Source organism: Mustela nivalis (genome assembly GCF_964662115.1).
Source record: "Mustela nivalis genome assembly, chromosome: 8".
NCBI classification, from domain to species: domain Eukaryota; kingdom Metazoa; phylum Chordata; class Mammalia; order Carnivora; family Mustelidae; genus Mustela; species Mustela nivalis.
Window position 1 is genome coordinate 10780790 of NC_139027.1, and position 71563 is coordinate 10852352.

At 45.0% G+C, this 71563-nt stretch overlaps 1 protein-coding gene across 1 annotated transcript; it reads left to right on the plus strand.

Annotated features, from left to right (window-relative positions):
- The first annotated feature begins 7112 nt into the window (after positions 1 to 7112).
- DDX1 (DEAD-box helicase 1) lies at positions 7113 to 41365 on the plus strand. The gene is made up of 26 exons (XM_082744161.1): positions 7113 to 7382; positions 10330 to 10381; positions 10679 to 10742; positions 11859 to 11888; positions 12481 to 12577; positions 14425 to 14472; positions 15108 to 15191; positions 15421 to 15504; positions 15877 to 15953; positions 17057 to 17129; positions 18828 to 18904; positions 19018 to 19132; positions 19874 to 20012; positions 25206 to 25266; positions 28152 to 28250; positions 29338 to 29427; positions 30170 to 30358; positions 31217 to 31268; positions 33445 to 33591; positions 37278 to 37369; positions 38692 to 38764; positions 38917 to 38989; positions 39074 to 39116; positions 39859 to 39954; positions 40237 to 40357; positions 41038 to 41365. Exons 1-26 carry the CDS (start codon positions 7367 to 7369, stop codon positions 41166 to 41168), a joined length of 2223 nt encoding a protein of 740 aa, XP_082600287.1. The 5' UTR covers positions 7113 to 7366; the 3' UTR covers positions 41169 to 41365.
- The last annotated feature ends 30198 nt before the right edge of the window (positions 41366 to 71563 follow it).

Here is a 71563-nt window from a genome sequence, read left to right on the forward strand (position 1 = left end):
ACACTCTGTCCCACATGCTTTTCTTGTAATGAAATGTTGCCACTCACATTTCAAGGGATAGTATCTAGAATCTCCTTGAACCCGAGCGAATCTTTGTAAATACCTCAATTCATAGAACAGGGAGGAGGGGGTACTACATGACTTCAGAAGCTTGGCCATTAAAGATGACCTGGTCCTTGTGATGCTGCCTTTGGAATATAACCATTATGTTGTGAGAGAGTCCAAGTCTTATGGAGAGGCCACAATTGGGCAACAGCCCCCGCTAGGGTGTTAATGATGTGAGAGCATCAACTATGTCATGTGAGTGAAGGAACCTTCAAATGATTCCGGTGCCTAGTCCTCGAGTCTTTCAGTTGAAGCGATAGGTATTGAGGAACAGAGGTGAGTCATTCCTGCTGTGCTCTGCCCAGGTTTCTCACCCACAAAATCTATGAGCATAATAAATGGGTATTTTATGCCACTACATTTTGGGGTAATTTGTTATGCAGCCAAAGTACCTGAAACAACACGATTCAGAGCTCTACTTAAGGCAGCCGCCATGAATTCCCAGCCTTATTATAGCCATATCATAGGAACCTATGACCAGGTAGTATAAATTTCCGTATTCGTGATTATTTTCTCCAGGCATTTTGAAGAATTCTCGGCCATCTTTCTTCTTGGTCTTAAAATAAATAAATAAATAAATATAGCCCATTGTCTTGTTTCAGCCAGCTTTATATGAAAACCACAGACCTTGTTAATAAGAAAACCTGTGATCGGTTTCACAAACAGGAAGGAGGGGCAGGGAAGCAAGGACACTGGGAGGGAGGCTGAGAAAGCCTGCCTGAAGCCTGTGTGCACGTGTAAAACGGCTCTCTTCCGTGGGTAATGGAACTCAGGGGTCCTGGTGGAGGGTGGGCAGCTGGATTCCGAGCATTTTTCCGGTGCACAGTCTGTTCTTACACACTCACAACCTCCAGGCCATGTCCTCTTGCTCGGGCTCCAAGTGCGGCACCATCTCCCCCAGAGCCGTCAGCATTGCTCACGGGGGCTGATGAGGGCTCAAGATGGCGGGCATGGGAGAGAGAGTGGCATTTATGCCTGCCGGCCAGTCAGCACCCAACCATAAATCATGTCCCTGCCTGGCTCGCTTATAATGAGACCGACACAGTTAGTGAGATCTCTTTTTCTGTTTTACAGTCCCTCTGAAACTCATCCGGGTTGTCCTTTGTCTCCCTCTGCCCATATATCTGGAGTGATGGACTTTATGGCTCCTTCTTCAGGGGATAGAGAATTATAGATCTCTGGATTTATGTGTGTTTGCCAGGCCCCCTCTGGTCCCTGCACCATAAGGTGAATGCTGGGGCAGTGAGAATGATGTTGCATTCTAATAGATCTGGACCAGTTTCTGACAGCTTATTTTGACAAAAGCATAAAATTCAATGATTGTTGCTCAGCTTAGAAGCTGGAGGAAATTCAGAGGGAAAAAAAGAGGATGTTTAAATGTGAGCCTCCCTCTCTCCAAACCGCTTTCTGAGTCAGGCAAATGGAGAAAAACAGGATAAGCTAACATCAACAAATTTAATGACAACAGTGCCTGGTTTGGAAGGAACCCGATTTGTCCCAGACGATGCCTTACAAATATATTGTTTCCTGATTTTGAGGGATTACCACCTGCTACTTGAATAGATCAGGGGTCTGTTAGGAAAGCAAGGGGGTGTGGTGGCCAGCCTCTAAGATGGCTGCCCCCAAATGATCCTTATCTACTGACACTCACACCTCTTTGTGTTTCCACAGTGACTACGCCTTTGTGACCAATAAGGTACTGCAGAAGTGACTGTGTGATTTTGGTGGCTAGCGTGTGAATGATAATCTCACCCTACCTTGTTCTCTAAGACCACTTGCTCCGGTGGCAAGGGAGTGGGTTTTGGCAGGGGACACCAGCAGCCATACCACAAGAACATGGCAAGCAGCCAAGGAAGAGGTCTATGTGGAGAACAGAAGCCTCCTGTTAATGGCCACACAGTCGTGAGAGCAAAGCTACCTTCACAAACTGAGCGTCTCCCCAGCCTCAGATGATTGCAATCCCCGCCAGCAGACTGACAACAATAGTAGGAATGACTCCCAGCGGAAGTGCCCAGCCGTGCGGCTCCTGAATTTCTGTTCCACAGAAACTGTGGTTACTGTTTTAAGTCACTAGATTATGGGGCACCTTGTTTTGTAGCAAGAGATACCTAACGGTACTCCTTATTAGGGACTCAAGCTACTACTCTCTTTGTGTTCTGCCATCCTCAATATAAGGCTCTCTTCTCATAGGTCAGTATGGCTGCTCCAACTCCGGACATCACACCCACAGTCTGGCCAACAGAAAGGAAGAAGAGTAAGAAGAATGTATCACCTCCCTTAAGTTCCCTTTTGTGTATATGCCATTGACCAGAACACAGGCATATGGCCATATAAAGGTCCCAGGAAGGCTGGGGAGTCCTTGTTCTGGGAAGCCGTACATCCAGCTAAGAGTCAGAAATATAAGGAAAAAGAGAAATAAATATCAGGGGAAACTAGCTGGAGACTGGCATCAAAAAGGATTTGCCGCTGGGCACTAGCTTAGCTGAATCTCAGTAACAACCAGGAGTTTGCCCTGAAGACAGGTGTGGTTATCCTCTGCATGTCTGGAAACTCTTTACCAAGCACTGCCTCAAAAGATAGAGCCTATTTCCCCTTTTTATGAATCTGGGCTGGCCATGTGATTTGTGTTGATCAACAGAATGTGACCAAAGGGACAGTTACTACTTCCCAGACTGATTTAAGAAATACGCATGGTCTGCTTTCTATCTTTAGAACACATCCTCTCGGAACCCAGCTACCATGTAGGAAGTCTGTCTTCCCAGGACAAGTTTTGCTGTGAGAAGGTCCTAGCTGGCCTGCGGAGAGAGGAAACCATGCATGGAGGCGCTGTGGTACCACACACAGCAGTGAGGTCTTCTCAGACCGGCCCAGCCAGAGGCCAGCTGAAGGCAGCTCACAGAATCATGAGCAAAGACATTGGCTGCTGGATTCATTTTGGAGAGGATATTACACAGCAATAAGTAACTGACACTAAAAAAGAAAGGCTCTGCTAGCTAGGGAGAGGAGGGAGCATAAGCAAACACATAGCAGCAGGAGGCAATCTGGTGTAGGTAAGGAATCCTACAGCATTTAATACGCTGGAGGGCGAAATGACTCCAGGTAATGAGCTGGCTGTAAGCAGGCACTAGATGTGGAGGTTCTGGTTTGTGCCATCCTAAGGACGGCGGATTCAGGAGCCTTATCAACCCTGAACTATATCAAAGGGAAGGGGGTTTCCTAATGGAAGGTTGACCACATCAGGTATACTGAAAGCAGGATTCAGGATCCAAAGCCAAGTCCTCTAGAGCCCTCTATTCTCCTAACCTGTGGATGGGAGGGCCGCATTTGAGGAGGCGGAAGCTTATGGTTTCATGGCTGGAATGATGGGTAAGTTTGTATCATACAGGGAAGGACTTGGGCTTCATCACGAAGACATCGCATTTTCTGATCAACTTGTTTTGCATTAAGACAACCTTTTCTCCCTACTGCTTCCATCTTCTTGGGGGCTGGATCCTTAGGAACTAGGCTGTTTGCTTTATCTTTATCAGGAACCAGATTGAGGTCTGGGGAGGGGGTTGGGTGTCCATCGAAAGGACAAAGTAAACAACCCGATTGGACGACTATTTCCCGGGCTGGATTCGGGGTCACTTCCTCCACTGTATAGGACACATTTCATTCTTATTCTTGGTTGTGAGGAGATAACCATGTATTCAAGGAGTGTTTTTGATGCTACCTTCATGCCCCAGGCCAAAATGTCTCCTCCTCCTTAGAGCCACAACTGGTTGCTTATTGCTGTATTCCAGGTCACTTGAAAAAGTTTTCTGAATGATGCATTCCACTAAATCCATACCGGTGAATTTTGCATCTCTGTTCTTTTCTGTACCTATTAGCAACGGGTTGGATTTCAAGCAACAGAGAATTACCAGTGGCTTAAATACACAAGGCGTTCTCAAACTGCAAGAGGTCCAGAGATAGCCAGAGCCGGACTGGCAACTGGGATTGTCTTTGTCATCAAGGATCCAGTGGCCTCCTATTTTGTTTCAACAGCCACAGCATAAAGCTTTCATCTCCAAGACGCACTGCTACCTTTCCAGGCACCAGGTCCATGTCCCAGAAGGAAGAAGAGCCATGCCACTTAGGTCTTTCTCTTCTAAGGAGTCCCTACATGGAACTTCCATTTACACTTCTCCAAGCAGAGCCAGGGCCCATGGTTCTCTCTCTCTACAAGGGAGTCTGCAAAAGTGATGGGTCTCTTCCCCCTTGCCCCTCCCCCTTCCCCCTTCCCCCTCCCTCTTCCCCCCTTCTCTACCCTTTCCCCCCAGTCTGTGTAATAGAGAACAGCAAGAGGGAAGGCGACTGTGTGTGACTTTTGGGTGGCCCGTCTACAGAGTCCTTCATTAGACTCCTTCTCTTTCCACTGTCCTGGTGTCTGAAGGACATGTTTCCTAGACCTGTCTCCGTAGTTGCAAAATCAACCATGTGTTCTGCAAGGACTACAGCACAGCTTACTTGAAAATACACAGCGCAGTCTTTCTGGGTACATGGATCATGTAGTAAAATTCCACCACAACATGATTAGTGGGGTTCAAAAGACCCAAGTGTATAAGATGTGGGGTTCTATGTGAGGTTCTAGAAATAAATGTCCAGAAGCCCCAGCTGGTAGTTTTAAAACCAGTGCAAACTTCACCAGGCTCAGCTGCAGTTTGGCGCCACCTGGTGGTGGTTGTCATCCCACCCACCGATCCAGGGAGTGGTTGATTTCTGGGCTTCTAGGAGGTTCCATGAGAGGAGGCATCCATATTATCAGCTTGTTTTGGGAAGAGTAGACCAGGAGCATACTGGTCTGAAGGCACCCATCCTCTGCCTCTTGGTTTAGCGAAGGAGTTGCCTGCCACTTCTTTGCTTGGCCTTGTCCTTACTTGCCAAAGTGGGCAGTCAATCACATTTTATCCCAGTGCACATTATTTAGGCTATTACCACACACACACCCGCCCACTCACACACCCACACCCACGCCCACACACTGATATTTATCAAAGTAGTATGTTAGAGCCAAACTTGATAGGGAATAAGCTGAAAACATCATTCATTCCCTTCAAACTCTCTCTATGGGTATTTCTTTTCCTGACCTAGATAGAACTTCTGGCATCTTCTGAAGCTTTTCTGGTTACTCTCAGATAATGAAAACTTGTCTTTCTTCCATCCCATTGACAGCCTCATTTCTGTAATTAAATTATTGAGTCCAGTGTCACAATCAAAATTCACAACTTGCACCAAAATTGTAGCTTCCTCCCTCCCCGGGGTTGGCAGTAGGGTAGGTTGTGGGGTCAGGCTCTGCTCTCCCCTTTCCCATTAGCGGTTTTCTCTGGGTTCTGGGGAGAGAGAAAGTCATGTGGGGTGGGGGAGATACCTACCTTCATCTGTCTGCTGCCGTGTGATCTGATTCCGGTCCTCTCTGGTTCAGTCATGTGCAAGGTTGATTCTCTGAGGGTGTACTTTCTGTGGTTATCTTGGAGATTCTTTTGCTGGTATCTTCCAGGTACAACTCACGGGAGGCAGGTAGGTGATATCTCTCCACTGCCTAGAAGGTATGAATTCAACTGGGCTCTTTGGGTCTCTGCAGCACATTTCCTTTGAAGACCACTTCAAGTCCGTTCCCACAGGTCCAGTGAGCGAGAGGTCCAGTGGGAGAAAGGTCACACGGGTTCGCCCACAGGTGTTGGAACTGTGACCTGCTCTGTCAGCAACCTTGTCATTCCCTTTGTCTCAGCCTGCCACAGCTTCTCACAGCACGTCTAATGCTTCCCAAAACCCAGAGATCAAAAATTCTGAGTAGTCCCCCCGAAAACGCTTCCTGTCTTGAGAGAGGAAAAATGCCAAGGATGTCAGCAACTCTCTTCAGAGAAATCTCTTTTTCTTATACTTTCAATCCTTTCTTGGCTAAGGCGAGGATTGGTTAAAGGAAAGTCCTGGGTGATGGGTGATCTCCTGTCTGTCTTTAGAATGTGACATCTATTCAGAATTGCTACATTGCATAACTCTCGGGGTATCTTTTGCCGAATTATATATAAAACATGTGAGGATATAGAATATAATGTAAATGGTGTCCCCTGGAGGTGTGAAGCTTGGGGAGGAATGTATTGTCCTTGGTTTTTGGAGCTTCAGGCAAATCCTGAACATGTAACCCTGAACATGTAACATGTAACAAACGCTGCGCATGTAACAGTAACACTAATACTTGCCAATCCTTACCACGCACTGTGCGTTACCTGTTTTACAAAATCCTCCTAACAACCCCCGCAGGGCAGGTGCCACTGTGCCTGGCTGTTTTACAGGTGAGTGCCCCTAAGGAAGCCCAGACTTGTGCAGGTTACACAGGTTGCTCAGGAAGTGGGGGTCCTGCAGCAGCACCTCTAACTCCACCCGCGCATCTTGCCCGAGGGGTTCACTTTCCTGCGTGTCATCCCGGGGCGGCCTAACGGTGGCACAGCAGGCCCCTGCCCTGAAGCAAAGGGCGCTCAGACCCCACGGGCCCCTGAGCGGCTGTGTGTGGCCTCAGACGAGTTCCTTGACTTTCCTGACTCTTCCTGACCACCTCCAAAAGCACTAACACTACCTGAGGATGTGCGGGGAGCATTAAACCCTCACTCCTTCCTCTCTCCCTGCTAAGAGAAAGGAGTCCAAGCGCGGGGCGGTCAGATAACCTGGGAACGCTCAGGACCACGTGGGACGCCGGGGCAGGGAGGTTGGGGACCTTCCATCAAAGGCACCGAGGGGATGTCTTGGGGGCAGGCACTCCGTAGTGTAGGGTTTCTGGGCGATGAGCTCAGAGCATCCCCTCCATCCTTCCCACACCACAAAGCCCCGCCGATCTTCAGAGGCTGGGGGTGATCACGAACCGGGCCGCCGAGGGGGCCGTGTTTTACCATCAGATCACCCTGGGCCACCGGGTGCCCCTCATCATTTAACATCTGTTTCCTCGTGTGTGTTAAAGTGGTCCTGATGACCCATGGCACGCCCTAAGTAAACGGTAACCACTAGCACGGCTAGTGACGACGACCGGTCCTGGCTACCAGGGGTCGTGCTGCACTCGGGCCCCGCGCGGCGCGCTCCCGGGCGGGCCCTTTTCTTCGGCCGGAACCGATCTCCCGGGACTGGGGTCCTGCCCGGACTCGGAAAGCCGCAGACCGCAGGCCGGAAGCGCGCGCTGCCACTGCGAAGCGTGTCCGTGCGGAGGGAGGGAGGGAGGGGGGAGAGCGGAGCCGCGCGCGACCCGGCGAAGATGGCGGCCTTCTCTGGTGCGTCTCGGGAGCGGGGAGGGGCTGGGGCGAGCGGCTCCATCCGCGCTCGGGCGCCGGGGGCAGGCGGCCGGGAGCCGCGGGGGCGGACCGGTGCGGCGCGGGCCGGGAGGGAGCTGTCCGCTGCGGCGTCCGCAGTGCGGCGGGGGGGACCCGCGGCGGCCTCGGGGAGGCCGGGCCGGTGCGCCTCGGGGGTGGCGAGTGCCTCTCTCCGCGGGTCCCGGCCGCGCGCCCCCGGCTCCCCGTCGTCTTTCTGCCGCGTCGTCGGCCGGCCGGCCGGCCCGGGGACCCGCGGCCGCGGAAACGGGCGGCGGCGCCGCGCCAGGCCTCCTGCCGCTCTGACGTGGCGGCGGTGCGCGGGGCTCGGCCCGGCCGACGGCGGCCGCGCGTGGGCAGGCGCCGCGGACCGGGCCGCCCGGCCTCGGCCCCCGGGGTTCCAGGCCTCTGCGGGGCGGAGAGCCCCAGGCACCCGTCTCTGGCGTCGGTTCGTGAGACGCCGAGCCGGCCGCGGCGACGGGCCGGGCCGAAGCGTGTCGCCCGCAGACGCTCGCGCCGCGGACGGGTGGCACGTTCGCGTGTGCTCGGCTCCGCGACCCTCCCCGGGACGGCAGCCGTCGCTCGACGTGGCGTCTTGCACCCCGGAGCCGTGATCTTTCCCAGCCGCAGCTTTACGGAGCTGCCCCCGGCGTCCTGCCTCGGAAAGGCGCGGAGTTTGTGCCCAGTCCGTGTATCCAGCGGGGCCTGGGGGCCTCAGGTGGAGCACGGTGCGGTGCTTGCTTCCCTCTACTATAAACACACGAGGAATCCCACTTCTTTAAGTCGCCGGAGAGGATGCCTGGTGTGTGTGTGTCGCATTTTCTGCGGGGAGGCACCGCGGCGCCCACCCGGAGTGCTCGCCGGCTGCCTGCCCCAGCTCCCCCCAAAACAGGATTTTAGAGCCCGGGTGTGTAGAGCAGCGCCACATTGTCATTTCATAGGTTGGCTTCTTCCCGGAGGCTTGCCCAGATGTCAGGAACGTTAGGGGAAAGGACCAGAAGAGTCTGTGATAGGAAATCAAGACATGGAATCACAGAACAGGAGCATTCCTGTTTTCCCCTTAAATATTAAAGTGTTCTACTTTTTAAAAAAGATTTTATTTATTTATTTATTTGAGAGAGAGAGAGAGAGAGAGAGAGAGAGAGATTATGAATAGGAGGCAGAAGGAGGGGGGGTAAGCAGACTCCCCCCTTGCGCAGGGAGCCCAAAGCAGCACTCGATCCCAGGACTCTGGGATCATGACCTGAGCTATAAAGGCAGACGCTTAACTGACAAACCACCCAGACACCCCAAAGTGTTCTATTTGGAGAAAACATGGTTCCAAAGCAAACATGCAGAGAACGTGACCAGACTGGAACAGAACATCTAGAATTTGCTGAAAGCGGTCTGTGGTTGCTGCTTGCAGTCTAACAGTTTGACCATTGACTTCAGCTTGCCGTAGACTCGGCAGCTTTTTTAAGAGCATCGCTTACCTTTTTTCAAGCACTATGGATTTTAGAGTGAGGATGTAGCTGTATCTAATGGGACCAATTCTTAGAAAGGCCGCTTGGGTGTACAACTTCAGATCTTCATTACTTTTTTGATCTGTGGATTTTCCTGGAGGAGATTTAGAGGTAGGAGAGCCTTTTTTTGAAAAAGATTTTCATACTTTCCCCTATCGTTAATATATGTATTAATGAGTTGACTAGGTACCGAAGTTTTACCTCTTGTGTTAATTGCTAGTATGATTCTTTTCATGTGCAACAAAAAAGCTGTTTATCCAGTGCATATGTCCAATGTGTAGATTTTCACATTACAAGAAATAAAACATCTCCAAATTGGCTATTTCTGGGGCTTAAGAATGTTTGAGTGTTGATAATTTTTTTTTTTAAGATTTTATTTATTTATCAGAGAGAGAGGGAGAGAGAGCGAGCACAGGCAGACAGAATGGCAGGCAGAGGCAGAGGGAGAAGCAGGCTCCCTGCCGAGCAAGGAGCCTGATGTGGGACTCGATCTCAGGACGCTGGGGTCATGACCTGAGCCGAAGGCAGCTGCTCAACCAACTGAGCCACCCAGGCGTCCCGAGTGTTGATAATTTTTTAATAGAAATGTGTATTTTTGTGATAATAATAATAAAAGTTTCATTTTCCTAAATGCAGACTTAAAAATTACTTATTTGGAAAAGAGGTTTACGCAGTCCAGCTATCTACTTCATGTGTAACTATTTGAGAAAGGACAAAATACAATCAGAAGCAATCTTAAGACTGGCTTCACAGTGAATTAATTATTCAAATACCTGAACAGTGAAGAACCATAGTTCTTCAAGTGTGATTTCCAGTTACCCAGGTTTTCACCCCGCCGCCATTTTTAGTTAGCCAGAGTTTGATTATGGTTGCCAGTAAGGCTGGGCCCCCTCTCCACTTGTCTGCTCACTTTTCTCGGATCGCTAAGGCTAATCAGGTGGTCCTCGAATAGTCAAGGCACATGACTTCCCCGTTATCTTTCTATAAACCAAAGTGTTGGTTGAGAAACCTCTCTCCGGCTTTTTCACCAGTCACAGGAGGGAAGCACTCACTGGCGGCTACTGTGTATCGAGGGATAACTATGTGTCAGATGCATTACATATCACTATCCGTAATCTTCCTGTGGCTCTACAGCCTAGATCACATTAGAGATTTTGTCAGAAGAAAACAGGTTTATAGCTTCGTAAGCTTTAGAGCTTGATCAAGGTCACGTTGCCAGGGAGAGTTTGTATTTGAATGCAAGTCTTTCTCTGTTAACTATATACTCTTTTCAACAGTGCCATGCTCTGGAGGTACTGAATAACAGCTACGCTCCAAAACGTCTTCCCTTTTCTTTGGACAGTAATTTTAAAAGCAATATTATTTACATTTAGTATGTTCAGTTTTTTAAAGTGAGTTTTTATTTTCAGAGATGGGTGTTATGCCCGAGATTGCTCAAGCCGTAGAAGAGATGGATTGGCTGTAAGTACATAAAGCTTAAATGTACCTGTGACAACAGTGTTCAGTAATTTAAACAGTTGCTAGTGATCTTATCAAATATTTTTGAATCTGGTTGAGTAACTAAAATTCAGTTTATCTTAAGATTCTTTAAATTATAGAAAGCTTTTTTTTTTCAACTCTGATGTGTTTTTAGCTAGAAAAGATTGGTGCTGTTTACCAAGTCAAATACTCTTTTAAGTTTATCGTTTAACATAACTTATTTAGCATAGGTGATTCTCTTTTTACTACTAACTAAAATTCTTCAAAATATTCTTTTAGTCTCCCAACTGATATCCAGGCTGAGTCTATCCCCTTGATCCTTGGCGGCGGTGATGTACTTATGGTATGTTTGCTTTTGGGGAGGTATTTGGGAGCTGAGGACACAATTCTGTGGCAGTTTGTGACCCACTTGAAGAGCGCCGTAGGCTTAGAAATGGTATTTTCACCAAAATTACTTTTATTCACATTGAGGATACATACACTGTATTCAGAGTAATGAGGCAGAAGTTGTGGGGAACACAGAGATGAATAAGATGCAGTCTGTACCCTTGAGAAGCTTAAATCCAGTAGTATATTAAGACAGGTACAGAGAAGTGTCTGTCATACAAGTGGCTCTATTTGGGGGAGGTATATTTTGGACAAAGGAAAGTTGAAAGAGAAATGCTCCGTAAGTAGAGACTATATCAGTAAAAACTGTGAGTAGGAGAATGCAGGATATGATCCCAGAGTAATTCAGTCAGATGTAGCGTAAAATGTGGATGTGGGGGGGAGGCATATAACTTGAGATAAGATAGGAAGTATGTAGTGGGTTTGATTATTTGGACTCTCTCAAGTGTCATGTTAAAGAATTGGTATTTGTTGGCAGGGGGGAATCAGAAATTTTTTTAAAAAAAGTATTTATTCTAGAGAGGGAGAATGTCTGCATGAGCTCTGGGTGGGGGAGGAGCAGAGGGAGAGGAAGAGAGAGAATCTCAAGCAGACTCCACCAAGACTGGAGTCCCGTGCAGGGCTCCATCCCACAGCCCTGGGGTCATGACCTGAGCTAAAACAAGGAGTCCGATGCTTAGCCCGCTTAACCAGCTGAGCCCCCCAGGTATCCCGGGGTCACTGGAAATTTTTAAGTGGGGCTGTTACATCGTTAGAACTGTGTATTTATGAAGACTGTGTATTTATGAAGATATTAGCAGTTTGTAGTACAGCTCAGAGATTAGATTCTGCTGGGATACTTTTGTAGTAATCTAGATTAGAATGATGATGGGGAAAGAAGAGGGGAGGGCAGATTGTTGAGGGATGGGGGAGAAGTGACAAGATTGGCAGTAGTCACAGTTGACTGAAGAAACCTGAGGAATCGAGAGGCATTGAAAATTATAGTAGCCAGTCAAGTCTTAAAAGATTTCTCCATACTGTCATGTTAATTTGACTTTTTAAATTGACAATCTAATATTTTCTTCCCACTCAGGCTGCGGAAACAGGAAGTGGAAAAACTGGTGTAAGTAATGAACTTAAGTTGACTTACTTTGTAAGACTTGATTTTTAAAGCGAGTTTGAACAGTAGTTTTTACTTTGAATACTTAATAAAACAACCATTTCCAGAATGTGAGGAATTGATTGCTTGCCCCTGAGAATGGTATTTTAGTTGGCAGCTGATTTCTGAAATGTGATCTGCAGGAGTATAGGCTTAAAACTAGTACAGATATAAACTGATCTTGAATAAAGAGTTGCAGTATCTTTAATTTCTGAATTTTAATGCAATGACTCTAGTAATAAAGAGACTGCAAATAGAGGTGGCTTTCTCATTGGCCTGGACCAGGGTTGGTCAGACCAGACCCTATTTTTCCTCTTTAAGTTTGTTCTGAAAGTCTCCATTGTTTATGGTTTTGGGTTGTCAATTGCCTCCTGTTTCCTTCACTTAATCAACTCTTTTGTTATCTTGCTGGTATTTTGGACTTGGGCAAATGAAATTAGAGTAGCAATCTGGAATATGTAATTATTTAATGCGCATGTGTAACTTTTATAACATTGATTGTTAAATTGTCATTAATATTGAATATTAATGTAGAGAACTATTGTTTCTTTGATAGGCTTTCAGTATTCCAGTTATTCAGATAGTATATGAAACTCTGAAAGACCAACAGGAAGGCAAAAAAGGAAAAACAACAATTAAAACTGGTGCTTCAGGTAAGTTTTGCATATTAATATTTCCCTTCTATGTAAAAATAGTAATTCTCATTCCTGGCATTGACAGTCAATGTTTGGGGGATAGGGCTGTTGGCATTTGGTGCCCTAGAAATCAGGGATGCTAAATGCCATTTATAGCATAATAAATGGTGAAAGATTGTCTCTCCTAAAATACTAACAGTGCTTTCTTTGAGAAAACTCTGGCATTTGGAAATTATATTTAGTTATTTTAATGTTTTTCATAATGCCTTTTATGTCTGATATTAAAGATAAATTGGTATAGTATTTTACAAAAGCATTGAGGATTTTATAAAAAATTGATGGAATTAGAGTCCATGATGGTGGGACGTATTTCTTCCACAGGGGAAGGAGGCATGCATTGTTTTTCCTTTAAGAAAGGAGTCCAGGAAGTTAAAACGTAAAGTGTAAATTTCAAAGTGCATTCTGTTTAGTCCAGTTTACCTGGAGATCGATCCTTTTACTAGGATTTCCAGTCCGGTCTATGCGGTGGATAATGTTACATCAGTTTCCTCATCTGTAACTTGTGTTGCTTTCATTAAATGGTTCTATTTTGTTATATTTTGACAAAATTTGTTCTGTATTTTAAGTTACTTTTGTTTCATGGTACAGAATACGATTGTGACAAAATAGCAAGCTTAAGTGGAATGAACTTGCCAGATCAACATTTCTTAGCAAGTTGAAAGTAACAATGTTGCATAGTTCATAGAATGAACTCATAAATAAATTGTGAGCTAATGAGTTCATTTAGGAAAGGTGGTGGTAAAAGAGAATGCTTTCAGAGGAGGGTAGTAGTACCTTCCAGAGGAGGTAGTAGTTTCAAAAATCATGGCCTGGGAGGAGAAAAGACACTAGAGGTCTAAACATAGAGAAGCAAGTGCAGAAGAGATGAGATAATTGTAAAATCACTGAAGGGATCTCGAGAGAAAATAACTGTTTCAGAAAGGACCAGGACTAATTAGAAATAATCTAATGAAGATTTCTGTTTAAGAACTTACTAGTAATTACAAGGAGCAAGGAGAGAGAGAACCTCAAGAGTAAGTTATTTCTCCATCAGAGAGTTTAAGCAGATGGTAGAGATTGTTGGGCCACAAGAAATCAAGAAAAGATTTCTGCCTTGGGCAGGAAGTTAGGCCTGAAGTATATATAGAGTATCTATAGAGTTCTCGAGCTAATACAATTCTTCGGTTATGCATAGACTATTAAGATGTTTTAAAAAAGGAAAATGTTGGTTCCATGCAAGTGAGGAGGGAGAAAAATTGTGACTTTTGAATGTGGTACTGACATAAAGGACTTGCTTTTCTTTTAAAAATGACACAGTGATACTTAACTAGATCCTGATACATTGGTCATTTATTTTTTTTTAATTTTTTTTAAGATTTTTTTTTTTTAATTATTTATTTGACAGAGAGAGAGATCACAAGTAGGCAGAGAAGCAGGCAGAGGGCCCTGAGCTGAAGGCAGAGGGTTAATCTAGTGAGCCACCCAGGGGCCCAACTTGGTCGTTTATTTCAACGTATTTAGTTACCAAAGCTTCATTTTATCCGTGCCTTCTTAGTTACGACAGAGATCAGTGCCATCTACTACCAAGTGCTGTGAAGCAAGTGAGGAGAAAAGGCTTTAGCCCAAGGGCAATGATTATTGCTTTTCACTTTCAATTTTGCCTTTACTAGAAAGAGCAAAACGTTTACTTGTATGCTCCAAATAATTTGTAAAATCATATTAAATCTAGGTATAAATCTGAATTAAGGTATCACATAAAATATATTTTATTTTTTAGAGAGTGTTTTTAATTTCGTATGATTGTGTGTGATTTATTTTAATTTTAGTTCTTAACAAATGGCAAATGAACCCATATGACAGAGGATCTGCTTTTGGTAAGTAGATAGATTTTAGCAGCTTATTTGTAAGAAATTTGTTTTTATTTTATTTTTTTTCATAATATAATTTTTTAAATTTTTTAATTTTTTATAAACATATAATGTATTTTTATCCCCAGGGGAGAATTTTTTTTTTCTTTTAAAGATTTTATTTATTTATTTGACAGACAGAGATCACAGGTAGGCAGAGAGGCAAGCAGAGAGAGAGGAGGAAGCAGGCTCCCTGCCGAGCAGAGAGCCCGATGTGGGGCTCGATCCCAGGACCCTGGGATCATGACCTGAGCCGAAGGCAGAGGCTTTAACCCACTGAGCCACCCAGGCGCCCCGAGGAATTTGTTTTTAATAATTCCTGAGAATAGCAAGAAAATTAAGAAAAAGAATAGTATTAAATGAAGATTTGTGGTGAAAATGAAAATGAAAAATAGTATTAAATGAAGATTTAATTAACCAGAGACTAGAATGTAGTTGCTGTATTTGAGTACTTGAGTAGTGACATAGGAATAGTCAAATAAGTCATTGGAATATAATGGAAATGTGTCCTAGTATATGTGATAAGTTGACATGCATGTTTCAGGATGCTTAATTTATATACTGTGTGCTGACATGGTTTTTTGTGTTTTTCTCAAATCCAGCAATTGGGTCCGATGGTCTTTGTTGTCAGAGCAGAGAAGTGAAGGAGTGGCATGGCTGCAGAGCGACGAAGGGGTTAACGAAAGGTATTCAAATAGCATTTGCACTTGTATCAACTTGTGAAGTAACGTATTAATACATGAACTTTCTTCAGGTAGCTTTAAATCAAGGATCTGAAAAGATTTCTAATGTTACAAAAAGATCTATAGTTCTTCGTTTGGAACATTACAAATTGTCATTCAAATCGTGGGGAAGGGCCTTCACGGTAAATGGTTCATAGGTGTGTATAAATCACACAGTATTTTGCCCTTCTAGGGAAGCACTACTACGAAGTGTCCTGTCATGACCAAGGATTATGCAGAGTCGGGTGGTCTTCCATGCAGGCTTCCTTAGACCTAGGTGAGTGTTTCTGAAATAAACTGAATTTCCTGGTTTATATTTGTGGATTGTTGACATTTTATGATAGTGGGGAGCAAAATAATCTTAACCACACAAGTTTCTATTTTCAAGACTTGGAAAAAATAAATTTATGTATACCTCACTGTGTACCAAAAAGATTTGAGGTACTAAAAATGCATACTATTACAGTGTAAAACAGGAGGAAGAAGGTTCAGAATATGAGGGAAGTCGGAGTACAGTTAGTATGCAGCAATATGTACCACACGAAACTGCATAGATGCTTGGAGTTTTTGTAGATTTTTAGATTTGTACGGAGCTTTTAGTTTTATCTTTACTCTTAACCATATAAATAAAATACATTTTAAAATCTAGGTACCGACAAATTCGGATTTGGCTTTGGTGGAACAGGAAAGAAATCCCATAATAAACAGTTTGATAATTACGGAGAGGTAAGTTGTATTACCGACCTAATCGTAGCATTAGTAAGTTTTCTTGTGTACTTATTTGGTCACTGTGACATGTCTAGGAGTATAAAAGGGACTCTGAAATTCAGGTGGATTTTCTGAACATTTTCTACACAAAGTTCAGATTCACATTTCCGTGAAGAAATGTTTAAAATGAGCTGCATATTTTTATTCTTACACCATTTATTAGTCTTTCCAAGGTATATTACTTTGTCTCTATTTTCACTTATTTTGATTTTGGCTTTGACTTGAATGTATATGTTCTTTTCTTATTTTTAGTCATGGTGAATCTAAATGTTTTTTTGTCAAGTCTTAGTCTGTAGTAAGGAGGATGAGCCTGGATGTCATGTTGATTCTAAAAAGCCTATCAGGACGTCTGTGCTATGATATATGATATGCTGTAATAAGCAATTTGTTTCATTTTTAAAGACTTTTTATTTTAAATAAACTCTGCTCCCAGCATGCGTCTTGAACTCAGAACCCAGAGATCAAGAGTTAACGTGCGGGCGCCTGGGTGGCTCAGTGGGTTAAGCCGCTGCCTTCGGCTCAGGTCATGATCTCAGGGTCCTGGGATCGAGTCCCGCATCGGGCTTTCTGCTCAGCAGGGAGCCTGCTTCCTTCTCTCTCTCTCTGCCTGCCTCTCAGTGTACTTGTAATTTCTCTCTGTCAAATAAATAATAAATAAAATCTTTAAAAAAAAAAAAAAAAGAGTTAACGTGCTGCATCAACTGATCCAGCCAGGTTCCCCAACAGGCTCTTTTTAACACCTCCATTAGGGCTTCAGGGAACTATTTTGAAGCACTGACTACTTTTGATGTAGCTGTACTGAACTTTTAGCTTTTTTTTTTTTTTAAGATTTTATTTATTTATTTGATAGACAGAGATCACAAGTAGGCAGAGAGGGAGGGGAAGTAGGCTCCCCGCTGAGCAAAGACCCCTGATGTAGGGCTCAATCCCAGGATCCTGAGATCATGACCTGAGCTGAAGGCAGAGGCTTAACCCACTGAGCCACCCTGACGCCCCTGAACTTTTAGCTTTAATTACGATTTTTCTTTCTATTAATAGCACTGCACTTTCTGCTTTTCTAGGAATTCACTATGCATGATACCATTGGATGTTACCTCGATATAGATAAGGGGCATGTCAAATTCTCCAAAAATGGTAAGCTTTCAGTGGGTTGTCTTGTTAGGGAAGGTAAGATACCCAATATTTGTGATTTATAATTCTCTTACCCTCTTCTCCAGTCCTCCCTCCCTCCCTGCCCTTTTGAACCAGTATGTTTTGTGCATTTACTCCATGCCAGGCACACCAGCAGGTGCTCTATCTAGAACAGAGGATGGAGTCAACAAACATTGTTTCATCTTGTGGATTTCCTACTGGTGGAGAAAGAGAGATGCAGGCTATGTTAGGTTGGAACAAGTACATTGAAAGTTGTGTAATCAGGGTAAGGGGATGGAGGGTGCTAATAGTCTAGGGGCATGCTCCTTTATACTGGGTGGTCAGTAAGCCTTCTCTGATAAGGTGCCATTTGAGTAGCAATCTGAATGAGTTTGGTGGTGGCCTGTACAAAAATCTTCAAAGAGTATTTCAAGCGGAGGGAACAGGAAATGCAAAGGCCTTGAGATAAAAGTGTGCTTGAGGTGTCTGAGTGACATTGAGGAGGCCAGTAGGTCTGGGACACACTGAGCATGGAGCAGGGTGGTGGAATGTTAGGTCAGTTGAGGTAGTGAGGCCAGGCCATATAGGGCCTTCTTAGGCCATGATATAAACTTTCTGAGTGAGATTGGAAGCCATTAGGGTTTTGATTAGCGAGAGAATTGATATCCTCTCTCTTCACTTTCACTGTTTCATGGCTTCTGTGTTAAAAACAGAGTGGTATGTGTGGCAGCGGTAGATAGGGGGCCAGTGGGTTGCTGGGGATTGTATTTGGGGCATATTAAATTTGAGATACTACACATTAAGTGGTGAAGTCAAGTCAGTGGTCAGATGTGTAAGCCCTGTGTAAGGTCAGATGTGTAAGGCCAACCCTGGTAAGGCCAGCCCGCCCTGTAAGGTCAGGGTTGGCGGTACAGCTTTGGGAGACAAAGGCTTATAGATGATACTTAAAGCTAGAAGGCTGGATTCCCTACATAGGGAATGAGAGTAGATAAGGAATAGGAAGGATCTGAGTCTGGGGAATCTTTCAGTTAGAAGTCAGCAAATTGAGGAGAATCTTAGAGGTGAAGGAGGAGGAGACTCGAGAAATTGAAGTCCTATAGTCCGCGTGATGAAAGGATTTGAAGGAGGGAAGAATCAGATTGTATCCAGTGCTTCCGGTGGGTGTAGCCTAGAAAGAAAGATGGAGATTAACCACTGGGTTTGACAAGTACAAATCACTCATGATCTCTGATTTGGTGAGCTTGATGGGTGAGTTGGGGGAGTGTGACTGGGAGTCACTTCAGTGATGAGAATGGGATGAATTGAAATGACACAGGGACGGTGGAAATCAGGGAGTTTTACTACACACGGGAGAAGAAAAATAGAAGGTAGAGGAAGATGTCGATTCAAGGAGGTTGTCTGTGTTTTAATGTTACAGTATGGTTGTGTGCCATGGGCTGTCTCGTCGAAGTGTCTAATGGAAGTGATCCATTATGAAGGGAAAAATGTGGAGTGGGAGAAGGGGCACTTGTAGGAGTAAAGTAAGAAGTGAAGAGTTTGACATTAGGCAGCCCATTTTAGCCGTGGGAGCAGGACGGGCACGCATGCATGTGGGTGGGTTGAGAGATTTGATGATGTGAGCATACGGACGTTCTTTCCTGATCATTTTGTTTTCCTCAGTCTCTTTCTCTCCCTCTTTTTTTTTTTTTTTTTTTTTTTTAGGAAAAGACCTTGGTCTGGCCTTTGAAATACCACCACATATGAAGAACCAAGCCCTCTTTCCTGCTTGTGTTTTGAAGGTAATCAGAAAAATGTTGCTATGATTATAAGCTACTTTGATCTGCTTTATTTTGTACTGGTTAGTTTGCTGTTAGGTTAAGAATTTTCATTTTCTCCCTTTGTTCCATGTTAGAATGCTGAACTAAAGTTTAACTTCGGTGAAGAAGAATTTAAGTTTCCACCAAAAGATGGTTTTGTTGCTCTTTCCAAGGCACCGGATAGTTGTGTTGTCAAATCACAGCACACAGGTATTGCTTTTGAGTGGGTAAGAATTGCAAGAATGGGGTACTGGCAAAAACTCCAGTAAGGAGGCTTCTCCTAGTGAGTGAGTTACACGTGCTCCCTGTGCTGCTTTAGTCACACATCTTTACTTAACACGTCAGTAAAATTCAGTTTCAAAACCTGATTCATAAACTCTTGAGTATTTGGTTTTGTTTAGGCATTTTGGGGAGACTGATCATGGTGATGGTATCTAGTATTTATAAAATTGTGCTTATTAAGTGCTGTGGCACTGTGTTAAGTTCTTTACATAGATTATTTAATCTTCACAACCCTATAAGGTAGTACTCTTCCCATTTTACAGACAAAGACTTCGAGGAATAGGGACTTGACGTAACTTGCCCAAGGTCACACAGCAAGTAAGTGGTAGAACTGAATTTAAACCCAAGCAGTTGGACTTGAAAGCTCATACTCTTACCATTGTGTTGGCTAATCTATGTCAGTTAGTTAAAGTAACTGAATTTCATAGCTTGTTTCATAGCTTGTTTACTTTATCACAAAACATATGATCAGTTGTAATCATGCAAGTAAATTTTAAGAAGCTATAGTTGATTTTAGGAATCCTAGCTTTATTTTGTTTTATGACCGTGTCCTGTAGTTTTTTGACAGTTACTGAAATTTTTGATACTGGAATATTTGTGCTCATGCTTTACGAGTAAAGGTATTGAGATGTGATCGGAACACGTTCCCATCGCTTTCATTTTCTTAAGGTAATGCGCAAGTGGCACAGACGAAGTTTCTCCCCAACGCTCCGAAAGCTCTCATCGTCGAACCCTCCCGAGAGTTAGCTGAGCAGACTTTGAACAACGTCAAGCAGTTTAAGAAATATATTGATAATCCTAAATTAAGGTAAAGCTTCCTTTTGTGCTCAAATGCTTTGTTTTTAGGTTTGAGGTGTTTTGGAAGAAGAGTAAGAAAAAAAATGAGGTGGAAATTCAGTATGCACATACATGCACAGGTGTGAGTGTATAACTTTAACTTTGATATATAGTAGCAAGTAGTTTTTATATAAAAAATTTTTTAAAAAATATTTTTGTTTTGTTTTGTTTCGAAAGAGAAAGAGAGAGCTTGTGTGCTCCCGCGCTGGGGTCGGTGGTGGGGAGACGTGGGGAGGGGTGGGAAGGGCAGAGAGACTCTTGAGCGGACTCTACTCCCAGCCCAGAGTCTGACAGGAGGCTGGATATCACAACCCGGAGATCATGACCTTAGCTGAGTGAGACGCCTTCCAGGCACCCCTAAAACTCTTATTTGATAAGTTTGTTCAAAGATAAGTAAATTGAGATTTTTCTCGTACATGAAATGCCATGGTTTGCAAAACAATATCAGTAATTTTAATTATTTTGTATTTTTTAAAAAAATTTTTATTTATTTGACAGATCACAAGTAGGCAGAGCAGCACACCGAGGGCGATGGGGGAAGGAGGCTCCCTGCTGAGCAGAGAGCCAGATGTGGGGCTCTATCCCAGGACCCTGAGATAATGATTTGAGCTGAAGGCAGAGGCTCAACACACTGAGCCACCCAGGCACTCCATTTTTTGTATTTTTAAAAGATTTTAGAGCACATGTATGCACGCAGGGGTGGGGGGTGCAGAGGGGCAGAGGGAGAGGGGAAAGAGAATCTTAACACAGAGCCTCAAGTGGAGCTCGATCTCATGACCCTGAGAGATCATGACCTGAGCCAAAACCAAGAGTTGGAGGCTTAACTAACTATGCCACCACACGCCCAGAAATTAATATTTTTAAGGGAACATTTCATTCACTGTTAGATCCATCACTTCATTTGTGTAGAAAATATCACTGTTTCCTACATGTTGGTAAACAGTTTGGGGAAGCTGAGTCTAGCCTGTCTCACAGGAAAGAGAACTTTCCATTCGGGCTTTCACTGGTCACTGCCTAGTCGGAGGGCTCCCGGAACCCCTGGAGGGAGACCGTAAGTGAAGTGAACTTGTGGAGCTCCTTGCTCAGTAGCAGTCCCTTTTGTCTTGAGGAAGGCCATGCCTTATAAACTACTGTGTGAGTTGATTTGTTACTTGATTTTTGTTAATTACCTTTTTTATTGAGACATAATTCTCACACCATAAAACCCACCATTTTAAAGTGTACAGTTGAGTGGTTTTTGGCACAGTCAGGTTGTGCCAGCATCACCACTCCCTTATTTCAGAAATTTGGAATTGCTGGCATTTTTAAAAAATATTTTATTTATTTGTCTGTCAGAGAACGAGAGAGCAAGCGGCAGGCAGGAGGAGAAGCGGGCTCCCTGCCTGCCGAAGGAGCCAGATGCAGGACTAGATCCCTGGCCCCTGGGATCATGACCTGAGCTGAGGGCAGATGCTAAACGACTGAGCCACCCAGGCGCCCCAGGACCATTTTTTTTAACACTGATCTTTTTTTAACTTATAAGTTAAACTTAGGGATAAATTATACTTCATACAGTTTTTTAGGTGAAATAATTCTTAGTTTTGTTTTGAGGATTGATGCATATGTCACTCATTGGGGAATTATTTGTATCCTACTATGTGTGGAGTCTTAGGCTCTGGATCAGCGGCATAACAGTGAGACAGTCTTTGTTTTCACAAAATTAAGTGTGGGAGTGGGGGGATTGTGTGAAAGGGAGAGAAACAATGGAATAAATGGGGTAGAATGCCTTGGAGATATGATAGGGAAAGTCACTGTAGGAAAACACAACCAGGACATCTGCTTTATGTCAGGGACTTGGAATTCTTCACAAGAGAGTGTGTTTTGAAAGAATGTAAAATGCTAATATGAATGGATTTTTGTACTGTAATTATGTGTAAAGGTTAACATACCCTTGGACAGGGACTGGAAGGGAAGATGAATAATAAAATCTATTTATTAAGAAGGTAAAATTGTAGGGGTTCTTGGGTGGCTCAGTGGGTTAAGCCTCTGCCTTCGGCTCGGGTCACAATCTCAGGGTCCTGGGACTGAGTCCCGCATCGGGCTCTCTGCTCAGCGGGGAACCTGCTTCGCCCTCTCTTCCTGCCTCTCTGCGTACTTGTGATTTCTCTCTCTCTGTCAAATAAGTAAAATCTTTTAAAAAAAAAAGGTAAAATTATGTTTTACTTATTTTGGTATTCTGTATAAATGAACCTTCCTTGAAAACCCAGCTCAAGTCCTAGTCTGTGAGGCTAGCCTGGCTGTACCAGCCCAGTCCTTTCTCCCTCCTTGGACACCTGACTGTGTGTGCTTCACCTTAATCCTTATGCACTGTCACATGTTAGTGTTCTTGTTTTAAATATGCATAGTTTTGCTCATCCCAACTTAGCTTTGTAATCCTTAAGTCAAGGGCTGTTTTTTTATATTCCTTAAGCCTACAGTGCTCTGTACACAAGGATAGATTGGGCTATGTGTGTATCTTCTGCTAAATTCATAGGGATAAATACAAGTGAAAAGGAAAGTGGAAAAGAGTATTGTAGCAGAAGAAATGATAGATTTAAGGATCATAGTTTCCAAACCTGGGAACTTAGGGACTTTATTTAAAGATACAGATTGTTTATTCTTCTCTTAGATATTTAATATTAGATATTTATTCTCTTAGATATTTTGAATCGGAATTTCCAGGGGATAGGAATTAGAATTTTTTTGTTTTCTTTAGGAAGAATGGCAGCTCTTCCAGGTGATTCCTATATAAATAATCTGGCATCTAATATTACCATATTTAGGAAATATAACAGCTCTAGAATGGTTATAACAGCTCTAGAATGGTACATGGTTAGGGAATATGCCAAGGTAATGGACATTCATAGGTGAGAAAGCACTTTGTGTTTTGTATTTCTTGTAAATTGTTCAAGATGAGGATAGGAAGCCATAAAGTTAACTTTTAATCAGTTGTAGTGTTACAAGACTTAGTGTTAAGGTCGTCTACTTTCTTAGTGTGTTCTAGGATTTTTTAAAAGACTGTGGTCATTAAGAGTAAAATTAATAAAGGAAGATAAATGGTAGGTATTTCTGATTGGACGTTGCTGGCTATATCAGGAAGTAATTTTGCTTGCTTTATAAGGAGGAGACAATCTTTTTTTGTAAATAGCTTTAGTTGCATCTAATTCACATACCCTACAACCCACTCTTTAAAGTGTTCCGGTTGCTTTTAGTTTTTCTATTATATTCACAGAGTTGTATTGCTGTCACCAAAACCGTTTTTAGACTTTCTCCTCGCTCTCAAAGGAAGCACTGTACCCATTAACAGCCATTCGGTTTCCGCCTGACCTCACCATGCCAAGGCAGCCACTGATTTATTTTCTGTCTGTAGATTTGCCTGTTTTGGACATTTTACATAAATGGGATTGTGTGATACATGTTCTTTTGTGACTGCCACTTGCACTTAGCGTGATGTCATGGTTCGTTCATGACACAGTGTGGATCAGTGCTTATTTCTTTTATATTGCCAAAAAGCATCCCATTTATTTGCACAGACCATGTTTTTACTTATGCGTCCATTAACTGAGGGCGTTTGGGTTGTTGCCACTTTTTGGCTGCTGTGTTATGAACATTAGTATGCAGGTTTTTGTGTGGACTCATTTTCATCTCTTCTGGATATATATGGAGTGGAATTGCTGCATCTTATAGTATTAGCTTCATGTTCAATGTTTTTAGGAACCACCCAGCTGTGTTCTAAAGTGACAACATGGTATTACGTTCATACTAGTAATGTTGAAGGTTCCAGTTTCTCCAAATCCTCAACACTTACCTCTCATTTGATTGTAGCCATCCTAATGGGTATGAAATCATATCTTATTATGGTTTTGATTTGCATTTCCCTAATAGCTAATGGTGTTGAACATCTTTTCTTAGTCTTATTGGCCATTTGTAATGTCCACATTTTATTTCCCGATTTTCATTTGGGTTGTTTTGTTGAGTTATCAGAGTTCTTTATATATTCTGATACGCATATGATATTATTTATTAGATATAGGATTTGTGGATATTTTCACTCTCTTGATAGTGTCTTTGAAGTACAAAGGTTTTTATTTATTTATTTTTTTTTAAATTTTATTTATTTATCTGACAGAGATCACAAGTAGGCAGAGAGGCAAGCAGAGAGAGAGAGGGAAGCAGGCTCCCCGCTGAGCATAGAGCCCGATATGGGGCTCGATCCCAGGACCCTGGGATCATGACCTGAGCCGAAGGCAGAGGCTTTAACCCACTGAGCCTCCCGGGTGCCCCGAAGTACAAGGGTTTTTAATATTGAGGTCTGATTTATTTTTTTCATTTGTTGCTTTTGTTTTTGGTGTCCCATATGATGAGACTTTGCAAAAGACAAAGCTAGGACTGGGATCCTTATTATAAGGTAATTTTCATGACCCAAAGTCATGAAAATTTACCCCCTTGTTTTCTTCTTAAAGTTTTACAGTTTCGTGTCTTGTAATTGCACCTGTAATTTATTTTGAATTAATTTTTGTGTGTAGTATTAAAAAGAGGTCTAACCTCATTCTTTCGCATGTGCATATCCATTTGTCCCAGCACCATTTGTTGAAAAGGCTGTTCTTTCCCCACATAGAATTGCCTTGGCATAATGTGATCTTTTTTAATCTAAACATTAAAAAAAATTTTATTTGGAATGAGAAAAATTCAACAATGTGAAAGAATATCCTGTGAAAAATAAGTATTTCAACTAGTCCCCCAGTTTTTAGTTATCCTATCTGGAGGCAACTTTTAACAATTGATACTTATAGATTTCAGAGATATAATTTATACACATACAACCACAAATGTTCAAGAAGGTAGATTGGAAGCAGATTTTGGAGCCCTGGGAATTAGCCTAGTACAGGAGGACATGGAAACGAATGAGAACTGGTGTCTTCTGGGTCTCGGGTGTTCACGTGCTCCTCTGCACGGCCTGTTCTAGCATTTATGCGGCTGCTGCAAGTGAAGTGCTTAAATTCCACCCTTCTCCAGCCTTTGGTTGTAGATTGTTTCTCAGTTACTTAATTTACCCTTAATTTCCACCGAAAAGAAATGGATACAAGTCAAACAACACGGCCAGCTTGAATCGTTCTCTATGTTATCATTATGGTATTTATTTCAGGGAGCTTCTGATAATTGGAGGTGTTGCGGCACGGGATCAGCTCTCTGTTTTGGATAATGGGGTAAGTTGTACTTTTAATTTTTAAGAGGTTACGTTATGAGCTATCATTTTGGCAGTTGTAGTTCTGTTGTGTTTCAAGAAAAATTAAGTGAGTCTGAAATTAGAACAAGATCAAAACAAAATTTGTTCAAAAACATGTTGCAAGTATGTCTTTTCTTTTCCCAAGTGTATACAGCACGGTAGTTTCTTCCAAACCCCTCAGCAAAATTCAGCATACTTTTTTTTTTTTGGTTTACCTTTTGAGCACTTGAGGATTTTCTTCTTGCTTTCTCATGAATTAAGAATCCTTTCTTTTGGGGCACCTGGGTAGCTCAGTGGGTTAAGCCTCTGCCCTCTGCTCAGGTCATGATCTCAGTGTCCTGGGATCAGGCCCCGCATCGGGAATCTCTGCTCAGCAGGGAGCCTGCTTCCCTCTCTCTGTCTGCCTGCCTCTCTGCCTACTTGTGATCTCTGTCTGTCAAATAAATAAAATCTTAAAAAAAAAAAAAAGAATCCTTTCTTGGAGATAATGGGAAAAAAAGAAACTGGAGTTACGAATAGAAATGGAAATCAAGTGGATTGCAGAGAATGTGGACATTTTGGCAGTGACCCAAGGGACGGATGAAAAGTGATAAACTCTGGCTTCAGGAGGAGGGAGATGAGTTCAGATATGGGTCAGGGGAGTCTTACAAAGGGTGCGTAGGCATGCAGTTACAAAAGACAAAGCTAGGACTGGGATCCTTATTATAAGGTAATATTCTTAACTGGGCTCATCAATCCTGTGGCGCTAGATATAGATAGGACTTCATAAAATATTTCATATGTGTGAAGTAACTTGTCCCTTTCAAATTTCTCTCCCATTTCCTTCCCTAAATATTTTATTATTTGATCTAACCCACCTGATACTGAGTCATGGCGAGGAATTATGTCCACTTCTTTCAGTTCCATTGGTGCCCCTGTCAAATGAAATTTTATGCTGTGTGGTTTAGATTGACCTGGTATGACATATTAAAAGCAAGGAATCCTATTACTATACTTGTTAATACTATTTTAAGATAATAATATTGCTTTGATATGTTCTTATTTGCTGTGCTATATTTTTTAGTGGTTGTAAGAGATTGAATGTTCATTTCCATTCTTGGCTCCTCAAACCCAAATCCATTTTCTTCAGAAGTTATTAAGTTTCTTAACTCCTGTTTTCCAGCTGTAGAGATTTTAGGGAATTCTATATGCTTCTGTCATTCATATCTAAATTTAGTACTGGCTAAATCCAATGGTAGTTTTATTCTGTGGCTTTCTTGACACCTTCAGAGCCATTCTGCTTAGGGAATCTAATACATACTCTTTCCGCTCTTTCCATCTGTATTCTGTCCTCCTGTGATCTCCCATCATCCTCTGGCTCAGCCGTAGTCCTGTGTTGTGTCTTGTCATGGGCTAAAGTCAGCTTTGGAGTGAGAGAGTAGAACTGTGTAATTTTTACAATTTTAAAAAATTGCAAAAAAAAAAAAAAAAGTTGCACAGTTAAGCAACACGTGCAGTTGACGCCCAGAGGAGTAATTGGTGCTATTATACAGGTTTTTCCAACTTATCATTTTTTAAACCTGAGAGACCTAGTATATATATTTCACATAAAGTGAGTTTTCATGCTGACTTTGGCTGCTGAAATTGAGGAGAGTGGAGACTGATATGTGGGTTGGAATCCTATCGTAAAGAGATGTTATAGTAAAGAGTAAAGAATCAGAGGGATATTTTGTTCATTGCTATGTATAGGACCTGTCACCGTGCTTGGCACATAGCTGGTTCTTAATACATTAAACAGGCCTTATCTTCATATTTTCAGGCAATATTCTCTACTTTGAACTGAGACTTGCCTATAGTTATCAGTACTAATGAAATAGTATTCTCCCCATTTTTATAGATTAGGAAGAGGACTTATACTGAATATTAAGTCACTTGCCCAACATCTTATAGCCTCTAGGTAGCGCTTACTTTAAAACCCATATTCCTGATCACTGTGAACTTGATTAAAAGATGCATGTGTGAATGTAAAATACTGTTCATTGTTTGTACTGGTGTGGAGTTTATTATTCTCTTCCCTTTGAGTATGTTTGAGAATTTTTATAATAAAAAGTTAAAATAAACCTTGTTCTTGAGTTAGACCTTTTCTCTTGTTTGTACCAAGTTTGAAATTCCAATTTGGATACTTACAAGCTGTATCATTTAAGTTCTTGTGATTTTTAGTATTCTAAACTTCAGTTTCCTCATGTAAAAATATGAATATTTAGGGTATCTGGATGGCTTAGTCAGTGAAGCATCCGATTCTTGTTCTTAGCTCAGGTGTTAAACTTGGGGTCATGAGCTGAAGCCCCCCTGGGGCTGTTTTGGGCTTCCCACTGGGCATGGAGCCTACTTAAAAAAAACAAAAACAAAAACGAATAATAATAGTAGTGTTTCCTTTTGTGGTCATGAGATGATAACAGTAGTTTTAAAACATTAGCACGGTGTTGTATCAGTTGTCAGAGCCATCTTGCATCGCCAAAGGTGTTGCCCATTTCAAAAAAAGGGAAAGTTGAAAGTAGAAGAGATGAGGTCACACCGCTGGGTGGTGGAGCTGGCGTTTGAATCTGGCTGGACTTCAGAGTTCCCAAAAATTCATTCACTCACAGAATACAAATTTTATGTATTAGACTGTACGTAACAGTTAAGGATGTCGAAATCAGTTATCCAAAATCTTCACATTAATTCCAAACCAAATACAGGTATGGTAATAGGGCATTATCTACAGTTCCTGTTCTGAGAATTTCGAGCTGATGATGATTTCACCGTAAGTAAACCACCGTTTGTTGCTGTTTTACAGTGATCAGAATAGTGGTTTGGTTTTCATTAGGTGCTTTTGATATTTTTCAGGTAGATATAGTTGTTGGCACTCCAGGAAGACTAGATGATTTGGTGTCAACTGGAAAGCTGAACTTATCCCAAGTTAGATTCCTGGTCCTGGATGAAGCTGTATGTTGAAATATAGTCGTACTTTAAAAAAATTTTTTTGCTTGTGTTTCGGGAGATAAAATATGTAAAATGATGGAAAAAAACCACAATTCAGTCATGATTCTAATACCTAGAAATAATCATTACTAGTAGTTTGGTATATTTTCATCCACTCCTTGTATTTATATAAATACTATTTTACATGGTAAATCAAGTTATGTGAATCTAGGAAAACTTTTTTTTTTCTTAATAAAGTCTCTTAAGTATTTCATGTCCTTATTTGTGAACAGTTTTTAAAGGCTGTCTAGTGGTCTATTATATGGATATTTCATGGTTTATTTAACCACTCTTGTGACTAGATATGTAGATTTGTTTTTTACTCCAAATAGCTATCTTTGTTGATACATAGATTATTTTACACATTATAGTTATTTTTTTATGTTAGAGTTGTACAATGTAAAGTCTAAGAACATTAATGTCTTGGAAGCTCTTTTTTTAAAAAAATTTTTTATTTTTTCAATTTCTTTTCAGTGTACCAGAATTCGTTGTATATGCACCACACCCAGTGCTCCATACAGTCTGTGCCCTCCATAATACCCACCACCAGGCTTCCCCAACCTCCCACCCCCCGCCCCTTCAGAACCCTCAGATTGTTTTTCAGAGTCCATAGTCTCTCATGGTTCACCTCCCCTTCCAATTTCCCTCAACTCCCTTCTCCATCTTCTTGGAAGCTCTTGAGACATACTTTCAAAGTATTTTCAGTATGAGTTGAAGTGGTTTTTTAATACTGAGGATTTTTGTTTTCATTTTTTCATATTAAAATTATATGTTTAAGGATATGTGATAGAAACTGTCATCTCTAGTATTCATTTTAGAATACTGGAGTATAGTTTTTGGGTTGTTTATGGTCAGCTTTTTTATATTCTAGTCACATGGAATTAAAGTTGAATTTATAACTTGTCTTCATCTGATGGGAAATAATCATTTTGAGAATATGGGGATATGTATGTTTATGAATACATTCCCATTATCTTTTTACACTTGATTTACAAAAGAAAGATTCAGGTATTGATTAAAAAATTTATGCTTTTCTTTGCTTTTCATTCAGGATGGGCTTCTTTCTCAAGGTTACTCTGATTTTATAAATAGGATTCATAATCAGATTCCTCAGATTACCTCTGATGGGAAAAGACTTCAGGTATGAAATGACAGATGCATCTTAAAATACATGTGGACAGTTGTTATGTGTTAATGCTTATTTTGTTTTGTTCTACATTTTGTTTTGGTGTCTTATGATTACATTAACTGCCAAATAAAACATTTTCTTTATTACCTGTGTAAATAGTACACACAAAGAAATGGTCTTGAAAGCTGCACATAGAAATGAAGAAGAAGGGAACTAAAGAAAATTAGGTGTCACAGAAGATGATAAGCAAAAAATTCTTAGTTGTTTTTTTTCTACAGAGCATTTAGAGTTTATATTTCGGACTGTGAGGAGGACTGCTTCGTGTTTGAGGGGGCAATATCATGAGCTGTTGAAAACAGCTGTTGTCATTATTTCTTAAAATATTACTCTTATTTTTCTCACCTTCAGTTCCTAGGAAGAATTTGAGAGGTAGAAGAGGCTTTAAGGGGGAGAGAAGGGAACAAACAGTAACCTCTTCATCTTAGTCTTCGTAGGACCTTGTGGAATCGATGGCATGGTTCCCGTAGCAGCGAGGGGACTCAGTGGGAGCCAGGGGACGGACTGTGAGCGAGGGGATTGTAGTTCAGAGAGATTAACCAGCCCAGAGTTCTGTCACCAGTTGCTGCTGCAGGGTTCGGTATTAAACTCATCTGTAGATTCCAGGTTAACATGCTTTGGGGCCCACATTAGTATTCATATGGTGGAATTATTACTGTAAAATAAAAGTTGATCTAAACTTTTTTTTCCCTCTTAGGTGATTGTTTGCTCTGCTACTTTGCATTCTTTTGATGTGAAGAAGCTGTCTGAGAAGATAATGCATTTTCCCACCTGGGTTGATTTAAAAGGAGAAGACTCCGTTCCGGACACTGTTCACCATGTGGTTGTCCCGGTGAATCCCAAAACTGACAGACTCTGGGAAAGGCTTGGGAAAAACCACATTAGAGTGAGTACTTCACACTGTTAACATTTATGGGGAATAAAACTTACATAAACTAGCTTAACCTTGGGCTCTTAGTGATGCTTATAGCCAGATACTGTACCTGAGAAAAGAGAATCCACCCAGTGACTGCAAAAGGTTAGGCCTTGAGAGCACAGAATAAGTGATGGGCTTTTATTTTTTTCTCTGTAAGAGTTACTTTTTTTTTTTTTTTTTTTTTAAGATTTTATTTATTTGACAGAGAGAGGTCACAAGTAGGCAGAGAGGCAGGCAGAGAGAGAGAGGGAAGCAGCCTCCCTGCTGAACAGAGAGCCTGATGCGGGACCTGATCCCAGAACCCTGAGATCATGACCTGAGCCGAAGGCACTGAGCCGCCCAGGCACCCCCTCTATAAGAATTACTTTCAATGATCATCTTCCTTGATGTAATTTTGATAAATGAGTAGGATAATATATATACCTAGATCTAATTTCAGATACAATGATGCTGTTTTCAATAATATTTTAGTGTCCTCTTGAGGTTCCTTATTTTCCTAAAAAGAAATTTCATGTGTCTATCTAGTGTTTTTTCCCTCCGCTGTTCTTAGATTTACCTTTATAAAATAAGGGTGTGATGTATATTATAAGTATATAATATTCTAAAAGCCACCTTTTTTATTACATCTAAAAGCCATTTTTATTACATTTAAAATTGCTTAGTCTTAGACTTACAGTTAATAAAGGGTTTTCTAAATCTGAAGAATGCTTTTGCCTAGTCTGAAATGCAGTCTAAAGTTAGGTACATTTTTCCCTTTAAAAAAATGATACCTGTTTGGAATCCTTACTTAACCACTTGCTACCCTTTGTTAACCTTTTCTTTTAATAGACTGATGATGTACATGCAAAAGATAACACAAGGCCTGGTGCTAATAGTCCAGGTAAGTTGAATGAGTGATTAAGTGAGTGAATGAATGAATGGGCAAATGAATTAATGAATGGTTTTGAAAGATTTTGAAAACGAATTGGTTTGTTTTAATTGAATTTATGCCCCATCTATTCTCATGAAGGATTTGAGGTGACCTATAAAATTAGAACAGGAAATCTGAAGATAAAAGCACCAAAAATAATAAGGAGATGAGGGAAATGTTGATACCAGTCAGCTAAGAGCAGCATTAATCACTGAATTTCAGATGTTAGTCTCCTGACAGCTAGGTCACACATACTTTGGATTTTGGAATTCTTTTTTTTTACCATAGGATATTAGCATAATTCTCTGGCAACAGATTTTATATTGGTCCTGAATTTCTGGAGAAATGTCACATAGATTCTTCACTGAGGGAATTAAGTAATAAAGGAAAATGTCTTTAGCTTACAACTTTGTGGAAGATACAGAAATTATCTTGAAATAGTTCATTCTTTTTGTAAATGGTAAGGTATATCTAACACAAAATTTCCCGTTTTAACCATTCTGAAGTGGATCAAGTTCAGTGGCATGAAGTACATTCCTACTTTGCATCCATGGCCACCATCCATCTCTAGGCCGTTTTCATCCTCCTAAACTGAATATCATTAGATCATTAAATATTTATTGGTTTTTAAAAAGGTGAACATTTAATTCAGTGAAGATATTTATTTGCAGAGCAGAGACTGTTTGTTTCAGGTTCATAATATTTTAAAGATCTATGAGTGTACATTCTTTTTTTTAAATTAATTAATTAATTAATTTATTTGACAGAGAAATCACAAGTAGACGGAGAGGCAGGCAGAGAGAGAGAGGGAAGCAGGCTCCCTGCCGAGCAGAGAGCCCGATGCGGGACTCGATCCCAGGACCCTGAGATCATGACCTGAGCCGAAGGCAGCGGCTTAACCACTGAGCCACCCAGGCGCCCTATGAGTGTACATTCTTTTGCAAGGATAGTGCTTATCGAATGTTGAGTAGATCTCAGACCCATTAGGCTGCATGTTTGATGTTTGATGTCTCACGTGGGTCATTGGGGAGGGTGAGACTGCATTTGCTTCACGGTTGGATCCATGTGTAGGTTTGTGGCAAGTATCTGAAAGGTGAATTTTCTGAAATCTTGATTAAATAGAGTCCCTTTGGATTCAGTTTTATGTGCAGTTCCAAATTTATAAGGTGTATGCTCAAATAGCCTTTTTGTTGGAGAGGAGCAGAGACACTGATGATTCAAAATAATGTGTCCTCCCACTGTTTGAGAATACATTTTATAAAGTATAAGTTGTTACTTCATGTATTTTTTCTTGTAAATGTTTTGCTTAGTTTATATAACAATTAGATATGGCTAGAGAGACTTTAGAAATATGGTGGGTTACAGAATTAAAATTTCCCATTAGTTGGTAACTGTAGCATTAGCTTCCCACTGAAACAGATGGGGGGTGATGGCTAAGAAAGGACTTCGTTTGACATACAGTTTTTTTATTCCTTAGAAGTATGAACTTTCTGGGGCACCTGGGTGGCTCAGTGGGTTAAGCCGCTGCCTTCGGCTCAGGTCATGATCTCAGGGCCCTGGGATCGAGTCCCGCATCGGGCTCCCTGCTCAGCAGGGATCCTGCTTCCCTCTCTCTCTCTCTGCCTGCGTCTGTGTCTACTGTGATCTCTCTCTGTCAAATAAATAAATAAAATCTTAAAAAAAAAATAAAAAAAAAGAAGTATGAACTTTCTGATGTTAAATTTAAGAAGTACATTGATTATTTTTAAAAGGGGTTAAAATAATTGAGTAAACATTTATTGAGCAGTTAGGGGAGTTAATGCAAGGCAGCATATGATTAGTTGTCTATGAGAGATAGGAACAGAGTTTTGTTGTAGGTATGAAGCTCTGTTTGCTTGTGGTTATATGTCTGTTTCCCTCATAAGAGGTACGATTATAGGTGTTTTGGTGCCCATAAGGTGGCACAAATGCACATTAACAGAAACAGGAATAAATGAGTGAATGGATATTCTCACCTTTTCATCCTATCTTAATCTCACTTATTTTTTATTAAAGCCAAGTGTTGTAGGTGAGTTAAGCAGTAAGTCTGTGACTGTAATTATGTGTGTTTATATCAGTTTTAGATTGAAATTCTTTTTCTGTTTTTGTTGTTGTTATGGTATTCAAGAGATGTGGTCTGAAGCTATTAAAATCCTGAAGGGGGAGTATGCTGTCCGGGCCATCAAGGAACACAAGATGGATCAAGCAATTATCTTCTGTAGAACCAAAATTGACTGTGATAACTTGGAGCAATATTTTATGCAACAAGGAGGAGGTAATCTTTCCTCACTTGAAATAAATTGTGTTTATTTCCTCATTTAATAGATTATTAGTCTCATGTTGATGCAGTCTCGAATGCATGCACAGAATTTAAAGTAGCAGTGGTGCATTGTAAGTATCTGTGCTTATCTAGTACTTTTTCATAGGATAAGCCCCAGGCAGACAGTGAGGGCTTTCCACGCAGGTACAGGTGCATTACAGTGTTCTGAGGTCCTGCTGCCATTTGGAAGAAGGGTAATGTTATTGATTAACTTTAATGTTAAAATTTCAAGTTATAATCATTAAATAAGAGAATGTATATTTTCTAAGCCAATAAATGGAGAAAAAAAATATCTTAAAAAGGCTAAGAAAGCTAGAGGAAAAATAATAAGAAATAGCAGAATGGTTAGAAATTACAGAGTAAGATGGCTGGTGGAAAAATCTGAGTGTAAACACTATATAAGTCCTTGGTTAAAAGATGGTTAGACTGGATAAAATCTAGCTGTTTGCTATTTATAAGAGATATACTTAAAACCTGAGGACATGGAGAGATTGAAAGTGGCTGAAAAAATATATGTATCATCTAAACTACCAGTGAAAAGAAAGTCGGTCTAGCTATGTTAACAAGAGATGCAGTAGAATTTAAGACAAATATTAACTAGAAATAAAGTCCCTATGTAATCAAATATTTAATCTATAATGAGTATAGATAGGATGATTCTAGTGTTACGCTCCTTATAACATATAAACCAACATGAAGAGATGCTCAACATCTCAGTCATTAGGGATATGCAAAATCACAGCATAGTAGCACTGTACACTCATTATAATGGCTAGATTAAAAATCCAAGGCCACTTTTTGGCGGGGTTGTTGAGCAGCTGGAGTACTCACACTGTTGCTGGACAGCCATGTCGGTACAAGGGCTTCCATTTTTATTTGTTTTTTTTTTTTTTTTTTAAATATTTTATTTATTTATTTATTTGGCAGAGACATAGTGAGAGAGGGAACACAGGCAGAGGGAGAGGAAGAGAGAGAAGCAGGTTTCCCGCTGAGTCGGGACCTGGATGTGGGGCCTGGGATCATGACCTGAGTTAAAGGCAGACGCTTAACTGACTGAGCCACCCGGGCTCCCCTGGTCTTACATTTTTAAGTAAAATTAACATTGCTATCTTATGGCTTAGTAATTCAACTCCTAGTTACTCGAGATAAATAAAGTTTATCCAAGAGTTATTGACAGAAGCTGTGAGCAAGAGTGGTCATAGCAGCTTTATTTATAATAGCCCCAAACTGAAGATACACCAGGTGGCTGTCAGTAGGGAAATGGCTTAAACCAGATGTGAAATATTTAGTCACTGAAAATACTGCTCAGTGATACAAAGGAATGGACTATTGGTGGACTCAGCAGCTGTGGGTGAATTTCAGACATCTTGCAGAATGAAAGATTCTTTTTTTTTTTTTTTTTTTTATTTATTTGACAGAGAGAAATCACAAGCAGACGGAGAGGCAGGCAGAGAGGGAGATAGAGGGAAGCAGGCTCCCTGCTGAGCAGAGAGCCCAATGTGGGACTCGATCCCAGGACCCCGAGATCATGACCTGAGCCGAAGGCAGCGGCTTAATCCACTGAGCCACTCAGGCGTCCCTGAAAGATTCTTTATACAAGCCTATATTCTGTATGATTCCATTTATGTGAAGTTCTAGAAGAGTCAGAATTAATCTGAAAGGGGAAGAAACCCACAACATTGGTTTTTCCCCAGCATAATGGGAATGGGGGTACTTTGGGGAGTGACATTCATATTTTCTATCTTGATAGGACTTTGGGCTTGCATAGGTGCGTGCGTTTGTCAAAACTCACCAGACGTCCGCTTAAGATTTGTACATTTCCTTGTATGTAACTTTCACCTTGAGGGAAAATCATAAAACCTAGACAAATAACTGCATTCTAGTTAATGAGATGCATGCTGAACTGTACAGATATTTGCAGTTTATATTGAAATGCATCAAAAATAGAAAAATGAATTGATAGGAAAAAGAGCTAGACAGGCAGTAAAGTAAATATAGTAAATGTTAGTGGTATAATCTAGGAGGTGAAAATACAGCTATTTACTTTGAGATCTTTTCATTGTTGCTGTGTTTGAAAATGTTGAAAAATATATAAAGCAAAAATTGACAGATGTATCCTGGTAACAGATGAATCCTGCTTTCATAGTGGGGAGAACTCGAACACATCTCTCTCTCTTTTTTTAAAGATTTTATTTATTTATTTGACAGACAGAGATCACAAGTAGGCAGAGAGGCAGGCTGAAAGAGAGAGAGAGGAAGAAGCAGGCTCCCTGCTGAGCAGAGAGCCCGATGCGGGACTCGATCCCAGGACACTGGGATCATGACCTGAGCTGAAGGCAGAGGCTTAACCCACTGAGCCACCCAGGGGCCCCAGGCACATCTCTTTTTATAATTGGTGTACGTCAGGGAGCCAGAAAACTCAAACAGTTTAAATAGTTTGAACTGATGGTTATATGAGGAATAGGTTCTATTGCTCATCACTGTGAACAGTTTAGTACCATCCGGTCCCCGCCCCTGCTGCCCCCAAGTCCTAGCAAACAACCTTGCTTGGTTGTTTTAGTTATAGTGACTGTTCTGTAATACTTCTTCCTGTCCATGTTGGTTTTAAATGGAGAATTTGATTATTTGGTTAGAAAAGCCATTGCTCGGGACACCTGGGTTACCAAAGTAACACAGTTTATACCAGAACTTCAGAGGTTTAACAGAGGAAAATAAAGGATTCCTCCTCTTTCTATACACGGCTTGACTAGGGAGTAGGAGTGTGTGTGTGTGTGTGATACTCCCCTAAACAACTTGAATTCAGAATGCAGTAAGGCCTAAGGGGTAGGCCTCTGGAAGTTCTGATTAGCTATTATTTATTCTCTGCAAAATTAGTTCTTGTATTCATTTTGGGTGGGTAGCTTTCATGGTATATTTTTCTTGAATGCTGAAGTAATTTTATTGAACTTAAAATTTACTATGTAGAGTAGTTAGTTATGGTGTAATTGTTACTCTGCATTCCTGCTGGAGCCTACGGGTTCTTTTGAGCTCTTGACGGCTGTTTATTCTTACTCTGATCAGGACTGGATGGATTTTCTTACTGTATCTACTTGAGTTTCTTTTTTAGAATTGGCTTCCAGTGTATATGCCTCTCCATCCTACCAGTTTGCTGCTCCTAATCTGCTTTGGCCAGGGTACCAGATCATGAAGCTCTTAGGACATTCTGATTGGGGTAGGCTCGTGGGCGTGGCCTTTAGTAAGGGCCTGAAGTTCATCATGCCTATTTTGGTCCTTCCAAGATTGATCTTTCTTGTCTGCTTTTTTGGTTCTTAGCTTTCTTTATATGGGATCGGAGAGGTTCTTGGTATACACATAGGTTTTCCTTTTAGTAACACATTTGGTATACTGTTCTGTCTGCTATACATCAGGAAGAGTGACTTAAAAATATCCTTCAAAGTAAATCAGTTTTAATGCTCCTGGAGTTTATTTTAATGGCATTTCACTTATGACAGAAATTGTGTTAACTGTGGTTTGTGGCAAATTGGGGTGTAGAGTTCTGTGGAATTATATGGCACCATTGTAGTCGGAATGCTATTGGTTTTTTGATACAGTCTTTGGTGTATTGTTTTCCAAGGTTAACTGTTTAATGTGCTCTTCACCAGGACCTGATAAAAAAGGACATCAGTTCTCATGTGTTTGTCTTCACGGGGACAGAAAGCCTCATGAAAGGAAGCAAAATTTGGAAAGATTTAAGGTACTGCTATTTAGTTGACTGCATTTCCTTAATAGCTAAGGAGGGAATCGTAGCCAATTTTAATCAGTTACAGTTAGTATTATTAAAGCGATTCTTGTTCTCGAAATTTCAAAAGATTTTTGCTCTGTTGATATATCCTTGATGACAGGGCTTAGTCATCTTTAGTATGTAGTGGTCAGTTACATGTTCTCCGTGCAACACTACTATGGTAAGAATTTTCAACTTAAGTCTTAGTTGAATTCTTTCAGGTAGGTATTTTTAAGAGAAGTGTCATGGGATAGTTAAACCATGTCTGTGAGTCTTATTTTTTTTTTTTTAACAGTTCGTAGTAATACCCATAGCGAAGTTAATTTGTAGATTAATTTAAGAGAGGTTAGCAAGAGTACGGTTTTGTGGGATTAAAAACACTTGTAACTGTTTGTGGCGCACTTTCATGCTGGCAGCCCGCGGACAGGTGGGTTAGCTCTCGGTGGAGGTGGGGAGGGTTTGAGCCGTCTCGAACACAAGGGCAGGAGCCTCCACCCACAGCATTCTCGTTGTTTATCGTGTGTTCACCCCAGTGCAGAGTACAAATAGCATTTTCTCTCAGACCCATCGTATGAATAGAAGGTGGAAAGTACTGAGCTTAGGAACTTTGGATTATGCTTCCATGTGAGCAGAATGTGCATATGGGAGCATGTTGTGTGGTCGCATTTCAGTGTGTGTATGTTTGCCCTTCTCTACCCAGGCTCGTACGCTGGACCCCAGGTCAGCATTCCTTCCCCACTCTGTGTCTAACTTTGCTCTGCCTTGAGGCACAAATGACGTGCAAAGGCTAATTTGTATTTCCTTGGTGAGAGCCCTGGGGCCCACTCTCTGTTCCCTTGTCTTAGAATTTTGTCTGTTGTCACAAAAAGTGTAACCTCAAGGTGAAATGCCTGGTATTCTGAATTTATTTTAATACAAGGTAAAGATAATGTTTATATTTTAACATTTTTTTCCTATTTTCTCCCCCCCCCCTTTTTTTTTAAATTTTATAAACTTGCTTTGGCATTAACAGTCAGGATTTCTAAAGATAAATCCAAATTATAAGCAGTTTATCTTTGGTGTGAGAAAAAAGCAAATAAAAATGAATCCAATTACTGATTTATTCACCTTAAATGTCTTGTTTTAGTAGATCATAACTTAAAAATTTAAGACAAGGTCCAGTGAATTATGAGTATCTGGACCTCTAATCTGATAGTAACACATTAGTTAGTGGTCTCAGTGGAATGGTAGTATTTGTATTTATTTTTTAGCATATGCCATAATAAAGTCCTTTCTGCCCTCTCTGTTCTCTTTAGAAAGGAGATGTAAGATTCTTGATTTGCACCGACGTAGCCGCCAGAGGAATTGATATTCACGGTGTTCCTTATGGTAAAAGAAAGGTTTTGTAACTTCAGTTTAAATTTTATGGAATTCAGAGTGAACCCTCTAGTGTTTTTGAAATATTTAGAACATCAAACATCTAATATGGTTGAAAATTTTAGAAACTAATGGCAATTGGTAATAATTACTTTTATTTGCAGTTATAAATGTCACCTTGCCTGATGAAAAGCAAAACTATGTACATCGAATTGGCAGAGTAGGAAGAGCTGAAAGGTATTGCTGTATTTTTTTTTTTTTTCTTTTCATGCTTTTATGCCTCAGGAGTAAAGTCTAATAAAGACTTCTAAAACTTTTCAGGATGGGTCTGGCCATTTCCTTGGTAGCAACAGAGAAAGAAAAGGTAATCTTCTCAGTGCTATATTATATTCATTGTTTGTTGTCGTTTTAGATGTTGTAAGTAAGAGCAGTTTGATTTTTCCATTTACATTGAATTCAGTTGCATATGGATATAAGTGAACTTTTTAATGGCATCTTTTTTCTCTATAGTCTTGTATGGACCAGCAATAGGATGTAGTTTAGAAAGGAAAAATGCAAAATATAATTTTCACTAATAGCCTTAGTGTACTTGATTTCACCAAAAACTATTTAAACCCTCCCTGACAGCATGCCACAGAGAACTTTTGTGGTAGAGGGTTTAACTTGTGATTTTGCAGTATAATTTGATGAAACTTTACCAAACCGTTTCAAGAATAAGGAACTCCCATAAGCTCATTGTCCAAAATAGTTGTTCATTTTGCTTTTTGGTATTTATTATAGAGAGCATTTGGACTTTACTTTTTGATATAATTTTGATAGAGTATTCTCCAGTATTTAGTTTTTCATCCTTGTTTTTATCTGAGAATTCCTTTCTGTAATTGGCATGCATTTTAGGAAAACTTCAGGATCATTCTCAAAAAGAAGTCTTTTAGAAGACCTAGTTAATGAGCTCCTGAATGGTGGAAGTCATTGGATGACATACAATACTGCAGTCTGTTTTTCTTGTCCTTGGGGATAGAAAATATTTAAAAAACTAATTGAGCATAAAAATATCTAGCAGGTTGCAGTCTCCATATATGTTAATATTTTTTCCATATTTCATGTAGGTTTGGTACCATGTATGTAGCAGCCGTGGAAAAGGGTGTTATAACACAAGACTCAAGGAAGACGGTGGCTGTACTATATGGTACAATGAGATGCAGGTAAGACTCCTAAGGAATGTACGAAATTGGCAACAATAGACCACAATTAATTATAAAAGTAATACCTTAGCTTTATTTGTTAGATGTGAGGAAAAGTAATAATTGATTATAATGTTAGTTATAGTTTGTAAGTGGTAACTTGTGAATTTATCTCTTCAGAAATCTAACTTCCATTTATACTATTATAGTCTTCCTAGTTTCATTGGACATCGTTAAAGTGCAACTCTGTCTAAATGAGATTTTTATTTGAAAATGCTTTTTATATTTCCTTTCCCATCTTAGTTGCTGTCTGAGATAGAAGAGCATCTGAATTGCACCATTTCTCAGGTTGAACCGGATATAAAGGTACCAGTGGATGAATTTGACGGGAAAGTCACCTATGGTCAGAAAAGGGCTGCTGGTGGTGAGTTTTGAGTTCCTTTTATTTCTATTCTAAATGTGAATGTGTCCTTCTTGGGCGTCTGTGTGTAGAAGAGAGTAATTTCATCTCATCATGGTTAGTGTCTATTTTTAGTTTATTAATCATTTCCTCATTATTCTCATAGCACTTTATCCATACGTGTCTTGTAGCATTTTTGGGTTGTGTGATTTGTATGTGAATGAAGGATGGAAGCATAGCTGTTTCTCTTGAGGTATTAATGTCACAAAGAATAGTTGAACGTTTTTAGAGTTATTAGGAAACCAGTATAATGGCGATTTTGAACAAAGAATTGAAAACATTTGATTTAATATCAAGTGGTAAACCAGCATACTGTTTCCTTTGCCTGGAATGCCCTTAGCTCATTTCTGAAATTTTTTTTTTAAGATTCTCATTAGCTCAGGCTACTGAGCTAGTGGTTTCCAAACCAAAAAAAAAAGGAGAGGCGGGAGGTTGCTAGGGGCCTTGGGACACTGTTAGGCCTGATCATTCATTTCTGTGGATTTAACGTCTTTAGAACTCACTTGTGGAGATGACTTGCCCAGTAGTACATTTTTTATTGCTAGGAGCAATGTATGAGCGGATGTAATTGAGCCAAAGTATTGCTGACAAGTTATTTCAAGCATGTCATTTACATTACTTTATAATTTGTGTGTGTGATGCAGGTGGAAACTATAAAGGCCATGTGGATATTTTGGCACCTACGGTTCAAGAGTTGGCTGCCCTTGAAAAGGAGGCTCAGACATCTTTCCTGCATCTTGGCTACCTTCCTAACCAGCTGTTCCGAACCTTCTGATTTTAACATACACTGATAAGATTTGAATAATAAAAGTCTGTAGTCTTCAAACTCTAGAACAGTTGTACTGCTTCCAAGCAGTAGTATTTATAGTAACAGGAGCTATTAATGCTGACTCTTGCATGTCAAGAAACATTAATCTTAGGAATTCTTCATAAAATGGCAACCTAATGAGAATAATAAATTTGATGACTATATTTTTATGAAGGTTTGTGTCTTATATTTGATGGTTTTCTTTTTCAAGAAAACTATGGGTTGACCAAGTAAAGTTTCTGGGTATGTGATTTTGGCGGAGGGGGTGTGGGGAACCACCAGTGGTTTCTTGGGTGGAATTTATCATAGGAAGCGATCCCAGATGCAGATGTTCTTGAGATGGTTATAGTTGCCTAGGTATAAGCTGAAGCTGGAGGAGACTCATGACAGGAAAGAAAATTGGATGATCCTAAGGCAGAAGGACCACTTGGTTAGTTTTGGGGGCCTGGATTTTTTAGAGAGGGAGGAAAGGTTCTGTGTCTAAGGATTGAGGAGGAGTAGTGTGTGATGGTTACAGCAAGGATGTGTTTTGGAAGGTTTGTCTTGTTTCTAAGAACCTTTCTTTCCAGAGGATAGTTACTATAAAGATAAAACTATTTTACTGTTCCTCTATGTTTTTTTAAATTTTTTATTTTTTTAAAGATTTTATTTATTTATTTGACAGAGATTGCAAGTAGGCAGAGAGGAGGGGCAGCAGGCTCCCTGCTGACAGAGAGCCCGATGCAGGGCTTGATCCCAGGACCCCGGGATCATGACCTGAGCCGAAGGCAGAGGCTTTAACCTACTGAGCCACCCAGGCACCCTGTTCCTCTATGTTGTAAAATTAAACATAGTCCTTGGAATATGTTTCTTCAGTCCCTTTTGCCTACAATACCCAAAGGAAAAGAGAAGAGATAAATTTGAATTGTTATTGTATGCCTTTTGACTCTTAGTTAATAAAGTCTTATTCCTGTGCTAGGATTCTTTAAGAACACAGGCTATTATAAATTCTTGTATGATGGTTTCTAAACCTTTGAGCACAGAAATATTTTCTTTAAACAAAATCTTGAGTGAAACTCAGGGTAGACAGTAACAGTGGGAGAACCATTGCGTAGATTTTGAGTCACAGTTTGTGCGAAATGATGAGAATAGCATCCTCTCACATTTAGACCACGTTCTCTGGAGATGTCCTAGAACCGCCCCAGCTGATCTCGGAGCTGTGCGATGACAGCGCTCCACAGCGTCCACGCATATTAATCACTGCTTTAGAAAGGGGTTATTTTAACCAACATAACAGCAAGGAAAAGACTGAGATCTGGACCATTTAAATACTGGAGCTGGGGGAGGCAGAAGCACGGTTTGGAGGAATTTTATAGAGGCAGAAGCACAGTTTGGAGGAATGCATGCCCACGTGGCCTGGTTTGGAGAAGTGGAGCTGGAACTTGGGTTCCTGTCTCAGCTTTTACTCTTGTCTCCCATTAGAAGACGATCCTCAGGTCCAAATGGGTAGCCCAGGGAGGCATGGAGACCGGAAGTGGGTATTTGGCTTTTCCGATGCAAATTACTGTCCAACTGCAGTGACCTGCACAGAAACTCTGAGGGCAAACTGTGTGCCCAGACCAGCAGAGGGGTTGTCGGGAGACTTGGCCGGCCCCTTGTACTCACATCACCGGTAACCCTTCCCTTTATTCTCAGTCCCTGCCTCCAGATACCCATTCCTTCAGGCCTCAGGATTCATGCTAAGAATGTAGAGAACTGTTGAAAGTCTCCTTAAAGAAGTGGTCACTGAGCCCTGATGGTTCTATTTGCCCCCCTTCTTCCTTTTAGAAACAGAACCTTCTGAGTTCATCAGTAGGATTTCCTAGCTAGGGACTGCCTTCCCCAGGTTCTAGTCTGTGGGGTACAAGTCAAAGTGATGCGACAACTTCACGTCCTCTGCCTTCCCTTTCCTTGCTCAAGCTGTACCTCGGAGGTGGTGGTAGTGAGCCTTTGTCCACGCTAGGAAAGTGTCCTACTTTGGGAATGCAGAGGGACAAGGAACCTAGAGGACCTTGGAGGGGAGCTGCTGCCCTCTCTGGCTGGCCCGCCCGTTCGTGTAACTTAATTGTCTCCGAGCCACCGTATGGTTAGGCCTCTACCCCAGCTTATACAGAACACGAGGGGTGCACGAAAGCCCGGGACATATTAAATATTAACCATCACCTGTTCGTCTTTCTGACTCATAGCTTCAGCCTTTACCATGTAAGAGCTTGTAAGTACACTCACATACCTTGCGCCTGGAATTCTGTCTGTCTCCCTGCTACACAGAAGTACAAAGACTTGCCCCACCTTCAACATACCCCGCACGGCCTGGGGCCTAGCAGTCTTGCCACATTCCTCCTCATTATCTAGTCTTTCATTCTGTTCTCTTCGAAGCTAGCTTCAGGCTTTGATTTATGGTAGAGTTATACTTTCATAGTGACTGGTTTTGTGTTTGGGGCTTTTTTTTTTTTTTTTTTTTCCCCAAATTCAAATACTAATAAACTTAAGTGAGCTGGTCTCTGTGGATCCACTATGTTCAAGAGAACGGAGTCTCAAGGACTCTAGCCACTGGCATTAGCTATAGAATTGCAAAAACCTCGCTTACCTCATGAGCACATATTTTCCTATTATAAACAGAAGTGGAAATTTCTGGTTAGAACAGTGCCTACTATCCTTTTGACTTCTGTTCCCACTCTCAGAGGAAATTACTAACATGTTAGTTCATTTTTTGTGTGTGAAATTTTTGGTGTACTGTTTAGGTCCTACTGTATACACAATTTTGTATTTTCATTTGACATAGTATTTTCCTTGTAAATACTTTATGGCTCCGTAATCTGTGGAATGTGCTGTTATTTACATGACTGCTGTGTTCTTACTGCCCATGAGCCCCAAGGGGATGGAGGCGGGTGTGAACCCGAGGGGGTGATTCTGGCCCTAACCCATAGGAGCCAGATGACAGAGGCCGGTTCCTTAGCCTCTCTTGAGATTTAGTTTCTTTCTTTATAGAAATGGTGAAAGTAATTCTCATCATTCAAGGGTTGTGTTAAGCATTCAGCGAAGTCCAGCACCTAAGAGGTGCTCGTCGCATATTTTATAGTATTTATACTGTTCACTGCTGTGAACATGTTTGATCTCTTGGATTGCTTGCTATTGGATTCGAGAAACTGGATTGTTGCATTAAAATGCGTGATGCTTCTGACTCTTTTTCAGGTTCATTACCAGATCACTTCCTGCAAGGGTTGTATTGGTTTACACGGACACTAACAAGACAGGAAGAATATTCTGCACAGTGTATTTTACAAATGGCACTGGTTGCATTGGAAGTTTGTTTTCATACTTGTTCTTGGTGTGGTGTGTGAGTTGGTGCCAGCGGGCAGAGGTCACCCAAATCTTATATGTGGCTTCTCTTCACATGACTCCTTGCTCTCACCGCTCTCGTTCACCACCACCGTCATTGTTGTACAATGATCCAGCTTGTAAATCAGGTGCAAAACTGCTCCCCCCCCCCCAAGGTAGAATTTTGTGTAGCAGTGACTGATAATAGCCTGGATTTAAAAAAAAAAAAAAAAAAAGGGTTTCCAGTTAGTTCTAAATGGGTAGAACCATTTAGTAACATTTTTTACCTTACTCTTTGGACTTAGGAGGGAACTATGCACCTCACTGTAGTCTGAATGAGATCGGTAAGATAGGAGAACTGTGTAGGTAAATAGAAAATGTGATCTGGGGTAGGTTCACTTACAGAGACATTTTATTATTTTCCTATAGATGCTGACAACTACCAGGGATTTTTCCAAGTGACCTTATTTGGGGGAAAAGGAATATTCGTTAGAAGGGAAAGAATGTGGTGGAACAGGAAGGAAAGGGAGGGATATTATTTGGCTCCTCTAAAGTAATTGATAGAGGATTCCTTTGGAGGGAGGAGTGGAAGGGGAATTTTTGCTGTTGTTTTCCGTTCTATTGCTTTAAATAATTACCTTTCATTTAAAGTCATCTAAAGCTCTGGTTTTCCTGACAGAGATCCCACTCTTACTGGTCAACAGTTTGAGGGGAATTTCAAAGAACGGGGAGTCGGACAGGCCTGGATCTGACCCTGGCAACAGCCCTCGACTTGTCGTTAGCTAATCACATGCACAGATCAGTAGGTCTCAGGTGGGACCTGGGAATCGGCATTTTAACGCATTCCTCTGGAGATCGCGGCACAGATGCACCTTGAACCACAGATCAAGAAACACCATTCCAGAGAAATGGCTCTTAGAGCTATAATTCTCACTACAGTCTTTTACCCTAAGATCCAGGCGAGATAATTCAGAAGGACAGCTGAGAGAGAGGCTTGCTGTCCTAGAATCATCTGTGGTTCAGTGCTGGTCGGCGGCCTTTATACTAACAATGATACCTTGTTTCTTTCTGTAGGCTGGTGGTTCTCAGCCCTAGCTGCACAGTGGCAGCACCTGGGGAGTTCTGGAAGACAATGCCAGTATCTGCACTTCACCTCCAGAAACTCCGATTTTATTGTTCTGGACTAGGGCCTGGTGCCCCAGGTGATGGTGAGCCGCTACGAGGCTCGAGGCTCGGGAGTCTCTGCTTTAAATGGAGCCTGACTCTGGCTAGTTCTTGATTCCTTTGCAGATGGGTGTGCCCTCTGCATACACCCAAGCTGAAACATGTTGTAAGATTAAATAGAGTTTAGGTTCAGGCTGGAACCCTGCATATTGTGTTATGTGGTAGAGGTTATAGTAGAGAAAATATATATATATATAAAAATGGCGTCCTATCATTTTTGAGAAACTGAGATTATCTTAAAAATAAATTTTGTAGCCAGATGTTTCCTTCAAAATAGTGATTTTGACGATTCAGACAAATCTTTTAAGGATGCTTTAATCTTTTCCTTCTGTTTTTGGCATTGCCACTTTGCTTTTGCTAAAAATGGAGCTACCTTATAGACTTACTGAAATCATTGGTTCAACCTGTTATTGTACCTCTGATCGTGTTCCCCTGCTTGGTAACTCATCCTGTTCACCAGAAAAGGCTCTGGTTGGCTGTTAGCTGTATGTTTCCTTAAATCCCAATCAGAGCATAAATACTGGCTACCGCCAAAGTAGGACTTTGGCAGCCAGAGGTTGTCTTTCTGAAGGCAATAGACTGGGTGTTGAGCGCTTCCCAGTCTTTTGTGGTGTGTCAGGATCTCCGGGAAGAGGGTCCGGCACGGATATCCTGATCAGAATAGGAATTGCCTGGTTGGAGGTTGGAGTCAGAGAGAGATTGCCGGGAGGAATGGGTCAGTTAAGTGTGGGAACAATGGGGTCCGATAATGAATTTGGGGTTTCCTTTTCTACATGGGGATCCCCTTGAAATCCTCAAAAATTTGCTATCTTGTTAGCAAGTAGGTATGTCAGTATGAATTGGGTATTAAAGGGAGGGTGCTGTGTTTTGACAAAATGGTGTTGGAGGGTGTGGGATTTGGTTAGGACCCCTAATTGCAGGGGTTAGGGTGGGGGACCAGAAAACCCCTGAGCAGTTGTCTAAACCAAAGCTTACAAAGAATGACAGGCCGGCTTGGTGGCAGTCCGATTTAGCAGGCACTCCCAAGAATTCTTGGACATATTTGGGGCAGAGCTGGCTAACCTGTAGTCATACAAGCTGGAAGCTTTGAGGTATTGTTTGGTACTTGAAGGCTAGCAATTTGGAGACACTGGATTATACACAGCCTTAAATTCTGTTCACTTAAAACGTCAATTCTATTGGTTGTAGTAACAAACTCTATCATATCTTTCTGCCCATAAATTGTTATTTACTTTACCACTGTCAGCTCACCACCCCTCACCGAAGTAATACTTCTCTACAAAATGATTAAAGGCAGCAGGACCCACCTATGCTAGCTCTTGTGGTTCTGTGGTTTGTCATTTCCCCGGTAAGTGCACCAGGTGGCGCTAATGTCACACCGTGAATACCCACAAAGTCCTAAACACTTGGGCTGGTATATTTTTACCACTTGGGGTCAGTTAAGGATTACCTGACTTTCCTTTTTTTTTCCCCCCCGCTTCTGCTAGGCAAATCATAGATTCAAAGGAATTATTTCCCATTACATCTGTCAGAGTCTGTGGTCTTTTCTTGTGGATCCTGAAGGCCAAGAAACGTGCATTAGGATTTTCCCCGGGAGTTGGCTGTGCACAGTTTGTGCTCCAGTGGTTTCTTCTGTTACAAAGCACTTATAAGATCACAGCACCCACTTTCTTTCCGACCCAGCATTTGGAGTTCTCTGTACAAAGAACTTCCACACACGTCAAAATTGCATGAATGCTAATTGCCATTCTCATTACCATCTCTAGAATGCAGAATGCACTTCCTCAGTCACTTCCTTTGATTCTGCCTGTCTCTAAAGGCCCAGATCTGAATGAAGTGAGGTGGGGTAGCGGGTTAGCGCCCACTCATCTTCCTGCCGCTTCCCCGCTGATCCCAGGAATTACAGCATTGCCCTTTGAGAGCATGGTGGAGATTTGCAGAATGATCCCAGTTGACTTAGCCTGCCCGTGGGTGGGGATGGGTGGGGGTGCGGGCAGGATGTGTGGGCTTGGACAGACAGCCCAAACAATGAGCCTAGTCACTTCAGAAAGTAGCTCATGGCTGTTTAATTTGAGAAGTCAGAATGATGATCGGCCGCCCCGAGTGCCAGTCTCCCTGAGGACCAAGTGATGTCTTGGGGTTGCAAATGAGAGACCAGGAAAATGAGCAGACACATGCTCTGTCGTTTGGCTTCTGCTTTTCTCCCCAAAGAATGCCATCTTTGAGGGGTAGAGGCGGGAGGAGACTTGAGTCACTCTTCAAGAACAGCCTTTTCTGGTGTCATGTAAAGCTGTGACAGGAACTCGTTTGAGTCTATCATTTTCAGCTTACCATGAATCCATGACAGCCTCCATTCCGGAACCTGCCGTGGGCCATTATTGCCTTAATTAAGTCCAGACTACCTTGGGCACTGAGGGTTCTTTAAAATTTGGTACCCGCCCTCCTGCTGTCACCTCCCGTATCTGCCAGTCCTCCCGAATCTCGGGCCTCCTCACACCCCTCTGTACGTAAGAAAAATAGCTGACATCGGTTGACCCTTCACTATGTGCCAGCTATTGTTCTGTGCTTACTCATGTTGAAGAATTCTGACCACCCCAGGAGAGAGGTTCTGTTAGCTCTTCCATTTTGCGGATGAGGACACCAAGGCACGCAGTGTTTAGTGGTTGCCTAGGATTTCCTGGTAAGTGGGCGGCAGGGCCCAAGTTTGCACGCAGGCACTTAGCCCCTGCGTCCCTGTGTTCTCGCAGCTGGGACTGCAGGGCTGCTGTTGCCTGCGGGCAGACCTTCCCACCTCCCCCCTGCCTGTCAGGATGCCACCCATCCTTACGGGGCTGAGTCACTTCTGCCTCCTTGGTGGGGGCAAGAGAACACCACGTTTTTGAATGCCTGCACGAGCCCGATAGTTTATATCCAGCCTCATGTAAGAGCCAAAGTTCTTTTTAATTTTGTTGAATTTTTAATTTTTTCTGTGTGTGTGCAGATAAGAAACCCAAAGCCCAGAGAGGTGAGTCCAAGTCCCTTAAGCTGTCTGTCAGGCCCGGCACCTGTGGCTTTCCATCCTAAGCTCCGCCCCTAGGAAGCCTTCGGGTCATCCTTACACTTTAGGTGGCTCTTAATTTTTAAAAACTGTCTTATGACTCTTTTTCTCCAGTGTGTTCAGGTGACTTGGCAGTTCTTCCAGGGAGGGGTGGGTGTCTGGGCTCCCTTCTCTCTCCCTGCTGTGTACCGAGTGAGCATACAACAAGTGTTAGTGACTAGCTAAGTTTTAGGCTATGACAAGTGTCCAGTGACTTAGCCGGTGGCATCAGTTCTTCTGTAGGGGTTGAGACCCCGAACAGACAGGGACCCGAAACCTCCTGCCTTTCAACCCTGAGCAGGCGCTGTTCCTCTGTGGTCCCCGCCAGGCCAGGATGGAACACCAGCACCACTCTCAGCAGGAAAATAGAGCTTTTAGCTTCTTTAAGAAAATCTTGACCAAAATATGAGCATGATTTTGAACATATGGGGCCAAAAGCTCCAATTTCCTATGGCTAAGATTTCAGTGTTATGGCGGACCGATACTCGCACAGAAATATGTGAATTCATCATGGTTATTTTTGCAGCATTGATGTTGGCAAACTTCCAAGTCAAGAACTTTCTGCCTTTGCAGTTCTTGGTTATTTGAGGTTGATGACTCACTTTGTGTAACATCCTCTTGTTTTCCTCCTTTTCCTCCCAGGGGCCCTCCTACCTGAGAGGACCGGCAGGGCAGGGAGGGTTATGGGACTCCGCTGCTGGTGATCTGGTCAGTTTTGTTAATGTTTGTTGTTTGCTGTCTTGATCTCGACCTCTCTTTCCCACACCAGGCAGGTCGCTTCCCTCTTCTGGGCCCTGCAAACCTTTTGCTCCTTCACAACAGCAATTTATATGCCTATGTTTTATTCACCTGTTTACATATCAGTGTCTTTCCCCAGGTAGGGTGGGCCCTTTACAGCAGGTCTGGTTTCAGTATCCTCGGTCCTCAGGGTAGAGTCTGGCCCAGACAAGGTTAACAAACGTGTTGAGAAGGAGGGGTAGGTGGATGGATGGATGAATTATCACAAGAACCTTCTATGAAGGAATTTTAGACATTAGCTAGCAATATAAGGTTGGGAAGTTAAGATTGTTTGCTGCTCAGTTTTTGTGTTTTGGACAGGAGATCTGCGTATCTTGACTAGAAGGCCACCGAAAAAGACAGGCTGCGAGCCTCATCTTTCTCTTTAAGAGAGCTTGTGTTTTTCGGGCTGAAGCTGTGCTGGCTTAACCTAGAACCACCTTTGGAGGACATCCTCAGTACCACCGTGCTATAGTCTGTCCAGTCGTTCTGCGACACAGCAGCGATAGCCACTGTGTGAATGGCTGTGCCACCACACTTTGCATTCTTGGTCTCTACAGCTCTGCAAGGCAGGAATCATTATTCCTTCCAAGACATGATATAACAAGTTGACAGTAGTGCTTGGGCCCTTCAATACCCCACTTTTAACAATGGATGGAACAGCTAGACAAATGATGAATAAGGAAATAGAAGACTTGAACAACACTATAAGCTGACTGGACCTAACAGACATCTCCAGAACGTTCCATCCAACAACAGCGAAACACACATTCTTCTAAAGTGCACAGGGAACACTCCAAGACAGACCATATGCTATGCTAAGCCATAAAGCAAGCCTCAAGCACATTTGAAAAGATCGAAATTACATAAAATATGTTCTTCAATCACATTGAAATGCAACTAGAAATCAGTCACAGAAAGAACTTTGGGAAATTCATGAATATGTGGAAATTAACACACTACTAAACAACCAATGAATCAAGGAAGAAATCAAAGGGGAAGAGGGAAAGTACTTTGAGAGGAATGAAAACAAACACAACATAGGAAATCTTATGGGGATGTAGGTAAAGCAGTGCTTGGAGGGAAATTTATAGCTGTGAGTGACTATATTAAAAAGGAAGAGAGTTTCAAATCAACCTAACCTACTTTAAGGCACTGGGGGAAAAAATAACCCAAAGCAAGCAGAAGAAAGGAAAAGTAAATATTAGAAATGAAATTAGTGAAATAGAGAACAAAAAAATCAATAAAACCAAAGTTGGTTTTTGAAAAGATCAACTGAGTTGACCAACCTTGGTTAAAAAGAGGTGAGGTAATTTCCCAGTGTGACTCCAATAGTAAATGGTAGAACCAGGATTCCCAGCCAGGGTTGTCTGATGACAAAGCTGGGGTTGGCCGGGTGGGTGGGTGGGGGGGACACTGTTTCCTCTTACCTAGGCTGTCTCAAGGATCAGGAGCTTGCCTGGTCTATGAGCCCCACTGCCTTGCCCTGTGCCTGGCACACGCAGGGGCTCAGGAAATGTTTGCTGAACTAAAATGGAAAGTAAACCTCCTCCCCACCCTTAGTCAACCATCTGTGTGAGATGATAAATTATGCTTCCCATGCAGATCGGGCTGAATTGCACTATTTCTGATGAGAAACGCTGAAAACAGCAAACTGCTTGTCCTTAAAAATAAACCCTCAGCTTCAGGGATTTGGCCCAGAAATGAACCGTGTTACAGCTCAAGCCCCAAGATTGAGTGTATGACCCTGGAGCCAGGAGTGATGGGGCTTCTGACTGGAGCGAGAAACTCGATCACCTTGACCTGGCCCCTGGGTGCGGACTGGCTGCCTGGCCGCCCTCTTCTCCACCTCGGTTACCAGCGCTGCCGAGGGCTGTGGCTGGCTCAGAGGGGGCAGCCGGTCCCACAGCACCGGGAGCTGAATCCGGCCCGGGCTGATAGGTTAGGAACCAGGGATCAGCAGTCGTACCCCTGCTGAGCCAGACCAGCCTCCACGTGGAGTCCAGCTTTCTGACATTTCACAAGGGGTGAAATGTTAAGAATGTTGACTTTAATTAACCCAAGTGCACGTTGATACGTCCTGAACGGCGGAGGGGGGACTGCGATCCCAGGTAGATTACATGGCAGAACGTGACCACATGTTCAGGCTGGAGTGACAGGGCCACCTGTCCTGGGGGCAGGGGACGAAGCGGGGTGCCTTCACTAACGGCACCTCTTCTTGGCTGGAGAACAGCTCCGTGATGAAGGCAGGAGGCAGGCAGTTGGCCCATTTTCGAGAAGGACTAGACGAGTCTCCTAGAAGTCGCCCAAGGACTCGCAGTGGGGAGGGCAACGAATCCATCCCGGGGACTCCCGGGTCCCGTGATTCCCGGCACACCCCCGCCATTTGTGAGTTTCCCATGAAGGGCGTGTGTGTGGTGCCGGGCGGGAGGGCGGGCGCTGTGCACATTCATGTGTGTGATTTCCCCGGCTTACGTGCAACAGCCCCCTTGTTTCTTTTCTTAATTTAAAGGTGACTCTCCTGGAGGCCCCAAATGTGGAATTGACCCTAAATTGAAAAGAAGATCTTTTTAGGGCCAGAGCTTTGTTCTTGTGAATTTTCTGCCTCACCAACCGTGGGGAATGTGAGCTGGGGGATAGTGTGATAAAGAAGCTGCGCATTCATTTCAAGGGGCCGAGGAGCTATTCTCAAGGAGAAAAGTCTCCTCATTCTCTTGGCCTTTTGATCCACTCAGGCTCCGTGGCAGGAAGACGTGGAGGAATTACTCTGATCGCCCAGAGCCCTCCCACCTGCTGTTGATGGGGTGGAAGAATGAAGCACAAGGAAATATAAGCCTTGATTCTAACTTGAAAATTAACAACCTCTCATTTCCATACCATAAAATCAGTAAAATAATACCTTCCCTCTCCCCGCTCTTTTCTCTTTTAGAGAAAGTGATAGGATTGTAAAATGTCTCCCTCTCCTCATTCTATGTCCGTGTCTCCCACTGTTTTGCCACCAGAATATTCGGCACACACGCACCATCCAGAATGCTGGACATAGATTTAAAATTTTACTTTATAGCTAGAATAAAATAAATGCCTATGATCAACGAATATTAATGTAAAAATTCGGTGAGACGTCTGGATCAGGTTCCTTTACATACAGCAGTAAGCTCACCATGGTGGCTTAACCACAGAGGAGGCGTCGCTGTTTGTTTTGGAGGCCGGCAGTCTGAAGCTGACGTAAAGTTGGTCCTTTTTCAAGAGACCCAGCGTCCTTCTGCTCTGCAATACTGAGCTCCCAGCTTTCATCCTCAAAGATGCCTCATGGTCTAAGCTTGCTGCTGCGGCTCCAGCCATCGAATATGCACTAAAAACAGTAGGAAGGGGGAAAATAATGGAGTGGGGAGCAAAAGAGAACTCCCTGCCTGACATCCTTTTGAAGAGTCTTCTCCAAGTCTGACCCGACAACTTCTGTTTCCATCTCGTCAGTCAGAACTTGAGGCCACATCTCTGCAAAGGAGGCTAGAATATGTACGTTTTCTCCATTTTCCACTTCTTTTCTTTCCTCCCACCTTCCCTTTCTTCCTTTCTTAATATCTGGGCATATTGGGGTCAGAGCCCCCCCCCCGTAAATGAGCGGGATGTGGAAAGAAGAAGGTCCCCCAAGAGAAGTTGCTAGAGCCAGAAGGAGGAGCCTGGGGCCTGGCTGACATAGACCCCAGACCTACTCCCGATGGGCCCTGGGGGTGTGGACATTCACTGATGAGAATGATTAGGTTCACAGAGGTTAGATAACATATCCACGGGCCATGGCTGGTGAGTCGCAGGTTGGGATTTGAGCCCTGGAACTCAGGGAAGACATCAGAAGGTGAAATGGGGTTTGTGTCCTGAGGCACCCGTAGCTGTTGGTCCATTTTCCCTTCCACACAACATGGCGGGGAGATGTCCATCCGGGCATGTCCGCCTCTATCTGAACCTTTGAGGTGAAGAGGCATCTCCCTCAGCCGCTGCTGAGGAAAGCAGTGCCCGGCTGCCCTCGGTCGAGTGTGGCCGCCCGTGGGACGCGAGGTGCAGAGTCAGCCTCAGGGAGGGGGTGGTTGGCCAGGACACCGGAGTCTTGGGGGATTAGCACGTCGGTTAGGAATAGGCGAAGGCCGTCCCGCTACCCCGAAAACGCTACGTGGCAAATGCAGGACCCAGAGGCAATCACATCCCAGCCTGGGGACGGGTCCAGGCGCTCGCGCTGGTGGGCGGTCAAGAAGGACAGCCCCGTTGCCCTCAGGAGCTGGATGGCACCTCACGGAAGGGTGACTGCTTGTCCTGGCGGGACGGGAATGGCTGAGACCGCAGACACCTATAGCCTAGTGGCTTTGCTCTGGGATGCTACTGAGATGGGCCTTAGAACTGAGAAGAAGCAGCTAGCCTGACCAGTGCCTCAGTTTCCCCATCGGCACATCGGACACAGTCCTTTGAATGGTCTGTCCCCCTTCCTTAGGGCACTTTTTTTTTTTTTAAGATTTTATTTATTTATTTGTCATAGAGAGAGAAGTGAGAGCAAGCACAGGCAGACAGAGAGGCAGGCAGAGGCAGAGGGAGAAGCAGGCTCCCTGCCAAGCAAGGAGCCCGATGTGGGACTCGATCCCAGGACGCTGGGATCATGACCTGAGCCGAAGGCAGCCGCTCAACCAACTGAGCCACCCAGGCGTCCCCTTAGGGCACTTTTTGTCTTTTATGATCTTGGTCACTTCATGACCTGTGGCCAGCGAAGCCAACCCCATATATTCAGGCTCTAAATTCCCTAAACTTAGAGCCGAGAGACCCCTGAGTCCTCCCTTAGGAAGGGGCTCCAAGGTGGACAGGCTCCTTTAGGCTGTGCTCAGGCCCCTGCTGCTCCTCCTGGAGGACAAACAGCCTGTTCCCCACTGGATGTGGAGCCGTCTCCGCACAGAGCCCTCCTCAGGGACAGACCCCCGGTCTCTGTTTCCGAGACCACCTCTATCCTTGCCTCCTCTGTGGTGACCTTCCCACTGGCCACGCGGCCTGGCACATGGCGGGAGCCGGGCTGTGTTCCGGGGCAGCATCCAGCACCCTGGGAAAGGGGTTTTACTAGAGAGTTAGCTCAGGGAGACGGAGGGCAATGCCAGGAAGGCAGAAGGGTCTTCTCGGGGGCGGTACTTCCTCCTGCCGTGGGACGGCCGCTCCCCAGCTTGTCCTCGGGGACCAGCTCCTGCCCAGTTTCCAGCCTCTCCAAGCACTGGGATGTCTCTGGTCGGCACCGAGGGCTCTGCCAGGCCTGCACCCCTGAGAGGCTCCAGTGGCCCCAGTGACCATCACAGGACGCCCAACCAGACGAGAAACAGGATACCAGGCCGGGGAGCCCTGAGAGGGACCAGAGCCAGGAAGTGCTTCTTCCTGCTGCAGGGACAGCTCCGTGACCTGGAAAGGTGTGGGCCGGAATGTTCGTGTTTCCACAGTGACATCACCTCTGCTGTGGACCTGAGGCTTGGCACCTTGGACCTCATGAGCATGTACAGCCCACATTGTCGGAAAGGAGACGGGCAGCCGATGTTTCTGCATCCGGACGGGCACATTTTGCATTGCAACCTGGGGAAGCATTTGTATTTAACCACAGAATCTTACCTCAAAGATTCAGGGAAAGACACGGGTTCACCCCTCCAGCCATGCATGTGGTATTTGCACATCCCAGTTGCATGCTCCCAGGGATGGGGAGCTCACTCGGTGCGAGGCCATGAGTTCCTCATGTCTTGCCACCCCACCCCCTACCCCTCCCAGCCAGTAGACTGTCATCTTCAAATTGCATCTTGAGCCCAAATCTGTGGCTTGTTCTGGTCCCGGCAGAGATTACCTTGCTGGTCCCAGCGCATCAGGGTTCCACATTTTTGAGTCTGTCCTTGCTCCCCCCAAGGTGTTTCGCTTTTTACCTCATACAGGACCATGGTTCCTTCTGCCGGTTTCCGACCATGGAGTCTTTGGTCTCATTTCACCTTGGATTCATCTTTCCCTGCAGCCGCTGACTGACTGAGCAGTGGGCCAACTTTGGTGCAGGGCTGTCTCTGGCAGCCCCCAGCAGGGAGAGGGGAGACCAGGGCTGCCTGAGGCACTGGGGACCCCAGCCTCCTCCTTTTTTTCCCGTTCTCCAGCACCCCATGATACCTTCTTGTTGCTTTACAGGCTGTGAATAGGGTTCTCTAATATTCTCTCTCTCTGTGTGTCGCATATTAGCTCTGTCTCTCTAACTCAGTCCCACATTGATCCTGTGCGCCATTTCACTCATCAAGCACCATCTTTGGGCACAGCACCCCACCAGGGCTCAAAGGCAGGGCTGGGCCTTTCTCTTCCTTTATCACTTCTAAGGACTTACCACATGGAGGGGACATAGAGACACTAGTGACAGGGGAGAGCCCAGGAACCGGAGACAGTCACCCTGGAAGGGCCAGGGGGGATCGTCTGGTCTTACCATCTCTGGTCAGCAGGGAGTTGGGTCTTGACACAAAGCTGGGCTACTCGTGACCCCACAGGGACTGTGTATTGAGGACCCATGTGCACTCATGTGTTGGGACCCGTGCAGGTGTGCCTAGCCCTGGAGGTGGCAGTGATGGGGGGCAAGTTCCTCCGGCACTGAGGGGGGCCTTCTTCGCTCTGTGGCCTGCAAGTGCCCCACGTGTCCCTCACCCAGTACGCTGGCCTTGATCTGACCAGTTTCGGTGGCTTCACAGCACTGCTTTCCCGCTGCTAGTAAGCCTTTGTTTTTTCTCTCTTTTAAAAAAGACGGTTCCTTCCAGCTCTCCAGCCTCTTCAAGCTGCCCTGCACATCACTTAGGGGATAAGCAAGCCATGAGACGGTTGAGAACTCTCACGGGGGAGGTCAATGCTGTCGACGAGGTGAGCCTGCCGTCAGCCTGAAGTCGGAGAAGCGTCAGCTAAGTCCGGGCCCCTGCCTGCCCCGGGGCTAGCTTAGACAGCCCAGGGGCACCCTGAGTAGAACCAAGGCAGAAGTGGAATCACAAGCTAGCTCTCCAGTCCCAGCTTGGGCTGCCGGGGTGCTCATGAAGCTCCCTTTCATTTAACCAGTGCAAACTCGAACTCGGGGCCAACGATCAGAAATCGGGCTGTTGTCCCAGAGCCAGTTTTCGGATTCAATGAGAGCAATGATGGCAGGTACGTTTTATCGAGCGCTTTCCCTGAAGCTGGGGCTCTGGGCTCATTATCTATTTTTACTGCCCCCAGATTTCTTCAGAGGAGGCCATACTGTGCCTTCACTTTACAGATGAGGAAAGGGAGGCTTAAGGAAGTTCTGAGAAATGTCCCCAGAGTGTCACCTGGTGATTCTGATCCTGGGGTTGGAACCTTCATATCTCGGAGTCTCGGAGCTCCTGTTCCTTCAGCTACCCGGCCCTGCATCCCTGGAAATAATCCTGAAGAACATCCTTCCCACCACCCTGCCCTGGCTGCTGGCCCACCGGGCCTGTAAGCCCAGCCCCATCCCTTTGTCTCGCCCTGAGAGGCCAAGGTAGGCCCGGGCTGGTAACGGGAGTCCCTTGGGGTCGGGGCGCGGATGGCCGCACCAATGCACTCGGGCCTCAGGCCGGAGATCAAACAGGCCAGCCTCCAGACAGAGCTCCCGTAAATCAGCCCTCAAAGAGACCCAGTTCCAAATGACCGGCGGACTCGACAAGTCCCACAGACACCCAACACCGCCATCCAGTCCTCCCTGCTGCCCCTCGGGGGTGAGCTGTGCCCCTCGCACACCCTGGGAACCCAGACACTGAGCCCTCGCAGGCTTCAGCCCCCAACTCTGGGCCTTTTCTGAGGCCGAGCTTCGGATCGGGGTCCCTTTAGGAGCCGGTGCTGTCACACCGTCAGGGACACGGGGTAGAGTGACCGAGCCCAGTTTCAAAGCTCGTGGTCCCCTCCTGGCTGCTCGACGTGAGGCGGTTAAACACTACCTCTTGCAACACAGGCACACCAAGAAGGACCTTGTGCTGATGCCAGGACAGGGATTGGACGCCCAAAAGCCCGGATGGACGGTTGACACCTAAGTGAGGCTAGTGCCCTTGCCCGCGGCAGCCGTCCCCAAGAGGATGTCACCAGCCTCAGCTCCTGTCACCTTCACCACGCCCAGCAGAGCGGGCCTGACTGTCCCTGCTGCCCAAGGAATTAGAGAGGTTCCGTGATTTCACCAAGGTCACTCGGATGCAAAGTGTCAGCCTTGGGACTTGAATCTGGCTCTACCTGACAGTTCCCTCTTCTCTTCCTGCTTCTTGGGTTAGCTTGGCTCGAAGAGATTTGTCCCTCAAATTACTGATGACCTTCTGAATAATCTTCCCCGAAAGCCATCGCACCAGTCGTGGTCCCTAACGCTTGAATCCCTGCATTGTTTTGAGAGCCCACAGATGGAAGTGTTTGCAAACACGCTCCGCAGGGAGTCCTCCAAGGGGACCCGGCTGCATCTCCCGCGACGGGCAACCCACTGTATGTCTCGGAAGAGCTCGGGTATCGTTAGGAGACCTTCCCCGGCCGTTTGGTGACACACGGGGGCTAAGATGTGGCGGCCGGGAGTCGCAGGCTTCCCTGGGCCCCCCCGTGGAGGTGACTGCATAGATGGACCCGTTCCGTGGCCTTCACACCTCCGGTCCAGCTCAGACAGCTCTGGAGCAGCGGCCCCTGCCCCAGGGACGCCGGGGGTCCCGGCAGACCCCCTTTCACCCCTGGGGCCTGCTTCTCATCTCCCAGCGCCACGGGCAGTAGCCCTTCGTCTTGTGAAAGCCGAAGAGGGAGGAATGTCACATGAAAGGTGCCCGGGGAGGCCTGGCCAGCGTCAGGCCACCCGGTGGCAGGTGCCAGGTGGTTAGCATTAATGGAGTCCGAGGGGGTGGGGACTGGAGTCCAGAGGGTTTCTGGGGAGCCATGGTCACTGAGAAAGGCCTGCAGAGTTCCTCGCCTTACCTCCGGCACACACGTCCTTGCCTGTCTTCTGCCACAGTGCTCCCTTCAGTGACCTCCTTTTCGTGGTCATGGTCCTAAAGGCTCCGTAACTGGGCTCCAGGCTCCGGGCTTGGGGCCTCGATGCTGCCACCCTGCTCTTCCTGAGACACAGTCTGAGCCTGTTACTCTCTTCCCTGGGGGCCCTGCGTGTCTGCCTGAGGCCTCCAGGCTCGTGGTAAGGCACCAGGGGCTCTGAGTGCCCAGCGCGCCCCTCCCTCCAGCACCTGCCATGATCCAGCCCACCGCGGTGCCCACCGCGTGCGCACGCCCAGCGCCCGTCTTCTCTAGCACTGCACGCCTCGCGTGATCAGACAGAAGGACAGTGTGCTCCCGTCCACTGTGCCGGGCAATCGGAGAGCCCACGCTAGTGTGAGGGGTGCTGCTCCCCCCACCCCAGGCAGTGATTTCCCAAATTAGGCGGAAGCCCAGAAGAAGGTGTGAATCAGGAGTGCCGGGGCCTGCTGGGCAGGTCGGGAGGCCTGGGCACCGGTGGTCATTACTGAAATATGTCAGTTTGAAACTCCCCTTGTTCCCGCTTGATTGGATAGAACGTTCCAGATTCAATTAGTCCCCAGATACTTACGAGGTTTCATTACTCTATTATCCCTATTTTTGAAACATTTTTGATATTTCCTAAAATACAAAGTAAAAAAACAAATGGAAAAATAACAACCCCCTCATCCCCTGCTTCCCCACCCGGGGCTGCCTGTGCCCCTTCCTTGAGGTGAAGCAGCTCTTACCCAGACTCCTTCCCCGTTCCTACAGAACAAAAGCCAACCTCGGCGCCTGGTGTTCATGTCCTTCTTGACTCACGCTGCCTTTACGTCCCTGCTCACGTCCCACTGTGACCTTGACGTGCCCGACGCTCTGGCCACGTGGACCGTGTGCTTCTGTCACTCTCCAGTTCCACTTCCCTTTCTCTCCGTCCGTGCCCTGGCCGAGGCGGGCAGACGGGTTTCAAGAGCTGAGAGGATCTGGAAAGTTTTCACGGAGGTGGTGTGGGGGGGTGAGCCTTGGAGGGGAAGTAGTAACATCCATGCCTCAAGGGTGTGATGCAGAGGAGAGGGGGCCAGGAGGCCAGGCTGGGGGGCTCTGGGGGCCACGGGGGGCTGCAGGTGCCTCTGTTCTCCGGCAGCGGTGAGGTGGTGTGACCAAGAGAGAGACCCCTTCAGCTTTGCATTCTGAAGAGCTCCTGCGGACAGTTCCGTGGAAAATGACTTTAGAGAGGGAAGAATCAAGACTTGAGGAAGGCAAGGGACTTGCTCTAGTCCAGCGTGAGGTGACAAAGGAGGGGCACTCAGGAGGACTTAGTGCTGTGGTGAGGGAGAGGGGACAGGGCCCAGGGCAGCCCCTCCATTCCCGCGGGAGTGAAGGAAGTGAGGAGGAAGAGGTACGGATGGAGAGAGGATGCGTTCACTTCGAGAACATTCTCAAATGGTCTTTAATAAGAGCCTTCTAAGGGTGCAGTATGAAAACACATAGCCTTAGGGCCTGCCACTCACCTATGGCCTCAGGATATTTGGAGAGAGGGGCCCGAAAATCCATGTTTCAAAATGTACCTCAGGTAACTTTTAGGATCCAGTGGGTTTGGGAAACACGCTCACAAGGGTCAGCACGCTGCCTGGCTTAGGCCGGGCCTCCTCCCTGGGGGGTAAGGCCCCCAGCCCTTGGTTCTGCCCACAGAGCCCTGCTCAGTGCCTGGTGGGGCCCACGGTCAGTGTCTGTGGGAGGAATGAACCTATCTCCAGTCCAAGACGAATTATTTCCTCTCATAAAAAATTATTTCCTCTCATACTCATGGTGAGGTGAGTATCAGCCATGTCTTTGACCCTTGGCGTTGGCTGGCCGGTCCTATGGTGTGATTTGTCTGAGTTTTAATCAGACTTTCTTATTGGATCTCAGCATCTGCCTGTTGGCTTCCAGGGCTTCCTGTGGGCACAGCAAGTCCCGCGTGCTCCGTATCTTCCAAACTGAACCACCAGAGGCTCTACCTTTCGGTTAAGTTGAACAATAGTGAAAAATAATTGCTTTTTTTTTTTTTTTAATAAGAGAGGAAATGTTACCAATGGCAAGGTCTTCAAAAGGCCACTTCGCAACCTCAAAATTTACTTGAAAGCGCACAATCTTTTGCTGGAGGCCAGGCTTGGTATGTTTCTGATTACACCGGTGACCCTCACCCTGAAAAGCCTTTGTAGATGGGCCTTTTTTTCTAGACAACCTACCGATGAGCAAATGATCTAACAGATTTCACACCACATAAATTTCAGCCTAATAAACGGCTTCAAATTCAGAGCTCCTCATTCTGGGTTCAGAGAGGTAGTCTTTTTACAAAAGCAATCATGGAGACAATTAATAAACCCCCCCACACAGCACCGGGAAAGAGTGAATTCTGTCCGCATGCCCTGATCCCCTGTCCCCAAACTCCAAATGACTAGCTTCCGGAAATGCAGATTTGCCTCGAGCTTCACGTGGGGACGGAAAACACGTCTGAGGGCAGGTCCACTTGGCAGCAAACATCTTCTGCCCTGACCAGAACCGTAGCCACGAGCCACATGGGGCTATTTCAATTTATATGTGTATTGATTAAAATTAAAAATCGTGTTCTTCTGTTGCACCGGCCACATTTCAAGTGCTTGATGTTGAACCATTTTCTTTCCACCAACCACATGGTTGAACCAACCCCATGTTGCCAGTAGCTGCTGAATTACAGCACAGAAGAGAAGACTCCCAGCACCCCAGAAAGTTCTATTGGACAGTGCTGGACTGTTCTCCAGGAAAACCACTCAGGGTCCAAAGTGCTTCTGTTTTGTCTCAATTATCAGTAACTCTTACCCCCGGCCGTGTTTTATTACATTAGCCTAGGTAAGCAAAATGAGAAGAAGTTCATACTGAAGAAGAATGTAGATTAAAAAAAAAAAAAATCTATTGTTAATGGGAAAGAAGGGAACTTTGTTTCCAATCTGCTGATGAGCTCATTTTCTTTCCATTCTTTACTATTTTGGGTGGCATATTTACAGCTTTGGGGATGAACAATCTTGATTATTCAGGGCCAGGAAAATAAAATCTGCTTTCTCATCCCAGTAAGATAATTCTTCTGTCTGAATTAACTAAGTAATTGCTCTGGCTGGTTGTCCTTGGGCTGCTGAAGGCAAGCACACATAGAACATATGAGGGATGGTAAGGGCCTTGGAGAGCCCTGAGGTCCCCAGCTCCTGTAGGGCTGGCCAAGGCAAGAATGGGGAGCACTTATCGAAGGCCACATGGCTAGCTCGTGGCAGAGGGGGTCCTCCTGACTCCTGTTCCCGGCCCATTCTCCTTAGCAAACAACATAAAGCCTCTCTTTTGATTCTTGCACCTTGGTCTAAGTCACTATAAATGGAGAAAGACTTGCTCTTGCAAGGTAGGAGGAGCTGATTCAAAGCCAAGTCCAATCAGGAGCTGGTGGGACCGCAGAGGTCCTGGGAGATGTGGGCCTGGGTCTAAGCGGTTGTAGGTCAGCCCAAAGCTGGTTTTCTCAGCTTCTACAGGGGCAGGTGGGTTTTGCTTCATAAGATGAGGGACTCTCCAAACAGGAGAAGGGGGTTTGGTGGGGGACAGACAGCCAAAGTAATGACAAGTGTCCCCTAACCTTTATCCATAGGTGATGATGTCTGCTTACATGTTTCTGTCCCATGCCTCCAGACCGCTCTATTTTGCTTTCTGTCCAATATCTTTTGAGGAGGTATTTTAAAGACACCTCAAGTTTAACATACCCCAACCTGTTGAAAACCCTTCTCAAATTTGAATCTTCCTATGCACCTGGTTAATGAAGGACACCACCATCATTTGAGCTAAACCAGCTGGAGTCTCGGCATCATCTTCAAGCCCGCCCTCTCTTCCTCTTCCCAGAGCCGATCCATCACCAGACTCTGCACGTTTGACCTCCCAAACATCTCATGGGACTGTCACGTCTCTCCATATCCTTGGTCATTGCCATGCTGGGCTATTGCTATAGACCCCCCACTGGTAAACCAGTGCCAATGTTCCACATTGAAGCAGAGTGTTATCTTTGAAGTGAAATCTAACGTGTCACCTCCCCATTTGCAAACCTTTAAAGACTTCCATTGACCTTAGGAGAAGGCAAAGCTCCTGGGTTAACTTCAAAACCTTATATGACCTGCCTCTTCCTCTCCTCAGATGCACCTCTCCACCCTTCCCTGCTTTTCCCCATTTCAGATACATCCTTTGGCGGGTGCAAGTTCTCACAACCTTGTGCTTCTTTCTCCCATAGAAACGTAGCAGTTCTGTCTTGCTGAAACACTCCTCTCCACCCGCCCCCCCCAGGGCCATCAACTCCACTCACATCCTATTTCCATTCAGGCATTACTTCCTTAAGAGCATCTTCCATCACCTCCCTGTCAAGGTCAAATCCCTAGTATAGTTTTTTTTTTTTTAAATTATTTATTGGGGGGCCTGGGTGGCTCAGAGGGTTAAGGCTCTGCCTTTGGTTCAGGTCATGATCTCAGGGTGCTGGGATCGAGCCCCGCATCGGGCTCTCTGCTCAGCAGGGAACCTGCTTCCTCCTCTCTCTCTGCCCGCCTCTCTGCCTACTTGTGACCTCTCTGTCCAATAAATAAATAAAATCTTTAAAAAAATTATTTATTTATTTGACAGACAGAGAGAGCATAAGCAGGGGGAACGATAGGCAGAGAGAGGGAGAAGCAAGCCTCCCGCTGAGCAGACAGTTGGATTTGGGGTTTGATCCCAGGATTCTGGGATCATGACCTGAGCCAAAGGCACACGCTCAACTGACTGAGCCCCCCAGGCGTCCCTAGGACGGGTTCTCAGAGCACCAAAGACCTCTCCTCCAGAGCTCACATTACTGCTGCCATGTCATTTTTAGTTGTGAGGTAACTGGACATTTAGGTTGTAAGCTCCATGCTGGCATGGGTTCCTGTCGGTGTGCTCACCAAAGAACCCCCGGCCTGGCCCAGAGCGAGCGCTGTGCGATGTGGGCTGGATGAATGCAGGCTGGCATGAAGGAGACACGCCACTAAGTCAGCCTTGGGTTTGAGTCTTGATTCCACGACTTCCTTAGCTGTGATCGTGAACAATCACTTACTGACTCAGATACCTAATACACAGAAGATCCTGATGCTTGCTTTGTAGGAACTTAACGAGGACAAAGGACACGAGTGTGAGAGGACCCTAAAGTAGTTACTGTGTCTGTACAAGGCAGGCACCCAAGTGATGCTTGTAGACATCATGCAGATGGCCTGCCCCGTGGAAGACGAGGTATCCCAGTCAACAGCCTTGGAAGTCTACATTTTGGTTCGTACTGGTTTGTGTCTGTTTGCAACCAGAAATCCTACGTGGGATAAAGCTCTAGTCCAGACTCACAAAGTAAAAGCATTGCCTTCCAAGTTCAAGACACTGCTGCTTCTAATACTAGCTCATTCCATTCCATAAGCATGTCAACCCTCTGGGCTGTGTATTATTATTCTTGTCTTACCCGGAGGAAAATGAGACACAGTAAAGCTAAGTAACTTGTTGAAGGTCAAACAGCTAACAGGTGTCCGAGTCAGGACTCAAACCCAAGTCGTCCTTGCTCTACACCCTCGCATTCTGCTATTTTATCTATATTTTGGAGAATTAATTCCAAAGCAGTTAAAAGGTGAGCTAACAAAATGCTGGCAATACTTTCATAAACCACCCCATCCACCACCACCACCAAGATCCAAATTACGTAAAAGAAAGAAACGTATGTGTGCTCATCCCATGCACTGAAAAAAGACTGCAAAGGAATATACCAGAACAGCACTGATTTCTGAGCGATAGCATTTTGGATAGTCCACTTTTTTTTTTCTTCTTTTGCTTTTCATCGATTTCCTACATTTTCAACACTATAAAAATGTATTATAATTAACATCTAAAAAACCAAACCTTATGTTTCTGAAAAGTGCCTTTCCTCTTAGTAAAATAAGAAAAAGAAGGAGAAGGAAAGCAAAAAGCACCACTCCATCCAAATCCAAACAGGAAAGGAAGAGAAGGGAGCATGATGTTATCGGGGTACCTAGAGCTTTGCTGACGAGGCCTGTGACTGCGCACCCGTGCTCTGGGCCTGAGCAACGGCTGAAATTCTCATTTTCCTGCAAAGCTCTGGGAGTTTTCAGTAATAAATAACCTTGAACCACAATTAGCTCACTCAATATCGAGCGATAACGGTAGAGGCTGATCATGAATTCGATGTCTGCAAAAAGCCTTGAGGGGGCATCTCGGGCTCTAGCCTGAGCTTGGCTGTCTCCCCTCCCCACGTGGCTTGGAGAATCGCTGGCCTCTTCTTCTGCCAAATGGGAAACCTGCCAAAAATGGAGCTGTATCTGTTTGGAAATCTGCTGTGAGTTGCAAGAACATCAGTGAGTGCTTGCTGTTGTTTAAGTGTTTGACATTAGTCCATTCCTGGAAACTTCTGGGCCAGCCCGTGGATTAGATATTAATACCACCCACCCCACACAGAGTACTTAAAGGGCCTGCCCACGATCCCATCATTGGTAAGTAGAGAGCTAGGACGCAAGCCTAGAGAGTCAGGACTTAGCACGATGGGTCAGTGGAGAGCTAGGAGGCGAGAGCAGTCTGGCTGTCTAGTGAATTCCGTGTGGTTGCGAGGACCACCCGTGCCAGGGGACATCTTTCAGCCTGCGATACAGAAAAGTGCTTGGAACAGCTCAAAAACACGAACAAAATGCAAGCTGTGAGTTTGGGGGCATTTTCAAGGAAATGGCTTCTTGGTTTGGGGCGATGTTTTTGAATGCTTGGTGATTAGGAAATAGGTATAAACCTAGGAGAAGCTGCATATAAATAAAACATTTCCACCTCTCGTTGGGAAAGAAAACGTTTCCACCAAGAGCACAGGAGAGTCCCCAAACTGGAAGAGACACTCCTTCCCCAATAAAGTAGTGATTTTGCATTTCTATGTTCTGCCCCGGCCACGAGCCGCTCAGACAGAAGGTACGTTGCGCAGCCGGGTTTATGAAGCCAGGAAAAACAAGCGTGCGGCTCTCTCCCCTGTCCACGCATCTGTCTATCACCCATGTGTCTAGCGAGCAGAAATGTGGGTAAATCCATACTCCAGAGGGTAGTTAGTCACCTCTGATAGCAATCAGACAGTGTCCCCAAGGCGTCTTGGGGGAAAAGACCTACAGTGGTCGCCTGGTTGCCCCCTGTCCCCTCGTCCCCTCTTCCACCGAAACGGCTGCCGACGGACGAGGTGAGGCTCTGTTTGCAAGGACCTCCCGGAAAAAGGACGATCTGGCCTCCCCCCCCCGGGAAGCCCTCATCCGTCCTTCATCAAAATGTGTCAGGCCCGTGGGAGAGCTGCAACAGAGGCTTATCAAGGTGGGATTTATTTACTTACTGTCCAAATCAGTTCCCATCAGATTGGCTTGTTGCTGTCTCCACTCACCGGCTGGAGAGCCGAGGTGACAGATGACTCCATTGCTTACTTAACCAACCATAAACAGGACTTGAAAGAAGGGGGTTCGCTGCTCATCGCTCATCTTTGGGGAGTCTGACGAGCATCAAATTGCCGGCAAACCTCTGCTCACTATCGAAAACGCCGTTTCTGCTTTCGCCCTCTTTCTGTTCCCACAGGAAGGCGTTGACCGCGGCAGCAGACTCACTAGTTTCACGGCGAAGAGAGTGGGATAGTGTGGATTTTAGCCGGAAAGTTGTGTCCAGTCTAAATGGCCTGGGGTTGATGAAAGTTCTCTTTCCTGGCAGCTGACAGAATTATGTGGAACCTTCAGCTTGTTCAGTTTTCCCCCAATCCCTGAAATTCGGATTATCTATAATTTAGACTACAGTAAGGTTAAGTTATAATGAAGTTATTGTATCTGAATAATGGTTGGGATTTCGACGACATACACACGGAGTAACACGTTCCACGGTTCATGGAATAATTTCAAGGGATGTGGTTCCTGTCTACATTACCCTTCCCCCGAGACCGCTTCCCTTCCTGCGCCAGAACAAGAGAGAAGATGGGGTGCTGACTACATGGGCGAACCCCACCGCTGTGACAGCTGCTGGGCTTCTAGAAACATCACTTAATGAAATTAGCCGAACGAGCCTGCACGAGTTACGTCATCACCCCAGGTGAGACGGTGGAGGCAAAGACCGGTGATGTGTGTTGCTTAACCTCTCACTCGTGTGGCTCGTGTCACAGTTGGGCTTCAAGCCTGAGACTCGTGAAACCGAAACCCAGGCTCCTCCTCTTGCTTTTGTCATATCTGCCGGAATGTGGGGACTGATGCGTGGTCGGAGGGTCAAGGACAGTCACCAGAGGCGCGCGCAGGCCTAGCTGTCTATGCGTGTGTGTGTGTGTGTGTGCATGTGCGTGTGTATGTCTGAATATGTACATGAGTACATGTGCTTGTGTGTATGTCTCTGTGGCATGTGTGTGTATGTATGTGTGTGCACATGCATGTGTGCATGTGGGAAGTGGCTGACGTACAAGAAGTTAAAGGATTAAAGAAAAAAAAGAAGATTAGGATAAAATATCCTGAGAGAAATTATTACTCGGGGTGTGACAAAAGTAAAATAAAGAACGCAGCCAGGGGAGAAATGGGCATGATACCGTAGACTCCTTTAGCATGGAAAGGGTCGAAAGGTGAGGTCCTATGCATATAACAGCTCACACCGAAGAACGCACCTGTGTGGTACCTACCCCATTTCTGGAATCAATGAGTGCCCTCTTAATGGGCTAACATTCCCTTTTGGAGGAAAATAAGCCTTTTTGGCTAGTGAGCGTGGTGTCGGTGGTTGTGCAAGGGGAAAAGCCCTGTTCCTCCCCGACTGGCTGGAGACTGGTGGACACTTCTGGTGCTCCCTCTCCCGTGGGATCTGTGGGCTGTCAAGCCGGGCAGGTGTTGCCCAGGCCGTCGGGTCCCCAGCTGTGTGGCATTAGTTAGAATGTCATTTAACAATGTGTTGAGACCTCCTTGGGGCCATCAGACCTCATGCCATTCCCTCTACATTCTCGAGTCATTGGGGGTGCTGGAAAGAGCAAGTTAGTCCACGGTCTGAAGGGCCAGGGTTTAAAACCGTGACATACAGATTCGGTGTGACCATAAATCCCTCGGCTTCTCGGTCTATACTAGGTGGATTGTCCCTTTAGTGATGGAGCACTTCTGTGGGGGTGGGGGGCAGTGGGAACTAGGTGCCTGGGCCTACCACTCGCCAATTGCACTCCTAGGTCTGCGCCCAAAGAATTGAAAACAGGCGTTCAGACGAAAGCTTGCACAAGGTCACGGCCACCCCATACACCGTAGCCAAAAGGTAGTAGCAACGCAAATGTCCTGAGACCGACGGGTGACTCACCACCAGGCTGCATGTCCAGAGAGCGGCACGATCTTCAGCCGTGAAACCAGATGGAGTGTCGAGCACGCGCTGTGACACGGATGGACAGCGAGGACATGCTAGGTGAAGAGGGAGGGACGCAAAAGTCGCAGCCGGTGTGGTTCCATCCACAGGAGATGCGCCAGCACGGCCGAATCTCTAGAGACAGAAAGCAGATTAGCCCTTGTCGGGTGCTGGCGGGGAGGGGGGACAGGACGGAGGAGTACACAGTTTCCTTTCAGGGTGATGAAAATATTCTGGACGTAGAGGGTCCTGGTGGGCGCAAGGCATGGCAAAAATGTACTAAGTGTCGCTTTAAGAGGGTTACAACAGTGGATTTGATTATAGGTGCATTTTATCATGGTATTAAAAAAAAAAAAAAAGGATGGAGCCGTGAATGTACTCTACAGCACTCCACCGTCCTGCTGGTGGACGCTGATTTTTAAATCCGAAGGGAACCTTCTCGGAGGACACGTTCCCTTGTGCGGAGGTCCTTCCTCACGGCCGGGCCTCGAACTTGCTCTGGGCAGGGATCTGTCTGCCTGGGGCCGGGGGGCTCACACAGCCTGTGTGTCTCGGCCTGCCCACCCGTAGGGTCTCCACGCTGCTAGACAAAGACCCTTTCTTTCCCCGTGGTCAGGAGGAGCCGAGGGGGCACCGTGGAGGCATAAACACGGGCAGGAAGGCAGGCCGCCTGAAAGCTTCCAAAAGCCCCTTTTTGACAAATGAAAAATGTTGGTGACTTTAAGTCACAGGCCAGGCTTTTAACAACCCTCGGCGTATTTATTTAACCCAGTAAATATGTTTATTAGCGAGCCGCCGCCTTTGTAGAGCAGGTAATGGATTCCCCATATGTTTCTGCTTTGCAGAGCGGGGCCCGTCGGCCAACACCTAGTCTCCCCCAGCCTCCGAGGTGGAGGCCCGGCGCGCGGCCTCTTTACGGCCCGGCCCCTCCGTGCGCGTAATTACCGCCCCTCCCGGAGCCAAGGAGCTCCCCGGGCCGCGGCCCGGACTGGTCCCGGCGTTCCACTACCAAAGGGCATGTCTCAGAGGGGGGACGAGAGGGGTAATAAAGCCTTCACGTTATTAACTTTTTCTTTCTGAAAAGCAGCCCGAGAAATAGCACCGCACCACATTAAAGGCCTTACGTGAGAGCGGCCTCTGCCTAATGAGGGGCTGGGACCCCGGCCCCCTGCGAGCGCTCCGAGGGCCCCCGGGAGCAGAACCTTGATACCACGCCCGGGGCCATGGGCGTGAGGCTGCGCGGGGGTCGGGCTGGGGTTTGCACCTGACTCGCCGTACCCCCCCCATCCCCCCACCGGCAGGGTGCCACCCAGAGGCCGGGCCCTCCCCTCCCTGCAAGGGCTCCTTCCCTCCGGGGCTTTGGAAGGCCATGCAGGAGGGGACCGGCAAGAGGGCTGATGCCATCAGAACGGCGGGCTTCCGGACAGGTGTGGAAGATCCTGAGCAGCGGCCTCAAGGTGTGAGGTGAGAGCCCCTGGGCCAAGCTCTCCACCCCCAGAAAGCTCAGCCTCAGTGTGGGAAGCCCCGGGGGGAACTGTGGTGTGGCCCAAGATGCCCCCCAGGGGCCTCTCCCCAGGTCCCACCTGTAGATTTCCCACCAGCAGAAGGATTTTGAACTTTTGATACATTTGGGTGTCTTGGCAATGGGGGAAATTGCCTCCCTGCGCATTCCGGCCTAGTGCAGAGCTGGGCTAGATGCTGGTGGGACTGTGGGAAGAAAGGGACCAGGAATAATGACAAACGGTTTGGGCCTCAGAGCTCCATTTTGCTGGTCTTGTGAGTGGTCCATGCCCTCAGGCTCTTAGGGCCTCATGAGTTGACTTTGAGCTCCCTCATCCACACCGCAAGGCCATGTGCTGAGGAGGCCATCAATAGCCCCGGGGGTGGGGGGGGGAGGCTCTCCGTCCCCGCTTCTGCCATGCCCTCAAACTGGTCTAAGGACTCACCTATCACTGGATGAGAAGAAAAACAGGCATAGCCTTGGGTCTGGAGAAAGCGGAGGAGCCCATCTAGATTCTAGAATCCTGTTGGAGGCAGCCTGCCAGGTCTGGCGGACTTCACCAGTCCTGCTCTCTGGAAAGATTGCCTCCTCTCCCGGAGCTCCTAGTGGTAGGGAACTACTTTCTTATCGTCTTCCCCATCATAGTGCTGACATCACGGTCCCACCAAAAACAGGCCCTGATCTAGAGTTTTTGGGTCCAGTTGTGCAGGCTGTGCACTGACCATTCCTTGGGGTTCAACACTCTGTTGTCTATATGATGGACCCCGTAGACGCGTGTAGTGTGAAAGCTCTGCCAATCAACGGAACTCCTGATGAAATAGCCGGCAGTGCCCACTGCACATTCTGCATGGATGAGGGAGGGAGGGCCGGGGAGCCTTGGTTCAACTGGAATTTAATTTCCCTTTGTGATTAATAAAGCAATGCTGCCTGCCTTACCTCGTCTGATTCTCTCCGTGGGAGCAGGTGGGCATTAACCATTCCATTGTACCTATGGGTAAAGAGAGGACCACCCAAGGTGGTTCTAGCGCTAGGACCTGGGTCAGCTGAGATCTTGCCCAGTGCTCTGGCCGCAGCACAGTGCGCAGCCTGCAGGACCCCTCCTCCTCTCTCCTTTGCGGGGGGGGGGGGGGGGGGGGAAGGATCTTCGCGCCTCTGCCTCATCTGCATCTGTGTATCCCTGGGAGGGAGCTGTTTGCAGGCACCTCAGCTCTGGCTTCAGATCCCAACTCTCCCTGATTGCTTGTCTGCAAGTTCGTTCGTTTGTTCCTTCCTTCACTCACTCATTCAACAAGTATTTACTGAGTGCCTGCTGTGTACCAGGCATGCATGTAGGCCCCAGGGATGCCCAAGTAAGCAGTGTGCACACACACGCACGCGCACACACACAACCCTGCAGCAAGGGCTCCAGAGCGTTGTAGCCATGCGGTGACCTCTCCCCAGGGATCAGAGGAGGAGGTCAAGCTCTCTCTCTGGGCAGCCTCAGCCCTTGGGAGCAGGCAAGGGAGGCATGGGAAAACCATCCGCTCATCCCCGTGCTTACACTTCCTGGCCTGGGGTGGCTGAGCGTTTCACGCTTGAGCTGGTGATAATGTGTCCCATCACCCAGTGCTTGTGACATTAACATCCGTGCTTGTCTTGGTGAATGATTTTCCCCCATACACAGAGCATTTCCTGCACCAGGCACCGTGTGCTGTTTATTTATGGGGTCACTAAAGGAAGGGAGATGCCAGTTTCCTTGTATATGAAATGGGGGTGGGGTGGGGCAGCTTGGAACAGTTCTCGGTCCATAGGAGAGAGATTGCAATCATTCAATTAAAAGGTTGATGTGAATGACCTCAAACGGTGCTCAGTGTGTAGCACGCCATCAGAAAAAATGCTACCTATGTTTGTGTTTATTATTATCGGAGACATCAAATTCCATACGAGGAAGGAACAGGTCTTTGCTTGCAAAAGATCAAAATGCCTGCCGGTCTCTGCTCCATCATTATTTCAGAGGGGGGCTATCAGGTACGGGCGAGAAGAGAGAGGTTTGGTGGTCTCCGTATGAAACTCCTGGCCCCT

Bases quoted from the DNA above. Each gene is read 5' to 3' on its own strand.
- DDX1 (XM_082744161.1), top strand. The intron at 14,473-15,107 runs GTAAGTAGATAG...TCTCAAATCCAG, and splicing joins TGACAGAGGATCTGCTTTTG to CAATTGGGTCCGATGGTCTT. The intron at 19,133-19,873 runs GTATTGCTTTTG...CATTTTCTTAAG, and splicing joins TGTCAAATCACAGCACACAG to GTAATGCGCAAGTGGCACAG.